Source organism: Lactuca serriola, chromosome 2, assembly GCF_051521515.1.
Source record: "Lactuca serriola cultivar US96UC23 chromosome 2, Lser_US96UC23_V15, whole genome shotgun sequence".
Taxonomy (NCBI): domain Eukaryota; kingdom Viridiplantae; phylum Streptophyta; class Magnoliopsida; order Asterales; family Asteraceae; genus Lactuca; species Lactuca serriola.
Window position 1 is genome coordinate 56923977 of NC_136409.1, and position 72089 is coordinate 56996065.

The 72089-nt window shown below is 37.1% G+C and overlaps 2 protein-coding genes across 2 annotated transcripts; one reads left to right on the top strand and one right to left on the bottom strand.

Moving 5' to 3' along the window:
* Positions 1–11817: 11817 nt before the first annotated feature.
* Positions 11818–15506, bottom strand: LOC145089246 (peptidyl-prolyl cis-trans isomerase PASTICCINO1-like). The gene is made up of 15 exons (XM_079027709.1): positions 15462–15506; positions 14968–15025; positions 14542–14616; positions 14300–14448; positions 14121–14218; positions 13968–14037; positions 13816–13875; positions 13682–13738; positions 13534–13602; positions 13353–13430; positions 13173–13274; positions 13017–13088; positions 12925–12975; positions 12223–12288; positions 11818–11892 (listed from the first exon to the last, which is right to left on the bottom strand). The coding sequence occupies exons 1-15, from the start codon at positions 15504–15506 to the stop codon at positions 11818–11820; spliced, it is 1125 nt and encodes a 374-aa protein (XP_078883835.1).
* Positions 15507–18237: 2731 nt separating this feature from the next.
* Positions 18238–18831, top strand: LOC145089248 (uncharacterized). The gene has a single exon (XM_079027710.1). The coding sequence runs from the start codon at positions 18238–18240 to the stop codon at positions 18829–18831; it is 594 nt and encodes a 197-aa protein (XP_078883836.1).
* The last annotated feature ends 53258 nt before the right edge of the window (positions 18832–72089 follow it).

The window sequence follows — 72089 nt, forward strand, 5'->3', positions numbered from 1 at the left end:
TCTCAAAAGAAATGAACTTCCGCATCTGATCATCCAATTGCCCGACTCTAGAGCCTGAGTCTGAGCCCTCACCAACACCATAACCACCAACCGATCTACCTCAAAGAGTTACCATACTGAAAACCATCCATTCAAACCATCAGAATACGCATAGATACATATCGAGGAGTATCATATTCTACAAGCTTGGTTTCATCGTAGTTTTCCTTGATTCCAGTATGGATCCTCTGCTTCCAGTAGTACGGGCCCATACTACCTTCCACATCTATTCATACTTTCCTTAAGGATTTCCTTGAATCCTCCATGTCATTCCCTATTCATAAAGTTAATCCACATCTAGATAAGGCTCCCAACACTAAATCTCTTCCTAGGTTTTCTTAGGGTAATCACCACGCCACTCTCCCCCATCAGCTGCAGAAGGAACTCCTACTAAGTCCCTCTAATTAGCTCACGAACACCATTATATATCAACAAAACTAGATAATTCTTCGAATAAGAGGTCTCACACTACAACGGTTGGACTCAAACAAGAGCTGTGCAATAGAGTTAAAACCTAACCTTCTGAAATTATTTAGTCTCAATAATATGTAACTTAAAATATTCATTTAGTAGTTAGTTGAAGCTAATGGAATATCCTAAAAGCACAAAGCAACCAACATTCAGGCATTGAGCAATCAAAATCAAGCATAACCCTAACATGCCATCCTATCACTGACTGATCAGTACTAGCATGCAAGTCTACAAGCTCATACAGTAGGCATACAAAGGAATATCTCCTAGAATTCTATCATACAAATACTGAGCAGATCCTTAGCCCTGACTAGCATGCAATTCATAGATTCACAAATCAAAGCAGATCATATAACATGTATTGGCATTTTGGGAAAAACTTACTTGAGATCATGTCAATTGCATGCGCCACACCTTTTCTTATGTTAGAAAACCCTTTTATAAAACATTTCCTTTTTGAAATATCTTACCAAATCCTCATTTTGAGTTGAGGAACACCCGAGAGCGTGGCTGAATCCCTAAAAATAAGGCTCTGATACCAACTTGTAACGTCCCAAAAATAAGACCAAAAATTCCATTTTTAAATTAATAAAACAATAATCCCAACACATCATCATAAAGTCCAACGTGAAACAAAGTGTATCAATACATCATAAAATATCAGACTAAATCACAAAATGTGGAATAAGGCGGTATGTGCTTTGCAATCATCCCAGGATCTTCCCCTTCAAACGAGAAGTACCTGAAACTTAAACCGAAAACCATAAGCACAAAGCTTAGTAAGTTCCCCAAAAGACGAAATACCATACATATCAACATATAGTGGGCCCCGCCCGGCATCGAGCACTGCTCGACATACAGATCTGTCAATCATCAGGCCCCTCTCGGCATACATATAAACATATAAACATACAAGCACATGTGATAATCACAAAGATAATAGCATACAATACAGTCATCGAGCCCCGCACTGCGTCGGGCCTTGCCTGGTAAACACATACACATAACACATACAATGATCTCAAATAAAAAATAGCATACGAGATGGACATCCGGCCCCCGTCTAGCATCAGGCTCTACCCGGCATCGGGCTCCACCCGATAAACATGAAACACATAATCGAGTCAAGAGTCACGTAGAAATCTAACATCCTAAGCATAACAACCATGGGAAAGCATTGGTGCCTTCGAGCCGCTAAACATAGTGAGAAAACACACCTAAGCCTGTTGAATCACTCGAACAAATCTCTAGCTACTGGTCCGATAAATCCCCGCGCTATCAATATCAATAACAACCAATTATTAATTGGATCTCAATCCATAATCACAAGTCTAATGTATTGGGCTAAACCAAGGCCCAATCCTTTTACTAAGAAATCCAGCTCTAATTTACCACCCAAGGCCCAATTACGGCCCAATCTTTCAAATTAGGCCCAAGGCCCATCATGATCCCAACAAAGCCCATGCAATGGAAGCCTAAATGATGGCCCAAAACCAAAAACATCAAGCCTAAACCCGTATGCTGAGTACGCAGGGTGTATGCAGCTCATATGCTAAGCGTACTCTTTCTAGGGCTAGTACACGCATCGTACCAGTGGGATACACCCGACGTACTCCCCAGTGTGCCACCTCCACACCATACTCTCAGACCTTGTCTCAAAAGATGACTTATCACGTAAAGTTGGAAACTTTAAATGCATTCATTGCTTAAAGGGGCTCTACAGCTCAAAAGAGCTTAACAAAGGTCTTAACTCATACATGAATCAATATACACCACAAAGTTTGCATTTTTATGCATAAGGGACCCCTAAAACGTCTAGATCTAAGGGCTAAGATTCTGAAAAACCATTTTCTCACAAAGACCAACCAAAAGGGACCAAAATAAGCCATAAACAAGCCTAAAAGTAGATATATTCAAGGAGTTGACAAGATACAAACTTTATACCTCAAAGATCTCGAAATGGTGATGCCAAATCCGGATCTCTAAGCTCCACTCAAAGGAATAAGTCTTCAATTTCCTTTTACCACTTCGAGATACACAATAACACACCAAAATGCTTCACAAGAGCTCAAAAGCACCAAAACAAAGGCTAAGGGCGATATTAGGGTGTAGAGGATATGGAGGCTAGTCTAAAAATGTCTAGGAGGTGAGTTATGATGCTTAAATAGGGGACAAACCCGAAAAATTAGGATTTGTCCCAAGCCTCTGTATGCCATGCATACTCCACATACGCGGGCGATCAATATCGGGCTAGTAAGCCAAGTGTACCACCTAGTAAGCCCTGCGTACTAGCTAAAGGACCAAAGTGCAAAGTTTTGATAAAGAGGATTAAATGTGAAACTTACCAAAATTGAGTGTTTCACGTTGCTATCAAATTCAACACAAGAGATGGATTACTCATTTAGTCTTAACAAGTAAGAACATGACCTGTTGGGTTAAATATTTCTGAAGTGAAATCTCATCAAGTCATTAACTGCTAGAAGATATAAGTGATGGGTTTTGAGCATTACAACATTCCTATGTGCACATACAACCCTATTTGCTTTGGATCTAGGTTTTTCTCAAGTTATACATACAAATTAAATTTCCAAAGCAAGAACCCTAATTCAAAGATATAAAATCGAAATCTAATCATATTAGGGTTAGATGAATAGCTTTCTTGTTAGCTAGTAGTAACAAGCAATCCTCACTTTAATTCCTTGACCTTCGAAAGCCTAGTACCCCAAGCATTGCACCTCTAATGGAGTCACAAACACCACAAGCAAAGAATGAGGGAGAAGAGTGCGAAATCGGCTAGGGTTTTTTCTTAGGAATCAATTGGATGATTTCTAGAGGCTAAGGGGTCCTTATATACTTGTGGTTGCTAGGGTCTTAGGTGGAAACCATAATCTGATTGCTTAACCCTTAAGCAGTCCATGGAAACCTTCCAGAAGGCCCCCTTGGACAAAATCTTCTATGGGCTTCCTATAGATTTCGTTCAACCCTTCCAAGGTGATCCAACAACCCATTTTGCAACTATCAATGATTTGCAAAACCAATCCCTATTCTTTTAATCAGTTCCTTGGATCACTAAATTAAGTCCAAATTAAGTTCTGATCATACTAATTAATTAATATGATTTCTCAATTAATATTTTATTCTTATAATATATTAATAAACCATTAAATAACCTCTTACTCCAAAACTCATTATGTCCACTTGTTATGGTGAAGGCAACCCAAAAGGACCATGCTACTATCAAATCAAGTACATACCAATTATAGTTATGGGCTTATGCACATAATCCAACAGTCTCCCACTTGGATAAGTGTAATAACTATAACTGCAAGTAAGACTTCAAAATCCGATTAGCAATCATAGCTTTCAAAAGCCGTTGTCGAACTTTGACCTAGTCAATGACGCATAGTTTAGATAAGGGATCATATAATCCTCCGTTATGCAAGATATCGTGTGGAAAAAGACATGGGACATAATCATTCTTAATGTCCAACAGTTTGTTTCTCGATTTCTGATTTTTTTGACATAGAACTTAATTGAACACATCAATTCAGTCCTAACCGGGCCTGACACATAAGTCAACACAAAATCATCGAGGGGCCCAAGATATCGCTTTTACCCTTTTAGGATAAAAGTAATAGATAAACTTTGACTTATATGCTTGTACTATTTACTCGTCAAATCATACACAACAACATGTTTTATAACATCTAGTTACTAATGTGTTTATGCATTATCAATGTACAACCAACTTGTAAACAACAACTCATATATCTAGGTTTAAAGATTATACAATATTATCGTCTCACAATCACTCATGATAAATTCCAATAAGTTATTCACATGAGCATGGGTTTAATCCAATACTCAAATCTTATTTCAGAAGTACTCATGAACATTACAACAAGCCTTTGCTATGTCTAAGCACTTAGAAAATCTACAAACCAATTCATGACAGTCTTGCCTCATTACTTACTCCCAAAGTATGATCGACAGTGGATAATTTGAACAATCTAATTATTCTTGAAGTAAAACATGCAAAAGTGAAACAATAGTAAACAATTGACACAAGATAGTAAACTTTACTCATAAATAAATCTCAATTACTTAATCATCAAATGTTAATTAAATTTATCTATTACAAGTTTCTAAACATCTATCTAATCACTAAAACTAATATCGTCCTTCAAACTAATGCTCCTTGCATGCTGTAAGTGCTTAACCCTGCTTAGAACCTTTGTGAGGGGATCTGCTTGATTCTCCTATGACGATACCCTCTTGACTATGAGGAGTCCCTATTCTACCTGATGTCTGATAAAGAGGTATTTTCTGTCGATGTGTCTGGATCTACCATGATCCCTTCGTTCCTTGGTTAAGGCAACCGCTCCTTCGTTATCACAGAAAATCTCCATAGGCTTCTTTATGGCTGGTGCAACTCCAAGGCCTCCAATGAACTTCTTCAACCATATCGCCTCATTTGATGCTTTGCTCGCTGCTATGTACTTTGATTCACACGTTGAATCAGCCACGGTCTCCTACTTGGAACTTTTCCAAGTAACTGCTCCTCCATTTAGGGTAAATACCCAGCCCGACTGAGAGCGAAAGTTATCTCAGTCAGTTTGAAAGCTGGTGTCACTATACCTTATCACTCTCAAGTCATCACTCTCACCAAGTGTAAGGACCCAGTCCTTAGTCCTTCGCAGGTACTTAAGAATGTTCTTAACTACTGTCCAATGAGCTCTACCCAGGTTCCCTTGATATCGGCTAGCCATGCTCAATGCAAAAGCCACATCATGGCGAGTACATGTCATAGCATACATGATCGAGCCAATGGCGGAATCATATGGCACTCGACTCATTTCCTCTATCTCGGCATCGGTACTGAGATTCTGAGTCTTACTCAGCTTGGTATTGCTTTGGATTGGCAATTCCCCTTTTTTGGAATTCTCCAAGCTAAAAATTTTCAGTACTTTGTCCAAGTAAGTACTTTGACTAAGTCCTATTAGTCTTCTATTTCTATTTCTCAAAATCCTTATCCCCAGAATATAAGCAGCTTCCCCTAGATCCTTCATAGCGAAACACTTCCCAATCCAAGACTTAACCTCTTGCAAGGTTGGGATGTTGTTTCCTATGAGCAGTATGTCATCAACATACAAAACTAGAAAACTAACTATATTCCCACTAGCCTTGACATACACACATGACTCATCCTCGCTTATCGAAAATCCAAACTCTTTGACTTTCTCATCAAAAAAAAGATTCCATCTGCGAGATGATTGCTTTAATCCATAAATGGATTTATCAATCTTGCATACTCTATTAGGATATTTAGCATCCACAAAACCCTCTGGCTGACACATGTAAACATCTTCAGCCACCTTCCCATTAAGGAAGACAATTTTGACATCCATCTGCCAAACTGCATAATCATGAAATGCAGCGATAACTAACATAACCCTAATAGAGTTGATCTTAGCCACTGGTTGGTGAGAAGGTCTCATCACAGTCAACCCTCAGGGTTTGAGTAAAGCTATTCGCAACCAGCTGTTCCTTGAACATATGCACCATTCCATCCATGTCGATCTTCTTCTTGAAGATCTATTTGCACCCAACTGTCTTTCGACCTGGTACATTGTCATACATGGACTAGATCTAGCTATCCATTGCCTCTTTCCATTTTGCAAACTCGGGGCCTGCCATGGCTTCCTTGTAGTTAGTAGGATCATCCAAATTTACCAGTGTACTATCACTGATAAATGTATCACCTTCAATAGTAATATGAAAACCATAAAAATCTGATGCTATCCTAACTCGAGAGAAAAGTCTTAGAGGTAATGATTCATCAATCGGTTCAACATGAATCTCTTCCTCAGGTTGAGTGCTAGTGTTAGAGGTTCCTTGAACGCTTGACTCTTGAAGCTCTTCAAGATAAATTTGCCTCCCACTGTCCTCTTGGCATATGAGTCCTCTTTCGTGGAAAACCCCTCTCTTTCCTATGAAGACCACGTTGTTACTAGGTCTGTAGAAAAGATATCCAAAATATTTATGTGGGTAGCCGATGAAAATACATCGCTTATTACGAGGTTCATGCTTGTCATGAATCTCTCGTCTTACGAAAGATTCGCAACCCCAAAACTTGATATGTGCCAACGAGGGAACCTTCCCTGTCCACATCTTGTGAGGTGTTTTGGCAACCTTCTTAGTTGGGACTAGATTAAGGATATGGGCGGCAGTCTCTAAGGCATACCCCCAGAATGAGATAGGTAACGAAGCTCGACTCATCATAGAACAAACCGTGTCTAACAAGGTTCGATTCTGCCTCTCAGCCACGCCATTGAGCTGTGGTGTTCTAGGTGGTGTCAATGGTGAAACAATTCCACATTCCTTAAGATAGTCGTGGAACTCGATACTAAGATACTCACCACCCCTATCGGATCTGAGCATCTTTATCTTCCTGCCCAACTGATTCTCCACTTCTTGCTTAAACTCTTTGAACTTTTCAAAGGTTTCTGACTTGTGCTTGATTGAGTAGATATATTCATACTTGCTATAATCGTCGGTGACCGTTACATAGAAGCGGTTAGCATCCCTTGTGGTGGATCTAAAGGGCCCACTCACATCTATATGTATGAGATCCAACAATCCCTCACCTCTTTTACAAGTGCCAGTGAATGGTGATTTAGTCATCTTTCCAAGTAAACAAGGTTCGCACGTGTCATCTGACTTTAGGTCAAATGACTCCAAGACTCCATCCTTTTGGAGTTGGGCTATGCGCTTCTTGTTTACATGTCCAAGATGGCAATGCCACAAGCATGCCTTGTCTAAACCATTAGACGAATCGATATGCAACACATTATTTCCTAATTTATCTACAACCATCACAGTTTCATATACACCATTATAAGCCAATGCTTCAAAATAAAAAGTACCATTATAGAAAGCATTAATAGAACCAACTCATTATTAAATGAAAATCTAAAACCTTGTCTATACAAGCCATGAAAAGAAATAATATTCCTTGTCATCTTTGACGAGTAGCAACAACCATTCAGTTCTAATCCTAACCCACTATTAAGCACTAAAGAATAAATCCCGATCTTGGTGACAGGCGACGATTTCCTATTGCCCATTATCGGGTTCATTTTCCCATGCTCCACATCCTTACTTCTTCTTAGCCCTGCAAATCAAAACAAATGTGAAAACTACATCCTGTATCAAGGAACTAAGAACTAGCATGTGATTAGTTATTAGATTGAATAGTATAAATACATGCGAAGGAGGGATTTATCTTCCCATCCTTGATGTCCTGCAAGTATTTTGGGCAGCTTCGTTTCCAATGCCCCTTCTCGTGACAGTAGAAGCACGTTGCTTCTTTAGGATCAGATGAGGGAGTGGCAGAACAAGCTTTACTTTTGGATCCATTTGAAGAAGATCCATCATGGGACTTTCCCTTGTGGCTCTTAGAGGGAGCTTTCCTATTTTTCCCTTTTCCATGTCCTATAGCAAGGACCGAGGCAGCAACAGTGGGGGTGGACTCGACAGCTTTGCCTTTAAGTCCATTTTCAGAAGTTCTCAACAAACCTTGAAGTTTGCTCAAAGTGACTTCCTCCTTGTTCATATGATAAGTCATTTTGAACTGATCATAACAAGGAGGTAAAGAGTGTAGGATTATATCAACTGCCAACTCTTCGTCAAAGTTGACATTCAACTTGAACAAACGATCCACATACCTTTGCATCCTTTGCAAGTGGCTCATGATGGACTCTCCATCTTTCATCTTGGTTGTTATCAGCGACATGACAATCTTGTCCCTTTCTTGACGCACACTTTGATGGTACTTTTCCATCAAATCTTGGCACATCTCGTAAGGTCAGTAGTCTTTGTAGAGTTGCTGTAGCTTAGGAGTCATACTGACTACCGTAATACATGACACCTTTGTCACGTCCTTTTTGTAAGCCCTATACTCAGCTATTCGTTTAACATTAGCTTTGGTTTCATCTATCTCTTTGAGTTCTTTGTCAAGGACATATTCTTTCTCCTCATATCGCAAGGCCATTTGAATGTTGCGAATCTAATTATTTAAATTGGATCCATCGAAGGCGATCCTTGCACAAATTTTCATAAGAGAAAAGGAGCTTGAGGAGTTGGAGTTCGAGCCAAAAGCGTTGTTTGTGCCAGACATCTGAAAGCAGAAAAGGAAAAAAGTTTTGATTAGATAAAGAATCTTTAATATAACACCCAAATGAAATATTAAGGCTAGGACCCAACACAATTATTCATAATTCGGAAGAGGGATGCCGTAATCCAATTGCAAATTATTTGAAGGTAGGTAAATGACAATTTACCAATTCCACCACAAAAAACAAAATCAAGAATTAGGTTTTAAATGAAATGAAATTCCTAGATTCTTTTAAGATTCATTGAACTTTTCAATGGCATACTTACTCTTGATTATGCCCTTCAAGTTTGTGACTGGGATACCGAAGATCACAAACAAGGTGTGAATAACCATGCAAATTAGCCTGACACTCTCGATGTCGTTTACCACCTAATCAATGTTCTGTTTAACCACACACGCTCCATTGATCTATGGTAATTCTTCAGCTACCCGTTGCCACTCTTGTTAGTCCAATTTAGTGTTCCGGTTAACCATACACGCTCTATTATCGACTTGGCAAGGCATAAAGTGCAATTTCATGGACTAGCATCATTTTCACATTTTTTTCTAAAGTAACTAAGATTGGGAATTTATAAAAACATTTAGTTACTTTATTATAATCATTATACTTATTAATGAGAGACTTAATGTCATATCCTAACTGTTCAGCTAACGACCCTCCAATAGTCAAGAGTGCGGTGGATAAGAGTGGATACCCAATGGTGGTCATTTTATAGGCCGCTTCCTTAAACACCCCTTATAGACCAACTTAGTGAATGAGGCCTACTAACGGTAAGGCTGATTCATCTTATACATATATATATACATATCAATCTTTTAATATTATAATAGTATAAGGGTTGTATTTTAAACTTTTAAAACACTAGGGTTTTAGAATTTATTATTTCAAAATTAAAACTTTTAATCAAATTTTGAATTCGAAAACTTGAGGGCAAAATTTGAAACTTTTCAAAACTTCTAGATCAGATTTTAAATAATTAAACTAATCATATAATTTTGAGCATTATCTTAAAATTTGATCATTATGTTTTAATTAGATGAGGATATTCATTACCATATCAAAAAAAATTCAATTTTAAATAGTTAAAACAATTTAAGGTAATGATCCTTATCTTATTTAGGTCTGAAATCTAAAAAATCTGCCAACAGACGAATCAACTCGTCGAGTTAGGGCATGGACTCATCGAGTTGGTCCAACTCGTCAAGTTTATCTTTGGACTCGTCGAGTTCAACAGACAGTGAGCAAAACGATTTCGATTCAACTTTGAACAAATTACAATTGCATCACATATAACAGAAAAAGACCCTAAGCTCTGATACCACTAAACGGTTTTGAGCATTACAACATTCCTATGTGCACATGTAACCCTATTTGCTTTGGATCTAGGTTTTTCTCAATTTATACATAAAAATTAATTTTCCAAAGCAAGAACCCTAATTCTAAGATATAAAATCGAAATCTAATCATATTAGGGTTAGATGAATAGCTTTCTTGTTAGCTAGTAGTAACAAGCAATCCTCACTTCAATTCCTCACTACTAGAAAAACAGCCTTTTACGACGCTCATTGCGCGTCGTAAAAGGCTCAGACGACGTGCAAATGCGCGTCAAGGAAGGCCCTGTCATAAAGAGAGACGACGCGCTTTTGCGCGTCGTCTATACACGACACGCATTTACGACGCTAATTTACGACGCGCAGTTATGACGCGCGTTTACGACACGCAATGCGTATCAAGGAAGGCCCTGTCATAAAGGAAGACGACACGCATTCGCACATCGTAACCTTTCGACGCATGTGTTAATGACACGCAATGCGTATCAAGGAAGCCCCTGTCAAGAAAGGTCATGTCATAAATGAAGATGACACACATTTTTGCGTATCGTAACTTTAAATGTTAAAAAATAACATTATTTATAGATTTACTAATTTTCAAATTAAATTTGCATTTAATGTCTCATAACAAAAAATAAGATACTATATACAAAAAATACAATCCATTGCATAAAATTTAATATCATACAAATAATCGATCCATGGAAAAAGATAAAACAAATCAATAGAAGTTTTCTCCCTATACATGATTATTACATACTAAATAACAAACTTTATTTCATATTCATACATATGATTACATTATTCATTAAGAAAAACATATACCTACAGCTAGACTTGGAAGATCCATAATTGAATAGGATTTCCAATGTAACTTCGATCCAAATGAGAAGTAAATACCTTATATATTAAGGACATTACACTTGGACATTCTTCAAACTTTGTGTAGATTGTGTATGCAACGTCCAAAACTGACATGTCATTTGGTCCAGGGAGGTATCTACAAATGTACAAAAGCATTTAATTAACACATAATAATTGCAGAATAGGATTCAAGATTAACAAGTACATAACATGATATGAAACTACTCATAAAAACAAGAATGCTCAACAGTTTAAGTTTAAAACCACAAATAGACAACAGAAAATGACTCATTTAAACTTGGTAGTTTAACTTGCTGAACTTGTTTGTGGGGAATGAACGATTCAATTCCTTACACGATCCCATCCTACCAAAACACTGCATAAACAAAGGGCGTAAAGCTTCTTGTTGTTCTTTATTTGGCTGAAGGGATTTTGGAAGGTTGCTGAAAGAAGAAAACTGAAACTCGAATGCAAACTGAAACTCAAATGCAAATTCAAAAGTGAAAAATAATAAAACATAAAGTGAAAGATAACATAAACTGAAACTCACCCGAATCATATGCATAGCCTCACGTGATCTCAACATGGAGTTTCCTTCAGCAGGTGTTGGTGTTGGTGTACTGGAAGTCAACAAACCAGTGGTGGAATTCATGATGGAGGAAGAGGGGGGTCTTGCCATCTTGATGCCTCTAGTCATCCCACACATAACACCCATACCGCTTCCAGCTGGCAACATGCGTACACATGTAAAAAGTAATTTAGAATATTTTAAGCTCAAGTCCAAAACTAATAAATAAACTTACTTACAAATAAGATTAGTTTGAATTCATCACATAACTAACATCACACTTCTGGCTAACAAAATCCCAAATCCAACAAACATAATCTCAAATCTCAAATTCTAAATAGGAGGTTTTGAATTTAAAATTGGAATATCATATCTGATTCATATCCCAAAGCTTTAGAGCAGCCATCGCCTTGTTCATTGGTGGTGGTCCACATCGTAAAATCTTTTCACACAACAAACACATAATATGTATTTTAGCCTTTTTTTACCACTGTTGAATAAATATTTGAAAACATGTTTGAATGAAAGGAGTAGAATTAGAATAAGATACCTTGATATCAGATGAAGGTGCAGGTAAATGGTCTTGGATCATTTTTTTTTCATACAAACCCAACGCCACCTGTCCATCCCTCCGGTGGCTTCACAAATACAAAGCCAAGCCCTTTATTTTAATTTATATTTTATAATAAACCCAAAAATTGTTAGGTTTAATTCAATGCAACAAACAGCAACCTAATATCATTGATTTGTTTATCATAAGAATAATACCTACCTGATTTAATACATAGTAAACTTTGAAGCGATTAGGGTAATTAGAAGTAAGTCCCTCCAGTTCTTCCTGTAAGTGTAATTAATACCAACAGAGACAATATTAGTAAAAATTAGAACAAAGAAATTGTTAAAAACATTACCTGATCAGAGTAGTATTGGCCCTTCTTTCTCTAAATTTCTTTGACCCAAAAGGGGTTGCATTGAATGTTAAAAACATTACCTAATCAGAGTAGTATTGGCCCCTCCTTTTATACATGAGACTCACTCTTTTTCTGATATGTCATGCCATCTGTCTGGGATAGTAGAACGAGCTCTTCAAACCTATGACTTCAACATTTTCACATAACCTGAAACCAATAAAGATGGCGCTGAAAGGATTGAGAATGTGTATCAGAAATCAATCATTTAATATAGATAAGTTGTTAGAGGCATTTTTACAAACAGGTGGTGTGCACCATGAAAAACATGTGGAATTAATCTATCTAACGTGGATGATGATTACTAATTCCCTTGATCTAACAAGCATTCATATCTAAGTATCCGAAATTAAACCTTTAAGCTAGATAAGTTCAATTCTTTGGGCGAGTAACGATAAGATGTAAGAGACATTTTTACAAGATGAGCCAAAATGGAAAAATGATAATCCTCTTCTTAGTTACGGCAGGGCAGGGAGCAGTGAAGGTAGAGGGGAAACCAACAATACAGAACGAGGCCAACATATAAGAGCATAACGAGAAGGAAAATTAAGAGCTGCCTTCACAATTTATTTACATTTAAAATAGATACACAAATGACCTGTTCTGTTTGCTTCAGTTTAAGAAGAGCTGCCTTTGCATTGACTTCGGATGACTTGTCTATGCTCATCATCTAGTTTCAGTCCATCAAATAACAAGTGTTTTGTTATTCAATTTTTCATTTACATTAATGAAATTGAAATTAACAAAAACTCACTCTCTTGAAATCTCTTCTTGCTTCCTCAAAATCACCAGTCTCCATGTATGCCATTCCTCGACGATAAAGTGCCTTCACATGAACAGGATTTGCATCCAATACCTACACATACATTATTTATTAATATATATCACCCATCAAACAATTTTTTTTTATTTATTTAATAAAAAAAGTAATTACTTTATTACATGTCTCGATTGACTTTCTACAATCCCCCATCTTCAGGTAGCAAGCAACCACGTTCAGATTCAACAGATTCTTTTCATGCATGTTATGTTATTAGCATTTAGCAACCACTCTTGGTAAATAAAGAAAATTTTTAATTATTTTGTAATAAATAATGAAGGAGGCTCATTCATACTCTTGTATTTGCAAACTCTTTTCCCTCCTCATCATCTTGAGGATTTACATGATTGAATTCATGTAGAACCTGCAACAAAAACCACAAATTAAATCATAATAAATTCACACACACTAATTTCGAATTCTTTAATAATGATGTTGTGTACCTTATCATACTTGGCTTTGGCAAGAGCAAATTTTCCTTCTTTGAATAGTCTGTTACCCTGAATAAGAAACATCAAACTGGATAAAAAAAATTTAAAATGCTCAACACCTGTTAATTTAATTTAAAAATACATACCGTGCTTTTTGTGTTCTCAACATCATTCATAATAGCTCTAAAATCCATACCAGTCCAATCCTACATATTATACAGAATACTCCACTAAAATGACTCATCCATAATTCCAGATGCATCAACTCAAATACTAAAAATACAATAAAATGTTTTACCTTTTTCATTTCAAAACCAAGAAGCTCAATCACCCATTCAACATAAGCACCTTCAGAAACATTATCTGGCCTACTCACACACCAAACAAACATCAACATTACTTCATTTCATAATTTTACATATTTGTATGTATTAAGTTATCAGAAATTTACCTTGTGAACTTGTCATAAGCATAATCAGGGAGGCAGGTGACGTGCGATACCTCTTCAGGCAACATCAGTCGAACACACATCTCAAAACCTTCAGGTACCTAATCACAATCACAACCTCATATTACAATTTACAACAAAACTAACACCAATCACATTTTTTATTCAAACTCAAAACTTACAAGCCCTTCCCCTAAGGAAAACTCCAAAGGTTCCCCATCATTATCAACTTTTGTATCATAGAAAACTATCTTTTTCTCATCAAGAAGCATGCCCTTGTAATGGACACACAGTCTACTGTCTTGAAGAGGGCAATCCATAGGAAATTCACCTAATTGTTTCAAAATTCACATCCAGTGTCGTTACTGGTATAAACCAAGGACTAATATGCAATTATGTGTTACTTGAAGGACTGAAACAGTACCTTTTCCATCTCTTATTCGACGTTTGATTAGACGACCATCTCCTATATGTTGAAAATAAGAGCAAATAAAGATACCTGAGACAAAAAATGGAAACCTTAATAATTAGAATTAACCAGACATCCAGATGAAACAACACATAACGAGAAGGAAGAAGAAACGTTATTGTTTGTTTATTGCTTCCGGACAGGACGAGGACTTTGTTCTTTTTGAAGAACTGGCAATAGATGCACAAATTAGTCCAAATGGGCCATTACTACAACAAATCAATTTTATTCATGAAGTATTAAGGGATTACTACAAGAGGGGAATGTTGATTTTCAATTTCAAATGAAGTATTAGAAGACGTTAGACCAAAAACCTGATAAAAGTAGTCGGAGCCAGAAGCACGGGAACTACCGGAGGTATTATTGACATGAACAACTTACTTGATGGAAGAGACTGTGGGATATACAACAAATCAATAAGCAAGTCAGGGAATGAAACCTATGTAAAATTCACACAGATATACATGAAAAGAGATGACTGCATCAACATACTCAGTCTGAACACCAATATTTAGGAAGTTCATAAGCTAGGTTAGAAAGGAATTGTCAAAAACACAAATTTTAAGATAGTTTACGGTCGGAGATCGTGATTTATATCAAGTTGTTTCTCCTATAGAAATCTATAATAAATCTATGAAACTATCAATAACCAATTTCACCAAAGCAAGCATGAAATCGAACTTTTCTTTTTGACAACATAATAATCGAGATCAGCTTCAAGTGAGAACGATTTTCAACTCCAATCAAGTAGATAACCCCAAAATAAACCCAAATTTAACAAAAACAACTGACCCGTTGTCCCCGGGGATGATGACTTTTGGAAGCGTTCTTCTTCTTTAAGGCATCGTAATTTAAAATAATAGACGTTAACTGACCTGTAGAGACAATCGGTGGTGGAGAGCGACGGTGGCTTGGACCATGGTGGTGAGCGACGTTACGTAGACTAAATTGATCGGAACTGATAGCGATAAAACTGAATTGCGATGACGCAATCGATTTGCGAGACCTGAAGACCACAACGCCTCCAGTCACCGCCACTGGCAACCCACGCCGTCGCACCACCAATACCAACAGCGACAACTGAGAGAGTTGATAGTAGAAGAGGAAACATCGACAACATCCAGGACAACCAAGACTCTTAAATCTGTAAAGCGACAACTGATTGCGACTTTTTAGGGTTTGTTGAAAGACTTGTGGGGGTGTAGTGGTGGTTTTGGGCTGTTGCGAAGGCAGTGTGGTGGTGGCTCAGGGCTGGTGTTGTGGTGCGATGTTGTAACGGTGGAGTCCGAAAGAAACCACAAATTGTGATGGAAGCTATTGTTGTTGGTGATGTCTGATTCATCAAAAGAAAATCATTCTTCGGTCAATCGTCTATTTTGTGAAAGAATATATTACTATTGCAAATGCATTATGTTTGATTAGGGTTTGCACATAGAAGGAAGTGAAAGTCGATCGGAGAGGAAGGGGTTTGCAGGGAGAAGGAAGGGAGAGAATGAAGTCGATCTGGCGGGTGTAGAGAGCAGAGAGGAAGAGGAAGGCGGGTGTTCAAAATTTTGGGGGATTTAGTTTTCCCCCTTACCTATCAAGGAGTCCCAGAAACGCGCGTTTGGTAATAATTATAAAGCGACATTTGTAGAGGACGCCCTTTTTATTATAGGTGCCCTCCGTGTTTTTTATTTTTGTTTATTGGACATTAATTTTAGGGCGTGCAAAAATACGTGTCCTCTATTCTTCAAAATTTGGAAGGTTGACATTATTTTTAGGGGCACACAAAAATACGTATCGTAAATCAGCAAGTGTTATTGTTTGCGCGTCATTAAAGGGTATTTTTCTTGTAGTGCCTTGACCTTCGAAAGCCTAGTGCCCCAAGTGTTGCACCTCCAATGGAGTCATAAACACCACAAGCAAAGAATGAGGGAGAAGGAGTGTGAAGTCGGCTAGGATTTCTTTTTAGGAATCAAGTGGCTGATTTCTAGAGGCTAAGGGGTCCTTATATACTTGTGGCTGCTAGGGTTTTAGGTGGAAACCCTAATCTGATTGCTTAAGCCTTAAGCAGTCCATGGAAGCCTTCCAGAAGGCCCCTTGGACGAAATCTTCTATGGACTTCCGATAGATTTCGTCCAACCCTTCCTAGGTGATCCAACAACCCATTTTGCAACTATCAATGATTTGCAAAACCAGTCCCCGTTCTTTTAATATGTTCCTTTGATCACTAAAATAATTCAAAATTAATTTCTGATCAATACTAATTAATTTATATGATTTCTCAATTAATATATTATTCTTATAATATATAAATAAACCATTAAATAACCTCTTACTCCAAAACACATTTTGTCCCGTTACTGTGGTGAAGGCAACCCAAAAGGACCATGCTACTATCAAATCAAGTACATACCAATTATAGTTATGGGCTTAGACACCTAATCCAACAATAAGACTTAAGGCATACGCGACATCATTTTTTCCCGGGACAATGAATTGTCATCAGTTACATACTTGGCTTATGAAATGCCACCATCAAATCATGAAAGGTACAATGATCTTTGTAATGAGTGACCATACCAGATGAAGCATATGTTTTAGCTTCAAAAATCATTAGTGCCTGCTTTCAAATTTTTAGCTCAGTTTCCTTTGTTAAATTTGATTGCTCCCTTAAGCTTGTCTTCCATCAATAACTTCAGTTATGGCTTATAAAGCATGACATCTTAGAACACATAGTTCACTGTCAAATAGTTCTAAAATGGTGCAATGAAATCGCAAATCTTGAACAGAATGTGTTTTGACACATTAGGTAGATCGTCACCAAGGCCCACCAAAACCTATCAACTCTAAACAAAAGGAATCATCATGTGATCTAACATCCATGCTATCACTTGTTCAACTACAAGTCAATGCTTAAAACCATAGAACTTTGAACACACAAAAAGATATGACAGATAGAAACTTTAGGGGTAAATTTGTTTTCATTGTTGCATACATTATCTTCCTTATATTTCTATCAAGAGATAGAAAAATATACACTCGTTTTTTAAAATTTATCTTAAAAGAAAAGTAAATAAAATTAAAAACGATTTTTTATAACATAATTAGAAAAATAAATATAAAAGACAACTTAAACTAACTAAAACTAAATTAACAACTCGAATAGTTTGACTCAAGCAAAAACTAACTAATTAGTAAAGAAAAACCATTTTTTTTAAATAAAAGGAAACTAACTAAAGGATAAAAAAGATTTCATTTTCATTTATTGACCTGCAAAACTTGACATAATTGGATTAATTTCCATCGACAACTTTTGAACAAGACAAGTAATCCTTGAAAACTACCCTATATCCTTGGCAGCTACTTCCTTGCTTTTATTTGGACCTATAGCTACCATGCCTTTAGGCTGGTGGGTGTGGGCTTGACGAGGGGCTCGACAACCTCGGCGCACACCGGGCCGACCCCTCGGCTTGCCAAGCTCTTCTCGGCATCAAGGTTCATATATGTTGAGTATTGATGACCAATGAGAAGACGGGGGTTGCTGGCAACGACTATTTCCATTTATTTTTTTTATTTTTTATTTTTTTAAAACACCTATAAATACTACAACTTCAACTCATTTTAACTCATAACATCCACTTTACAACTACAATATACTCTTTCAAAATGTATTCTTCTTCATCTTCATCATGCATGTTTGATGCCTTGCTTGAAACGAATATAAAGGTTATTCAGGAGGCGGAGCAGATGATCGAACGACTACAAGAAGAAAATGATGAGAATGCATGCCGGCAGACGAGAAGATACATACAAAGATTTTGTGAGGTGGCTAATGATCGACTCATACAAGATTACTTTGTGGATGATGCTAACCTTATAGGATATTATTTTTGTCGTCGGTTCCGTATACATAAATCTCTGTGTTTGCGTATAGTCAACGACGTCACGACAACGTGTCCATTTTTTCAACAACGTCAAGATGCTAGATGTACAATTGGTTTTACTCTTATACAAAAGTGCATCGCTGCACTTCGTCAGTTAGCGTATGTCACTTGCCCCGATGCACTAGAGGATAACCTTAGGATGTCCGGACGTGTTGCACGAACTAGCCTTCACAAAATTTGCAAGTATGTCATGAGATTATATGGTCCACAATATTTGTACAAACCTGCTTGTGGTGACATCCAACAATTATATGCTCATCACTCAAACGTGCATGGCTTTCCTGGAATGTTAAGAGGCCTAGATTGCCTCTACTAGGCATGGGGTTGTTTTCCGAATGCCCATAAATGGCAATACACCTGAGGCGATCATGGTTAACCAACCATTATACCTGAAGCAGTGGCGTCACAGGATATGTGGATATGTCATGCATTCTTTGCTTCACTCGGCTCCCTTAATGACATCAATGTTTTTAACTTGTCTCCTTTACTTGACGACATGTACAACAAGACTGCACCAGACGCCTCTTTTCAAGTAGCTAGAACATCATATAGGAATGGGTATTATCTGGTGGATGGGATCTATACGGAGCGTGCTTGTTTTGTGAAGTCATTGTCTTGTCCAAATGATCGGAAAAGGTTGAATTTTAAGAGAGCTCAAGAGCGGGCAAGAAAGGGGTGGAACAAGCATTTGGAGCTTTGAAAAAACGTTGACATATTCTTAAATATCCTGTGCCATATATGGAAGAGAAGAAAACGAGCGAGGTGATGTATACTTGTATCATATTGCATAATATGATTCTAGAAGACGAAGGAAATGCAATATGTGAGTATAATGAAAACGAGATCGTTCCACCGACACAAGCTTTTGAGGTTGGAAGCGCGGAGTACGTGTCGAGTAGGGCACTAGTTAATGATGTTGAGACACATCATGTTCTTCGTAGGGACTTAACGAAACATATTTGGAACATCAACCACATCGATCTTAACACAGAACCGGTCAACGATTTGGAAGGTCAATTTTCTGATGAAGATGTTCTTTAGGTCTATCTAGGTTTGGTAATTTTAGTTTGTATGTTTTTAATTTTAAATTCTATTTTTTTGGTGTGTTTGTTATTATTTTGAATTTCTATGTTTTTATTTTAAGTTTAATGAATTTTTAATTTTTAAAAATTGTTATTTTTGAAAGATTTATTTTGTATATTAAAAAATAAAAATAGGTAACATGGCAAGTATGGCAACCCACACATACCAAATGACAGCTTTTGGTAAGAATGTGCAAAGTGTGATTTGGCGCCTACATGAACCGCAACAAGTGTGGCACCACACCCAACACCCTTACTCAGCAAACATATAACACACAAAAAGATTGTGTTAGTCTTGGCTATTGATTTCTAAGAACTCATGTAACCTCTGTAACCATCAGAAATGATGGTGACTAGTCACTTAATTAGTTTTTGTCTTGGAGCAACAATTCTTGATAAGGTTCTGCCATATATCTTCTTAATATTCTATTTGTTTATTCCGTTCATGCACGTGTGCTTGAGAAACACTCAAAGCTTGTTTTCTACAAAAAAAAACCTGTAACAGACAAATAAAATTAAACTCGTAGGATTATTTGGCTTTGACTTACACTTTAGAAAGCTTATAACCACATAACGATTAATTTATTCAGTTACAAGAAATTTTGACAGATGGAATCCTCAAAACAAACAGGGTGCCAGGCTTCAGAGGGCCCAATCCTTTGCATTATGAATTTCAACACCATATGTAAGCAGATCCTTAAAATCACGTCATCAACTCAGTGTTTTGATGGAGAATCTCACGACTTGCACCATCTTCTTTCAGAAAGGCATGAGGGTGATGCTAGTTTCCAGCAACTCTTTGTATTTTTACTTAGGGCTTTTGACATAAAAGTCCTTAAGTTTTTCAGGTCTTGTTGGTTTTGTCCCTGTGACGATTTTTTGTTTGTTAATGTCCAAAATTTGCCAAGTTTTTTTTTTTTTTTTTTTTTTTTTTTTCACTTTTGTCCTTTTTACAAATCTTTGATGTTTTTACCCCAAGTATGTTTTTCAAATTTGCAAAAAAAAAACCCTCAAGTTTATAAATCTTATATGTTTTTATCCTAAGTATGTTTTCCAAATTTGACATTAAAGTCCTTAAGTTTATTAAATTTTGTCAGTTTTGTCCCTAGACACCTACTATTATAGGTAGCAAGGGGAAAAATGAAAAAAACTTGGAAAATTTTGGACATTAACGAATAAAAAATCGTCATAGGAACAAAACCAACAAAATCTGACAAACTTAAGGACTTTTAAGTCAAAAGATCTTTAGGGAATCACCGTTCAGGCTCTGGCTAATTATACACACTGCTCTGTCTCATTTTCTGTTTAAACTCTTACTCATTTTAAAAAAAAATCATTTCTTTTTTGAAAATTTTCTCAAATCTCAGTTTGAGTCCAAACATACCCGAGAGTACATCTGAATCCCTCAAACCAAGGCTCTGATACCAACTTGTAACACTATACATTTTCAAATAAAATTTTCATTTATAAAATCACATAAACTCAATATCACATTTCCCAAAGACCAGAAAATGTATAAGTTGTCAAACACATGTCAACAATGTTTGATAAAATCCATGAATCCTCAAAACCATTATCTCTAACTGGTGTGTACAATCAAGCCGGCGCCTTCCTGCGATCCTGAAAAAGTACCTGACACACATATGACACAACACGGTAAGCACGAAGCTTAGTGAGTTCCCCAAAATACCACACGCAAATAATTAGCCTCTCATGGCTATATCTCGATAAGGACCCTTTGCTCATGTGTCTCAGTGAAGACCCTCCGGTCTCACAGCTCGGGTCGGACCCTCCAGTCCGGTATCTCAGTGAAAACCCTCCGGCCTGACAAGAACATAATAACTCAATAAGGCACAAGAGTAATATACAACATAAATCACAAAGACAAAATGCATGATATCATATAACTCAGTATAAGCACATAAGACCCTTCGACCACACAATGATTACCACTCAGGTAAGTATAGTGAGAAGACTCACCTCAACTGCTACGCGAAAAACCCTACGTTGTCGTTGCTGTTGTGCACTGACTCATGAACTGGGCCGAAACAACTCAACACTATAATCAAAGACTATACAAGCCTACACCCAACACTATGCCCCATAGATGGCCCAACTAAACAAGCCCACTACTGACCCAAATTATTAAGCCCACCAAGGCTTAAGACCAAAAGGTCCACTAATGGCCCAATTTTCCAATTTGGGCCCAAACCCTTGCTTTGGCCTTACCTTAAGGCCCACAACTTAACTGTAACCCAAAACACCCTTTATCAGAGGGCCCAACCAGTCACCAGCAATCGGGCCTAAGAAGACATCCCAAACCGAAGCCTAAATATGCAAACCCACTCAGACAGAGTACGTAGGGTGTACTCAGTGGTACGATGTGCATACTCGCTTAACGACTATTATGTTGTACGTACTGGCTTGTACGCTCAACGTACGTCCCTCTTAAACCCATTTTCCATTAAGCACTTAATGCTTTAACCCATAAGTACTAACTATATATCTGAGCCCCAATTCACATTTAAACCCATAAATTCACTGGCTTGGTGTCTTTGCATGCCCTACATAAGCCCAAACTCCAAAAATGGCATTCTACGTCCATAAAAATGGACTTAAATCTTGCATGAACCCATTAAGACTTCCAAGATAAGAATTTTATGATTCTAGGCCCCAAATAACACTGAGAGGGGTAACTCTAAGCTCCAAAAATGACATGGACTCAAGGGACTTCACCAATGGGACAAAAAGAGTCCATAACCTCAGCCTAAAAGAGATCTATGAAAATAACCACCAAGATTGAGACTTTATACCTCAAATGAGAGCCAAAGGTTGATGAGCTTCTGGATCTAAAAGATCTAGCTTCTTCAATGAATCTTCAAGAGTGAGTACCTTCTTCAAAATCAACAAAACACTCTTCCGATGGTATTCTATGCTCCAAGAACAGACAAGAAGGATTAGGGTTTCATGAAAGTTGTCCAAGGGTGAGAGGGAGGCTGATCTTTGAGTCATTATGTTCTTTATATAGTGTTCATCCCTAAAATTAGGGTTTTTCATTCTGTCCCTCGTACGCCCCACTCAACCCTCACACCTACGCTGTGTGTTCTCCCTAGCTACGCCTCGCGTAGACATTTTCTCCTCGGTACACCCTGTATATCACTTAGTATGCCCTGCATACTAGGGTTTTCTCCTAAACCCTAACTCTTCCAAATGCATAAATCACTCGATACAACTTCGATCTCGACCATCCATATATCCATAGAAAGGCATTGAGATGCTCAACACTATTATCAATTCATACTTGCCATCAAATATCCCGAATCTAAAATCCATTTCCCAATAAGCCTGATTGGCAAATTATCAAAATACTCTTTTTACTCCAAGTGACAACCGAATACCCAAAACATCTAGTATAGCCTCCACCTCCAAATGAGCCCAAGAACTGACTTCATCAATGATTTTAACCTTGCTAATACCCTAGCCTTGTTCACCATTTCGAAATGAAAACATCTTGAAAACAAGATGTTATAATTCAAACCAAGGAAAAAGTTAATTGGACCCTTTGAGCTCATCTCAAACTTAGTTTCCATCAACTTTCAGAAGTCAACAGTTAATCTTGGATTAGTAGATCCATAAATGATATCATCACATAGATTTGGACGATCATCAAATGTTCACCATCTTTCTTGCGAAAGAAGGTTGGGTCGACCGAGCCTTGTTTAAACTTAGATTATTTTAAGAATCAGGTGACAGTTTCATTCCATGCACGTGGAGCTTGCTTCAGACCTTAGACTGCTTTATACATAATGTAATAGTGGTTGGGATACTTTTAGTTTACGAATCCTGGTGGCTGTTCCACATACAATGTTTCTTCTAGTTCCCCATTCAGAAAGGCACATTTGACATCCATTTGATATACTTCAAAGTTTTTGTGAGTTGAATACGCCAGGAAGATGCAAAATGACTCCAGTCTTGCAACTGGTGAAAACTTTTCCTCATAATCTATGCCTTCCTCTTGGTAATACCCTTTAACGAGTAACCGAGCCTTGTTTCGTATCACGTTACCTTCTTTTTCAAGCTTATTACAAAACACCCTTTTTAAATTTACAACAGATACATCATTCGAAGTGGGTATCAGTCTTCAGACCTTATTGCTTTCAAACTCATTGAGCTCCTTCTACATTTCTTGCACCCAATTAGAATGATCAAGAGCAATCTTAACATTTTTAGGCTCAATTTTGGAGATAAACGAATTGAACATGCAATACTCCACTATAGAGAATAACGCAATCTGCTTCGCTTTTTGGTGTGCTCTCGTAAGAACTCCTGAAGATGTTTCTCCGATTACTTGGGTTTAGGGATGATATTTGGTCTATTTGGTTAATGGTGGGTAGTTTGGATCATAAGATGGATCCAGTTCAACATTCACATCTTCAAATTCCGACTGAGCATCTGAATCGTCATTTGTATTCACATTCTCCCCCTCGAATGAAGAATGTGGCTCATCGTTCAGAAGAGGATTCTACCCATGGATTTGACTTTCATGGTTTACCTCAAAAGTGAAATCCTCCCTCCTGAATAGGTGTACTCAGTGTGAAGGTTGAAGAAGAACTCTCCTCCTGAAATGGTGTACTCGGTGGCTCTTATGACGACCCGAAATTTTCTATTCTGTACAACCCTTCACTTCAATAGAAGTCTGAACAGTTTCTGCTAATTTTCAAGCTTTTTGGAATAAGTTTGAGTATTTTAGTATTAGGGCTTTAGGAGATATCAGGAGAGAGGGTTCCCTAGAGTTTATTGTGCATTAATAAAGTTCCAAAAACTCCAAGAGTTTGGAGTTTACGGCCCAAATGGCATTTGGACCGTAAACCCTAATGACTATATATATGACACTTAGCCATTTTTCACACTTTTTCACCATTTCAAGATAGAACTCAAATCCTCTCAAGTAGCATCCGAATTTTCTTTCTTGATCTTCATCTTGTAAGTGTTTCTAGCCCTAATAAGTTGATATCTACCTTAATCTAGTGATTTAACATGATTCCATCCGTGAAATCATTCCAAAATGTGTAGATCTTCAAGTTTCACCAAGAACACCAAGAACACACACTAGTGTTCTTGGACTTTTAGCACCTTTTCAAGCTTCTATCTAGTAAGTACTTCCATCCTAGAGTATTATTAAGCTTGTTACACTTCTAAATATCAAGAAAACACCCAAAAAACCAAGGATCAAAGGTGTTTACTATCCAAGATATTCTTGGACCGTAAACCCTAAAAAGGGTGCCAAAGTGTGCCCTAGTCCCTTCTAAGCCTTGGAAACTAGCATAGATCCTTTCCTTGATGAGCTTAGCACTTGAAAACATCAAAAGACAATATTCCATATGGGTTTACGACAGTAAACCCAAAGGAAAATTGTCCAAGGACCGTAAACTCCATTTAGGAGTGAAATGGTGCCCTATTCACTTCCATAGGCTTATACTTCAAGTAGAAATGCTTCTAAGGACTTGTAGAGCTTCAAAAAAACACATGGTCAAAGAAGCATGAGTTTACGGCCATAAACTCATGGGTTTACGACCGTAAACTCAATGGGTTATGGTCACAAAACCGTAAACTCAAATGAAGGGTTCCCTTGAACCCTAAACTCAATAGCAATGTCCTACAACACTGAAATGCAATCTTTGGGACTTATAGCACTTATGTAAGGTGTTTTACATGTCCTAGGATGTCTTAACTTTGTTAATTAGTTGTTTAAAGACTAATTGGATGCATATATGTGATATAATATGTTAATTAGGATCATTGTGTGTGTGTTCAAGTCTTCACTTGACACTTAGCATCCTATATAGTCCGTTCATCCAAACCACTCACTACAGGTGAGTTCATACCCCTTAATTAACCTTTTAAATGTTTCTAAATGTTTATAAATGCTTTATGGGTGGGGGGATACAAGTTGAATCATGCTAGTCGTTATATTAATCACATGTGATCAATAACTAGCATGCAAATGGATTTACTATACGTTAACTGTTTTACCAAACAGATTTCTTCAAATGACTGTCTTAAATGTTTTTATATGTTTAAAACTCTTTATTAAATTGTCTTACACACTGTATGTTTCCTTTTAAACTCTGTTACAACTGTGTTTCAAACAAAGGTTTTCCTTATACTTAAATTGTCTTATCAAACAAAATACTTTCAAATCGTTTTATAAACTGACTTCAAGTCATCGTTTCTTAGTATTAAACTTTTCAAAGGTTTTACAAAACTTCTTTTATGCTTTTATATTATCAAATGCATGCCCATATATGTATAGTTATATAAGTAATGTTTAAAGGACTTAGGAAGGCTAGCTCGCTTTACTTCCTTTTCCTCGTTGGGATGTGGCCTTAAGGCATCGGTTACCCATCCGAATGTCGTCTAAATATTAGTTATATATTGTCTATATATATATATATATATATATATATATATATATATATATATATATATATATATATAGACATAAAAGTTCCATTAGTCAGTTCAGTACCTTTGGGTATCAAAGGCATACTTCGTTTATATACGTACATTACTAGTAGCTATAATAGGTATAGTTAGAAGATACTACTTATTATCCTAAGTACAAGGAATCACACAAGAGTCAGTTCATTCACAAGTCTATACTAATACATTACATGCTACATGAATACGTTTACATAGATACGCTTACATGAATACGCTTACATGAATACGTTTACATAGATACGCTTACATGAATACGTTTACATAGATACGCTTACATAAATACACTTACATGAATACGCTTACATGAATACGTTTACATAGATACGCTTACATAGATACGCTTACATGAATACGCTTACATGAATACGTTGACATAGATACGCTTACATGAATACACTTACATGAATACGATTACAATACACGATAATAGAACAAACATAACAAGGTGCTATAGCATGGAAAAATTTCAGGATCTAACTATACCATTGAATCACTAATGCATTGTGATAGTTATATTGGGTATACATGATCATAGTAATGTGGATGTTCGCGGATTGCAATCATTGCAGGGGTCGCGTTTGGTTCCTAAAATCTCTTGACAGGGGAGCGTTTAGCATGGGATCTAGCCATCACATTATGCCTTAACCCTCAATTAAGGCAAAATAGTACAAAAGTAGTCATTTATTACAAATACTACAGTACTTACACTGTATATACGACAATTACAAAAGGATATAAAACTCTAGATAATATATTATTAATACCTTTACTATGAGTCATATTCACATAATCGATGAGGTAGATTAGATTTGAAAATATTGGGTCGATCTGCTTTATAAAGTCCTTGAGCTTAAGAGTGGCTTCTAATTTCTATTTAAGTAAATATACCCAGGTAAATATGGAAAAATCATCAACTATTACAAGAATATATTTGCTACCACCAATGCTTTCGATAGCTGAAGGACCACAAATATCTATATGTAGTAGCTCAAGTGGCTAGATCAATTTGGTGTTCACTATTGTTGGATGAATCTATTGGATTTGGTGTCTAAGCCCATAACTATAATTGGTATGTACTTGACCTGATTGTAGCATGGTCCTTTTGGGTTGCCTTCACCAGTGCAATTTGATAGGATGAATTTTAAGAATAAGGTTATTTATGGTTTATTAATATATTACAAGTATAATATATTAATATGGAATTTATTTAATTAGTTTTGATCAAGAATTAATTTATTAATTTTGTGATCAAAAGAGACTAATTAAATATATGGAGATTGATTATGTAAATCAATCATTTTTGTAGTGTGGGCTAATGATCCATGATTATGGGCTAAACTAATCCATGGATAGTCCATGGAGGTTAAACCCATGGAGCATGAGAATGTGGAAAGTCATGGGTTATTAGTGTTTACCAAGTGTAACCCTAGCATGTCCAACACTATAAATAGAACCCTCCACAGACCAAAATCGGTTGCCTCTTCTCTTTGAGATAAATAGATTATTCTCTTAAATCACCCTCTTGCATAATGGTGTCTGCGAACCATTAGAGCCATTACACTTGAGGTGCTCAAGCTTTCAAGGGTCAAGAACTACAAGTCCTTCAAAAGGTATGTCATCTAACTAGATGTTTTATTCAATTAGCAATTTGTATGCTAGTTAGGATAATGCTTTCGAAAAATTGAAAATATGCATGTATAATAGAAAAAACATAGATCCAAATCATTTAGGGTTGCATGTACATCATACGAGTGTTATAGTGGTTAAAACCCAACAGTGGTATCAAAGCCTAGGATTGTTTTCAATTATATTTGATGCTTACTAGTTTTTCAAAGCTGAAAAAGTCAAAATTTTTACATCTGACTGATGGACTCGTCGATTCCACTAGTTGACTCGCTGAGTCCACTCAGAAACAACCCAATTCGGCGAGTCCAGTTCATGTACTCGACGAGTTGGTGCCCCTGTTTGTAGAATTTCGAGTTTCTTGGCCTGGTTTGGATTAGGAACACTACCACAAACTGTTTTGGATTATTGGAAATGTTTTTTATGATATGGTAGTGCTTGTACTCATCCAACCACAAGATAATTGTCAAAGTTTTTAAAATAATTTTTGTTTTATATGATTAACAAAAGTGCTTTTAAATTGTTGAATTGAAATTATCTTGATTATGAGTTTAGTTAGATCATAAATTATGTGATAATTTTAGTTGTTAGAAAATTGATCCAAATGAATTTTAATGATCTCCATAACTTGTCCTCAAGTTATGGAAAATGAAAAGTCTCAAACATTAAAATGGCATTAAACTCATATGTTATGAAAATGAAAGGACAATTGTCAAATATTAAGATAATAGATTAATTATTTGTATTATTTTATATGAATTGTCTTGCTACATGAGTTAGATTAGATCAATATAATATTATATGATAATTTTAATTAGAATTGATCTAAATATTATTTAATGGGTTCCATAACTTGTCCTCAAGTTATGGAACATGAAAATTCTTTTCATAAATGTTTTAGTGAACTCCATAACTTGTTCTCAAGTTACGGATTATCAAGAGTCTTTTCATAAAACACACATTAAACTCGTAGGTTATGAATGTGAAGAGTTTTGACAAGTTTCAAAACTTGCCCTCAAGTTTTGGAATTTGCAAAGTCTCATTAAATGAAACTTTAATTCCAAACCCTAGAGTTTTAAAAGTTGAAATTCAACCCTTATACTTTATAATATTATAAGTTTAATAATATATATATATATATATATATATATATATATATATATATATATATGTATAAAAACAAGCCAGTCTTACCGTTAGTAGGCCTCATTCACGAAGTCGGTCTATAAGGGGGGGGGGGATAAGGTTACTGTCTATAAAATGACAGTTTAATGGGTGGCCACTCTCACCCACCGCTTCCTTGACTGGTGGAGGGTCGTTAGCTGAAAGGGTAGGATAGGACATTAATTCTCCCTCATTAAAAGTATAATGATAAAAATATAAAGTAACTAAACTTTATTAAATTTTCAATCTTAGTTACTTTAGGAAAAATGTGAAATGGTGCTAATCCATGAAATTACTCTTTTCGCCTTGTTAAGTTGTTAGTGGAGCGTGTGTGCTTAACCGGCTCACTAATCTGGGAATGACAATGTTTGGCAAAGGGTAACTTGGTGTTAATCATAGATCAATGTAGCGTGTGTGGTTAACCGGCACATTGATTAGGTGATCTGTAACATTGGGTGTACTAAGCTAATTTGCATGGTTATTCACACCTTGTTTGTGATCCTCGGCATCCCAATCACAAACTTGAAGGGCACACCAAGATTTATACATGTCATTGAAAAGTTCAATGAATCTCAAAGATCTAGGAATTTCAAACCAATTAAAACTTAATTATCTATTTCATTTTTCATGGTGGAAATTGGTAAATCGTCATCTACCTACCTTCAAATATTTTACAATTGGATTACGACATCCCTTTTCTTAATTGTAGAATATTGTGTTGGGTCCTAGCCTTAATATTTCATTTTGGGTGTTATATTAAGGACTTAAATCAACGAACTTGAATTTCTACCCTGTAGATGTCTAGTTCAGACAACTATAGTCTTCCCAAATCAGTTGGAAAAGGATTTCCACATGAAGATGATATTCCAAAATACCATAATTCACTTCGTCCACCTCCTCCAATTATTCTCCCTAACCCACAAGTTTAAATACTTGAAAAGTTCAAGGTCACTCAAGCCCTATTGGCTAGCAAACATGAAGATGGAAGGCCTGTGTGTGCACATGTATTGGAGATAAAATCACACATTGACAAGCTGGGAATGTTAGGAGTTGTTTTGCAGAGGAAGTTGGCTATTGAGGTGGTTCTTCAGAGACTTCCCAAGTCATATAGTCAATTTCTTAAGGACTACTATATGACAGACCGCGACATGACCCTTATTGATCTTACCTGTTTGCTAATTGCTGCTGAATCAGCAATGATTTGGCGCACTGGTAATGCAAATTTGATTGGAAGATCTACTTCCCAAACTTCCATGGACATTGACAATGGAAACATTGGAAGTCCAGAAAGGATTTCTCTTTCCAAGCGAAAGGGAAAGGCTAAGTCTGAGATAGTCCCGTGTACCATTCCCAAAGAGTCCACATGTTTCTATTTCCAACAAAAGTGGCATTGGTTACGAAGCTGTCGTATCTACCTGAAGGATCATAAGAATGGTGAGGTCAAAAAGGTTTAACTCTGCTTCAAGTAAGTCCACTATTTACCTCTATTAAGTTCCTATTGGTAGATTCTTAATACATGATGTGATAAGATTACAGTTTGATTTTTTCTAGGATCAAAGGAAGCTTAAACGAAAGGCATGCTGAGTCTGATCACGAAGAGATGGATTTCGATCGCATGGTTTGATGATCGGATTTCAAGCTACTGCTTAAGAGTTATAATAGATTGCTTAGAAATTTGTAATAACATAGTTTTCATTTGTAATTGCATTGTAAGGAAAAGTTTTTCTGCACCTTTTATAAATAAATAAAATTTTGACTTTTCATCTTATTTATATTTCCTTTGCAATAGCATATGTGAAAATTGATGTTTGTGTTTTTAGCAATATGGATTTGATTCTTTCGCTTGTGGTAGTGTCTAAATTTACCAAATAAGGAAAAAATCTCATCACCCATGTTTCAGTTGGATAGAAACCTAGAATCATGCAACTTGTATTGTATGATGAATGAGAACCTTCATCTCTGGGAAATTAGGACTAATTCCTTGTTCACATGTATATGTGAGTCAAGTGAAGGACAAAGGGATCAGGTACACTTGGTTGTGCGCTGGTCAGGTCCACCACAAAGAACGATAAGACTATTCGTTATGGTTTACTAAAGTTAGTAAATATGGTTATGCTTACAAGATTAATTATAATTCTAAGTCATTGAAAAGTCTCAATGTATAGCAGAATGAATAAGAAGAATCAAAGCCGGCAGAAAGATAAAAGTTTCTCCAATCTGAAAAGATATGAGAGTACTTGAGTATCGTGTTTTACGATCATCCTAATGATTATGAAAACCATATCACAATTTGATCCTCGAAGGACACCTTAGTGCATTTGTTTGGCTGAGAAGAGAAATCAGGAATTATTGAAATGGTGAAATCAATTAAGATGATCATACTTCGTTCCAAAATCAAATCTTAGAGTCATCCTCCAAAATTGTATATTGACTGATATATCAGCAAATGTAGAGTACAATGTTTTCTACTCTTGTACATTTGAAATTGGTAAGTTGTAATGTTTTGGATAAAACAAAGATCAACTAAGACCGATAGTCAATAGTGTTTGTCTTGATAAGAAATCGCACTAACTCTTGAATATTTATTTTTCAAGTAATGTTCTTGACAGAGAGAAACTTATATGTCAAGAGGTCAGTGGGATTCTTAAAGATCTTGAAAAGTTTTAGAACTAGTCAAGAGTAAACCTATTGTTAATTACTAGCACATGACTTGAGGTTTGTAACATGTCGTGCTGACATATTCTTATTTTTGTTCCCATTTCAATTAAACTTGACTGTACATGTGAGTTCTCATTTGTTTGCATTACAACCTGGAAGTAATGGTATGCCCTTGTGTTGCCAGGTGGCAAGAAATTAAGATTGAACAACTTCAGTCCATATAAGTTTGGATTTGTCACTAACCTTGTCTTATGATTATGGTTATGATAATTTCACATGGATAGGAACACATACACCATAAAATCTATGTGTCATAAGGTTTATCTCCAATTCATGAAAATGATTGTGAGGAAACACTTTCACTAAGTAGATTTTAAGGAGATAGCATTTGTGATATTTGCATTCTCAAATTCGATTATGACTACGACATCCCTCTTCATAGTTCGAAATGTGGGAAATAGAAAATGGTCTAAACATTTGAGTCTTATTTCTGTAGGTTCTAAAATAGTTTAGATACACATGTGAGCTATCTAAGGTAACGTGTATGACTTTGAGAAGCTTAGATAAAGGCTTATCAAGCATCTCGTATCAGAAATCTGAACTTTGGTAAGAAGGTCAATAAGTATTGATTTCTAGAAGTCTAACTGTAACGCCTGTGTTTCTGGGCTTGCCATTTTTAGCAATGTAATAGTCTAGGTTAACCTTTGTAACCCCAATTTGAAATAATAAAATGTATTATTTGTGAATTATGTGAGTTATGTGATTTATGTGTGTTTTCTTAATTATTATAATTTAATGAATTAAGAATAAAATGAGCGTCAAAATTAAAGTATTAGATATGCCCGATATCTTTGCATAAAGTTATAGTGGCCGAAACGAGGTTTCCGAATATATATAGAACGCCCAAATCTGACTTCGTATGAGGAAGTTATGATTTTCTGAAGTTTCGACTAGGCAGTATGCTACCAGAATACTCGATTTGAGATCGAGCGGTTTTTAGCCGAAACAATCTAAACGAGAATCGAAGATCTCGTTGTTAGTAGCAAAACGATGAAAAGATAGGCGAGAATGGACGTCGGACGAAGAAGTTATGAATTTATAACGAAGTTTTTCTGTCCCGGCCTTCTAAAAATAAATAATAAAAATAAAAGTCAAAATTAGCCGATGGAGTCTAAATAAAAGTTGTAGAGTATGGTCTAACCTACGCGTGGATATAAAGAACGTCAAAAACAGAGCTCGTATGCGAAAGTTACGCAATTTAGAAGTTGACGAGTCAAACTACGCCGAGCGTAATTTGAGTACGCCCAGCGTACTCAGTCGGATGCAACTTGTCTGACCAATACTCGAGTGCCACCAGTCGACGCATGCAGTGACGTCAAAGTACACCCAACGTAACCCGAGTACGCCCAACGTAATTTGAAATTACGCCCAACGTAATCCCATACCCAGCAGCCTATAAATAGAACTCGAGATCAACCATTTTCCTTGTGATTTTTCTTACTTTCTCTCTAAGTTTTGCATCGTTTTGCGTGCCAATCATATCCCGAATCCCCGGTAATATTCCCGAGCCCCGAAGCAAGTTCCGAAGTCCTGAGGATCCCGAGAAGTGAGATTTCCGAGCCGAAGCCCTGCCCGCGAGGAGCCCGGTTATTGTGAAGATTTTCCAGATCTACGGAGAAACACTACTTCTGCAAGCCGTAGTGCTGCCCGATCGTCTTCCGATCAAGTGAGTGTGTAGTCATTTTCATTCCAACGCAATATTATGAAGTATTCTATATAAAATACGTGCTATGTGTATATATTTTGCTGTTATATGTGTGAATCTATATTCACTCTCTTCTATCTCATAGATCTGATATATTCTCTATGAAATACGTGTTATGTGTGTATGCCTCATCTGTTATGTGGAATATGTAATGATTAAAGCATCCTATACAATTTTTTTAAACAATGTATAAAAATGTATATTTTTATCTACTAATATGCTGGGTAGAACATGGGTAGATAATTGGTGTGAAATAAACAGATGAGAGGCCTCGGTGTTATTGGTGTTATTCTAGTCATTCAGCAGAGTATGGATGACGACCACAGACTATTCTAGACTGTCTTGTTGAACACTAGCAGGCTCATTACCTGTAGGTGTTGTGAACGACGTGTTCACTGGTGTACTCTATCCCCCACATGGTTGCCTTTAGGGCACTTATTGTTGAGGAAGCCCCTCTGCAGTAATGTCCGTCCCGATGAAAATCCTGAATTAGGTTCCTTATAACAGATGTTATTTTAGGGACGTAAAGTGAGGATAACGGGAATGGGTAATCGGGTTTATTGTGGATTGTTGAAATTAAATATAATTATTGTGGGTTGAAAACCCTATATGCTCACCAGGCTCCCAAGCCTGACCCACTCAGTTTATTTGTATTACAGGAAGTGGCGCAAGAGCTTAAGATGGTCGAATCATCAAGTTGTTTTTTTACAAGTCTGTATATGTATATATTTGTTGAATGACTTGTAATGTTATCGTTTATGCTTTATGATCTGTATCGGAACATGACATCCCGACTTTGATTATGAAATGAAATCATATTTCTATATGAAATGTTTTGATAAATATCTATTTTATCATGTTTTGTTTTTGGGAACAAATTCCGCATCTCTTTTAAAATTAAAAGGATTGACTCTGAAAATGTTTAAAAAGCATAAATGAAATCGGTCTTTTCTGGCCGAGATTTTGGGGATGTCACAGTTGGTATCAGAGCATTAGTTTAAGCGAACTAGGAATTTGTAGGATTTCTAGACTTAAACTTAGTATGCTAAGTGGAGATTGTGAGATGTGTGTCTGATAAATTTTAGACACGAGTACTAGTTTATTTTAGGAAAGTTGCCTAAAATGCTTTTATGTGCTAAATGTTATATGTTGCCATTATTTGTTCGGATCTACGGTTTGCTGCCAACCGGATCTGAAGGTTTATGTGTTTAGGATTCTAAGCGTATGTATACGATATTAGAACTAGCATGTACTCGTTTAGAGTAATAAGGTGAAATTATTCGGTGTATAGATCAAAAATGGTGAGAACAAGAAGCGGAGTTGGAAATGCTGATGAAAACAGGAATCAAACGCCTGTAATTCAACAAGTACCTGTTGTAGCTGTTGCACCTGAGCCGATAACAATGGCTGGTGTACAAATGATGATTCAAACGATGTTGGATCGTCAGATGGAAGAAACAAGACGTATGCTTAGGCAGAATCGTGAAGAACCGTCAATTCAAGTGGAAGAGCCTGAGGAGAATGGAGGGCAGTCTGAAGGAGAAAACTTTAGTGGGATCATTGGTCAAGACAACCTACCCGTGGTTAGGCGCAATAACCAGGATGGAGGAAATGATGGGCGTGGGTGCAAGTACAAGGATTTCATGGCGTCCAAACCACCATGTCTATCCGGAAGCCCGACGCTGGTGCAAGTTATGGACTGGGTCTCCGAAATGGAGACAATGTTTGAAAGTTGCGAATGCAGCAACAGGCAGAAGACCGCTCTTGTGATCCCTCTGCTAAAATCTGGCGTGTTGAGTTGGTGGAAGCTATTAGCCGACTCTATGTCCAAGGGAGAAGCAAGCAAAATGTCTTGGGAAGACTTTGTGGAACAACTAAAACTGCAATACTGCTCCGAGCAGGACCTTCTGGAAATCAGTAATGAGTTTCAGAATTTGAAGAAAGGGAAATTGAGCGTTACTGAATACACTGCAAGTTTCACAGAAAAGATGAAGTTTATCCCATATTTGGTGCCAACAGAACTCTCTAAGGTCAACAAGTTTGCCCTTGGACTACCAGCAGACTATGGTCCAATGGTTAAGCAAGAAACCACATTGAAAGACGCCATCTGGGCTGCTAGAGATGTTGAGACCCAGATCAGGGAAAAAGGTCTGGAAAGGTCAGAGGTTGGTGAGAAGAGGAAAATCGATGGATTTTCAGGGTCCAACAAGAAAAGTAAATTCTCGAAGTCTAGTTCGAAGGGAAGTGGAGGAAAGGTAGAGGCGAAATGGTGCGACAAGTGCAAGAAGAAGCATCATGGGAAGTGTGGCGGGGAAACCACATGCTTCAAATGTGGAAAGCTAGGGCATTATGCCAACGACTGCACCTTCACCAAGAATGTTTGTTATGGTTGTGGTGAGGAGGGGCACATCTCAAGGGATTGTCCAAAAAAGAAGGAAGCAGCAAGACCCAACATTCCACCAAAGCCAAAGGCGAGAGCATTCCGGATGACACTGGAAGCTGCTAAAGATGAAGCTGATGTCGCTTCAGGTACCTTTCTCGTTAACAAATTGCCTGCCCAAATTTTATTTGATTCTGGAGCCAACTACTCCTTTATATCGCATGAATTTGGTAGAAAAGTAGCTTTGCCTGTTGATAGACTAGATAATGCCTTATTAGTCGAAGTTGCTAGTGGCAAGTTTGTACCTGTTAGCCATCGTATGAAAAACATCTTAATTGATCTGAATGGGAATAAGTTCCACGAGGAATTATTGCCTATCGAACTTAACGGTTTCGACATCATTTTGGGAATGGATTGGCTTAGCGCCAATGATGCCGAAATTTTATGCAAGAAGAAAATAGTGAAAGTGAACCCGCCTGGGAAGGAATCGTTTATGGTGTACGGAGATAAACGCAGAGTAAATTCTGGAATCATTTCTCTAATGAAAGCCAGAAAATGTTTGACCAAGGGGTGTACATCATACTTAGCATTCGTGATCGATGCTAAGAAGGAAAAGAAGGTGATGCAAAATATTCCTGTTGTGTGTGATTATCCGGAAGTATTTCCCGAAGATCTTCCTTGATTACCGCCCGATCGACAAGTAGAATTTCGTATTACCTTGTTGCCCGGAACAACGGCAATTGCAAAAGCACCTTATTGATTAGCACCGACGGAGATGAAGGAGCTGATGATGCAACTTCAGGAGTTATTGGACAAGGGTTTCATTAGACCTAGTTCATCACCCTAGGGAGCTCCGGTGTTATTCGTAAAGAAGAAAGATGGAAGCATGAGGATGTGCATTGATTACTGAGAGCTGAATAAGGCAACAATAAAGAATAGATATCCGTTGCCAAGGATTGATGACCTATTCGATGAACTACAAGGTTCAAGTTATTTCTCAAAGATCGACTTGAGGTCAGGATATCATCAGTTGAAAGTAAGAGAGCATGATATAGAGAAGACTGCATTCAGAACGCAATATGGACACTATGAGTTCTTGGTTATGTCGTTTGGACTAACCAATGCTCCAGCAGCATTCATGGATTTAATGAACAGAGTTTGTAACCCGTTCCTTGATAAATCTGTGATAGTGTTCATAGATGACATTCTGATTTATTCAAAAAGCCAAGAAGAGCATGGAAGACACTTGCAAGAAGTGTTAGAATTTTTGAAGAAGGAGAAGCTGTATGTGAAGTTCTCCAAATGTGATTTTTGGATTCGTGAAGTCCAATTCTTGGGTCACGTGGTCAACCAAGAAGGGATAATGGTTGATCCAGCGAAGATCGAAGCTGTGATGAAGTGGGAACAGCCAAAAAGTCCCACGGAGATCCGAAGCTTTTTGGGATTAGCCGAATATTACCGAAGGTTTATCCAAGGCTTTTCTTCGATCGCTACTCCGTTGACAGCTTTGACCCACAAAGGAGCTACTTATGCTTGGAATGATAAGCATAAAGAAGCATTCGAGAAGCTAAAGAAGAAACTATGCGAGGCACCGATACTTTCTCTACCCGATGGAGTTGAAGACTTCGCTGTTTATAGCGATGCGTCTGGAGTTGGATTGGGTTGTGTTTTGACCCAAAGAGATAAGGTGATCGCATATGCGTCTCGACAGCTGAAGGAGCATGAAAATAACTACCCGACTCATGATTTGGAGTTGGCAGCAGTAGTTTTCGCTCTGAAAATATGGAGGCATTACCTCTATAGCACGAAGTGCAAACTTTTCACTGATCATAAGAGTCTCCAATATCTCTTTAGTCATAAAGAATTGAATATGAGGCAACGACGCTGGCTGGAATTACTTAAAGACTACGACTGTGAGATACTTTACCACCCCGGTAAAGCCAATGTTGTTGCTAATGCTCTCAGTCGGAAAGTCAATCTTGAAAGGAGAAGGCCAAGAGCATTGAGAATTGAAGTTGTCTCGACTATTTTGGAAAGTACAAAGAAAGCTCAAAGAGAAGCTTCTGAGAAGAATGACCGGAAGGAGGAACGTTTGGGCAAAACGTTGGTGTTCGGTGTAAACAGTCACGGACTGAAGGTGTTCCAAGATCGGATTTGGATACCTAAGACAGGAGGAGTCAGAGATCTTTTGATGGAAGAAGCTCACAAAACCATGTACTCGATTCATCCCGGTAGCACAAAAATGTGTAGGGACCTGAAACCCTATTATTGGTGGCCGACGATGAAGCTTGACATTGCGAAGTAGGCGGAGTGTGTGACTTGTGCACGAGTCAAGGCACAACATTAGAAACCATACGGGAGTTTAGAACCATTACCTGTGCCTATGGGTAAGTGGGAAGACATTGCTATGGATTTTGTCACTAAACTGCCCAGAACAAAAAGTGGTCACGACATGATTTGGGTGGTCGTTGATCGATTCACTAAGAGTGCGCATTTCATAGAAGCCAATGAGAAATGGTCTATGGAAAAGCTTGCGAATTCTTACGTGAAGGAAATTGTGAGGCTTCACGGTGTTCCGTTAACGATTGTGTCGGATCGTGATAGCCGTTTCACCTCACGATTTTGGAAAAGTCTACAAGAGGAATTGGGTACCAAGTTGTGTTTAAGTACAGCTTACCATCCGCAGACCGATGGTCAGAGCGAAAGAACGATACAAATACTTGAAGATATGCTGAGAGCATGTACCCTGAAATTCCTAGGTAATTGGGATGAACATTTACCATTGGTAGAATTTTCCTACAATAATAGTTTTCACTTGAGCATAAAGATGGCACCTTATCAAGCTTTGTACGGGCAGAAGTGTCGTACGCCGTCTTGTTGGATTGAGGCTGGGGAAAAGCAGTTTATGGGACCGGAGATAGTCCATCAAACTGCTGAAAAGTTGAAAATAATTAGGGAAAGAATGTTAGTAGGTCAGGATCGTCAAAAGAGCTATGCTGACAAAAAGCGAAGACCGATGACTTTTGAAGTTGGAGATTCGGTTTTGCTTAAAGTCTCGTCGTGGAAGGGACTTATAATATTTGGTAAAAGGGGGAAGTTAAGTCTAAGGTTTATTGGACCGTTTAAAGTTCTTCAGAGAATTGGGAACCAAGCTTACAAGCTCGAACTACCAGAAGAACTGAATGGAATTCATAACACTTTTCATGTGTGTTATTTGAGGAAGTTCACGGGAGAAGTTCCCGACATGATACCACTTACGGAGTTGAGGATCGATGAGAACAAAAGGTTGATTGAGGAACCGGAGGCAATCATTGACCGAAAGACTAAGAAATAGCGACGTAAGATGGTTGAGTTAGTACTTGTCCGTTGGAAACACACGAATGGGCCGAATCTCACCTGGGAAACGGAGAGTGACATGATGAGTCGCTACCCGCAGTTGTTTGTTGATGTGTGATTCCGGGGACGAAATCATTCTAAGGTGGAGAGAATTGTAACGCCCGTGTTTCTGGGCTTGCCATTTTTAGCAATGTAATAGTCTAGGTTAACCTTTGTAACCCCAATTTGAAATAATAAAATGTATTATTTGTGAATTATGTGAATTATGTGATTTATGTGTGTTTTCTTAATTATTATAATTTAATGAATTAAGAATAAAATGAGCGTCAAAATTAAAGTATTAGATATCCCTGATATCTTTGCATAAAGTTGTAGTGGCCGAAACGAGGTTTCCGAATATATATAGAACGCCCAAATCTGACTTCGTATGAGGAAGTTATGATTTTCTGAAGTTTCGACTGGGCAGTATGCAGCCCGAATACTCGATTTGAGATCGAGCGGTTTTTAGCCGAAACAATCTAAACGAGAATCGAAGATCTCGTTGTTAGTATCGAAACGATGAAAAGATAGGCGAGAACGGACGTCGGACGAAGAAGTTATGAATTTATAACGAAGTTTTTCTGTCCCGGCCTTCTAAAAATAAAAGTCAAAATTAGCCGCCGGAGTCTAAATGAAAGTTGTAGAGTATGGTCTAACCTACGCGTGGATATAAAGAACGTCGAAAACGGAGCTTGTATGCGAAAGTTACGCAATTTAGAAGTTGACGAGTCAAATTACGCCGAGCGTAATTTGAGTACGCCTAGCGTACTCAGTCGGATGCAACTTGTCTGACCAATACTCGAGTGCCACCAGTCGACGCACGCAATGACGTCAAAGTACGCCCAGCGTAACCCGAGTACGCCCATCGTAATTTGAAATTACGCCCAGCGTAATACCAGACCCATCAGTCTATAAATAGAACTCTTGATTAGCCATTTTCCTTGTTATTTTTCTTACTTTCTCTCTAAGTTTTGCATCGTTTTGCGTGCCAATCATATCCCGAAGCCCCGGTAATATTCCCGAGCCTCGAAGCAAGTTCCGAAGTCCCGAGGATCCCGAGAAGTGAGATTTCCGAGCCGAAGCCCTGCCCGCGAGGAGCCCGGTTATTGTGAAGATTTTCCAGATCTACGGAGAAACACTACTTCTGCAAGCCGTAGTGCTGCCCGATCGTCTTCCGATCAAATGAGTGTGTAGTCATTTTCATTCTAACGCAATATTATGAAGTATTCTATATAAAATACGTGCTATGTGTATATATTTTGCTGTTATATGTGTGAATGTATATTCACTCTCTTCTATCTCATAGATCTAACATATTCTCTATGAAATACGTGTTATGTGTGTATGCCTCATCTGTTATGTGGAATATGTATTGATTAAAGCATGCTATACAGTTTTTTTAAACAATGTATAAAAATGTATATTTTTATCTACTAATATGCTGGGTATAACATGGGTAGATAATTGGTGTGAAATAAACAGATGAGAGGCCTCGGTGTTATTGGTGTTATTCTAGTCATTCAGCAGAGTATGGATGACGACCACGGACTATTCTAGACTGTCCTGTGGAACACTAGCAGGCTCATTACCTGTAGGTGTTGTGAACGACGTGTTCACTGGTGTACTCTATCCCCCACATGGTTGCCTTTAGGGCACTTATTGTTGAGGAAGCCCCTCTGCAGTAATGTCCGTCCCGATGAAAATCCTGAATTAGGTTCCTTATAATAGATGTTATTTTAGGGACGTAAAGTGAGGATAACGGGAATGGGTAATCGGGTTTATTGTGGATTGTTGAAATTAAATATAATTATTGTGGGTTGAAAACCCTATATGCTCACCAGGCTCCCAAGCCTGACCCACTCAGTTTATTTGTATTACAGGAAGTGGCGCAAGAGCTTAAGATGGGCGAATCATCAAGTTGTTTTGTTTACAAGTCTGTATATGTATATATTTGTTGAATGACTTGTATTGTTATCGTTTATGCTTTATGATCTGTATCGGAACATGACATGCCGCCTTTGATCATGAAATGAAATCATATTTCTATATGAAATGTTTTGATAAATATCTATTTTATCATGTTTTGTTTTTGGGAACAAATTCCGCATCTCTTTTAAAATTAAAAGGATTTACTCTGAAAATGTTTAAAAAGCATAAATGAAATCGGTCTTTTCTGGCCGAGATTTTGGGGATGTCACACTAACTAATTTTGAATACATGTGAAAGATAGTGGGAGCATAAGTATTATGCCAGTAAGATATTAATTATTATGCTAGTGGTAGTATAATTATTATGGTAAGTGTTGCATGTTAGCAATGTTAATTAGAGAAAACAAAGTTTTCAATTCGCTAAGTTGCAGGGTTTGAAAATGTTGTTTTGCTATAATTAAAGGAGAGGAACTTATACTTCATTTTTCAATTCTAAAAGTTAGATTGAGATTTTCTAATCAAATTTAGTCAAAGACATATATGAATGTTATGTTGAAAAGATTCTACATAAGGTAATTCTATATATGGAAATGTTATTTGCATTCTCAAAATTCGATTATGATTACGACATCCCTCTTGATAGTTCGAATTGTGAGAACATGGCAAATAGAAATATTATAGCAAAAAACGGATCAAGTATCATGTGTTTATGTAAGACATTATGAATCGTGTCCTATATGCTTCAGATATTGGGTCGATTGCATATGCTATAGTATTCATGTGTTCTAATTTTCCAAATGCCTAGGGAATTAAGAGGGAAAAAGGACTAGAACTAAATATGACTAAAGTGGTTAAACAACTGTCAAGGACAATCTAAGGTTCGCTAAGGATTGTTTGCTTATGGATAGTTGGAAGTATAGTAATGAATGGACCATATTGATATAATTCTGAATAGATAAGATTACGTTAAGAACGGACAGTCATATGGCAGTTATGGAAAAGTTTCCATAATAGGAGTTGGATATCAAGAATCTTTGAGTAAGTTAGAAACTTTTTATACAAAGAAGGATGTTCAAAGGAATTTACTTTGAATTTGATACTTCATCTCCATGGAATTGTCTTGTAACAATCTCCAAAGGAATGTACAAAAGGAATCTTTGCATAATAGTTTAGAACTAACACATTCTAATAGTGGCAAGAATTTGGTATTCTTACACTTAAAGATTTGGAATTTTGAAATGAGTTTAATTTGAAATCAAATTGATTTATTTCACAAAGTAAGGACCATAGGTAAACATAATGTGCATGCTTGGAGCATGAGATAACTATTGTTTTAATTCAAGAAGTAAGTTGATCAATCAGAATATTATACAATGAATAACGAGTAATCAATATGGTGATTAAATAAAAGGTGTTTTATTTATGCTGACAAGTTTTAGGGCCATATAGGATTGGTATTATTCTTGTGTTTCACTTTGCATGTTTTGACTTCCCAAATACTAAGATTATTCAAACCATCTACAGTCGATCATACTTTGGAAGTAGGTATGAAAGAAGACTGTCATGAGTTGGCTTGTAAGATTCTCTAAGGAGTTAGGCATAGCAACAGCTTTGCTACACAATTCATGAGTACTTATGAAATAAGATTTAAGTATTGGATCAACCTGCGCTCACTTGAATCACTTCATGGAATTTATCTTGAGGGATCGTGAGACGATAATATCATATAAGTCTTCAAACCAAGATATATGAGTTGTTGACTACAAGTTGGTTATGCATTGATGGCACGAAAACGCATCAGTAACTTGATGTTATAAAACGTGTCGTTATGCATGATTTGATGAGTAGTTAGTACAAGCATATAATGTCGAAGTTTATCTGTTCCATTTTTATCCTAAGAGGATTAAAAGCGATATCTTGGGCCTCTCGATGATTTTGTTTTGACTATGTGTCGGGACCGGTCAGAACTAAATTGATGTGTTCAGTTATGTTCTATGTTAGACGAATCGGAAATCGGGAAACAAACTACTGGACAATAAGTATGACTTTGTTTCATGTATTATTCCAACTGATATCTTGAGAACAGAGGATTATATGATCCCTTATCTAAAGGCATCACTTACTAGGTCAGAGTTCGACAAAGGATTTTGAAAGCTTACGATTGCTAAGTCAGATCCTGAAGAGCATAAGCAATAATAGTTATTAGAATTATCCAAGTAGGAGACTGTTGGATTTGGTGTCTAAGCCCATAACTATAACTGATATGTATTTGACCCAATTATAGCATGGTCCTTTTAGGTTGCCTTCTCCAATGCAATTTGATAGGATGAATTTTGGGAATAAGGTTATTTATGGTTTATTAATATATCATAAGTATAATATATTAATATGGAATTATTTAATTAGTATTCATCAAGAATTAATTTATTAATTTTGTGATCAAAAGAGGCTAATTAAATATATGGGGACTGATTATGTAAATCAATCATTCTTATAGTGTGGTCTAATGATCCATGATTATAGGCTAAACTAATCCATGGATAGTCCATGGAGGTTAAACCCATGGAGCATGAGAATGTGGAAAGTCATGGGTTATTAGGGTTTACCAAGTGTAACCCTATCATGTCCAACACTATAAATAGAACCCTCCATAGACCAAAATCGGTTGCCTCTTCTCTTTGAGATAAATAGATTATTCTCTTAAATCATCCTCTCACATATTGGTGTTTGTGAACCATTAGAGGCATCACACTTGAGGTGCTCAAGCTTTCAAGGGTCAATGTGACATCCCCAATTTTGACGGCCAGAAAAGACCGATTTTGTTTATGCTTTGTAAAAATTAGAGTACTTATTTTCATAAAAATGTTGCAGAATTTGTTCCCAGAAAAAAACACGATAAATACGTTATCAAAACATTTTTGAAGAAACGTATTTTATTCATTTTAAAACGTTCAGGATGTCATCGTCAATACAGAAACATAAGCATAAACGGAAATTACATTTATTTATACTAGTGATCTACATCTCTTTAATCTCTCAGTGTAATGTGACTTCATATCAACACCTGGGATATAAATAAATTGAGTGGGTCAGGTTGGGAAACCTGGTGAGAACATAGTGTTTTCAACCCACAATAATATAATTATTATGTTTAAACAATCAAACAATCGACCCGATTACCCATCCCCATTATCTTCCTTACTCTTAAGAGTCTATCCTAATAGTCATTTATTCGTTTATTCCGAAGTCCCTTGCTTCCAGGGTTATCGGACTGGCACTAAATCCATATCTGCCAATACTCGTTCGTAAAGCACTAATTCCATAGCTGCTATAGTTTATTCATCGGGTACTAAATCCATAGCTACTAGTGTTTATCTAATAAGTACTAAGTCCATAGCTACCAATTCCTATCAGGTACTAAGTCCATAGCTACCAGTATTTGTCCAATAGGCACTAAGTCCATAGCTGCCGATGTTATTTGTTAGGCACTAAGTCTATAGCTGCCAATGTTTACTCACATCAACTTTTATCTCTCATCATTCATCTACCCATTTCATACCCAACATACTTGTATATTTAAAATACGTATACAGTTCAAATCATTTAAAACATGTATCAAAAAAACGTTCATCCAGCATAGACAACAAGTATTCAGATAATATGCACACATAGCACGTAGTTTATATAAAATACTTCATATCTATGTGTAAGATGAAAGTAACTATGCACTCACTTGTTCAAGTGATGATTCCAAACTCGGGCAGCGCTTCGCTTTTAACGATTCTATTTTCCTTCGACGAAACCTAGTATTATTACCACAAGAGTTTAATCTATTATTCACCGAGACTAATTAATAGTCTAGTTATTATTACTATTATATAAGCATTAAACAATACTTATATAACCCATAATAATAGCCCAAGTACTTATTATAAGTTCCTAATAACGTTACTATAATTAAATAAAGGATATATTAAAAATAGTGTAGGCATAGCTCACTTACAGCGGGTTTTATAGAAAACCGGACTTTGCTTGGAGCAGTGTTCCCGAGCCGAAAGCTTTTCTTCTCGGAGCTGTCGGGCGCTCCGGGGCTTTCTTCTCGTGCTAGGGAGGTTCCTTATACTTGGGAGGGTTTAGGGAGGCTAGAGAGAAGTTAGAGAGAGAAAGAAAGGCTTATGGTGTGAAGAAAATATGAAGAGTTCATCTCTTATTTATAGGAATTTTATAGTAAAGTAGTCTCCAAGCTTCGTCCGTATCTTTTGCGTACGAGCTCCATTTTCTACATTATTTATATCCACGCATTGGTTTTTACGAGTACTACGACTTTCATTTAGACCCCGTCGGCTAATTCTTATTGTATCTCAGATTTACAAAACTGTATTCGAATTCGCCGCGCTCGAAGAGTAGAGACTAAGCTTCGTCCATATCTTTCACATACGATCTCCGTTTTTGACGTTCTTTATATCCATGCGTAGGTAAAAATAATATCTACAGCTTTCATTTTGAATCCGTCGGCCAATTCTCGATCGATCATAAATTTAACAGTAGGAGGAGATTAGGCTGTTAAATGACCGCGAAGAATTCGTAACTCCTTCATACGAACTCTGTTTTTGTCTATCTTTTTACCTTTGAGTTCCTATTAATGAGATCTTCAACTCTCATTTAGTTCGTGTAGGCCAAAAACCGCTCGAACTAAAATTCGAGTTTCGGGTCATGTATTGCTAAGCCAAATCTTAGAAAAATCATAACTTCCTCATAAGAAGTCAGATTTGGGTGTTCTTTTTATGGACGCTCTTAGGTGAACATATCTACGACTTTTGTTTAGATCTCTAAGGCCAAAAAATCTTCTATCATAACTTCACTATTTACGTCGCGCTGTGTCATGCTGGTTTTGCTGTAAAACTTCGACGGACCATAACTTCTTCGCTATAACTCGGATTTCAGCGTTCTTTATATGTATGGAACCCTTGAGACATATTCTACAACATGGTTAAGATTATTTATTCTAAATAATCTTTTGTATTATCTCTAAATTGACTAGCCCAGATCTACGGGCGTTACAATTATCTCCCCCTTAGGATGATTACGTCCCGGAATCATCAACGAAACAGGGTTCACATGATGACTCGATACGTTATCTCTTCATCCTAAGTAATGACCGTAACTTTCATGTTTCTTGGAACGAGTATCTAAATCTAAGACTTTCTAACTGCAGGCGGTGCTCGATCTTGTACTTGCTCCTATCTCACGTTAGACTCCAAATTATGACCTTCAAGTCACAATCTCGATCCTCACTGGATACGAACTTAAGATAATTTCTTTTATTACTATCATGTACCGATGTGTCATATTCTAATGACCTATCATCGTATGTTGAAATGCTTGGACTCAGGTCACTTAGAGTCAAATTCCAGAACAGACTGTAACTTCCTTCATGTTCTAATGTGATACAATCACATTTCAACATTTAGCATTTTTAGCTACCAACTTCTTTAACAATCATCGCGATACTTCTACTGATCGCCTTGGTTATCTTTCATTTCAATCTTCTTGTTTAAGTCTGATGCTACATTGAGCTTGGTTCTCTGAACCACGTATCGTACTTATCGTAGTCGGACTCAATTTGATATGACCACTAGGGTCGGAATAACAACAATCTTTTTAGTCATTACCGAAATGATGGTAACGACATGTTTGAATAAAACAAAATCAATTATTGGCTTCTTGGTAACCTTGTGACTTTCCCTGATCCAAGCGTGAGTCCTGTGCTTCCGGTAGTATATGCATCTACTACCTTTCAAACCTACTCATACGTGTCCCAAGTATTGTCTCGCAGTACCCAAGTCACCATACAAGAAAATCACATAACAGTTTAACACATCAAATAACAAAACGAAGACTTTATTATTTCTTGAAACTATTACATAAGTGTTCAAGTTCACCCTAGACTATGTCTCTAATAGGCTACATCATATGGTTCTATCTCTCATAACTCGATCTTCGGGTATGAATTCCTCATCCTTGGTTCCTCGCGTTGTTTTCCGCTTCGTTAAGGATCATGTGAAATGCCCTTGGCCTTGGTGATGTGTTTGGCCTTGCTACTTTGTTTTTCTTTGGGCAATTTCTAGACAGGTGCCCCTTGCCTCCACATCCGTAGCATACCTTATCATTATGTGTACAATCCTTGGAATAGTGACCGGTCTTTCCACACTTGTAACAAGTCACTTCTTTGTTGCACTTCTCGAAGTGTTTCTTTTTACACTTCTCGCACCACTTAGTTTCACCTCCTCCTCCTCCTCCTCCTTCAGTCCTTGAGAATTTCCTTTCTTTGTTGGATTTTGAAGATCCTTCAAACTTCCGCTTCTCTCCTACCTTATCTTTTTCTAGACCCTTTTCTCTTAGCTGGGTCTCTACGTTCTTAGCTGCCCTAACAATTGTTTTCAAGGTAGTTGCCATTTTGACCATTGGGCCAAAGTCAGTGGGCAATCCGTTAGCAAATCTATCAATTTTGGAGAGTTCAGTAGGAACCAAGTAGGGAAATAGCTTCATCCTCTCGGTGAATGCGGTGTCATACTCATCAACACTCATCTTCCCTTTCTTCAGGTTCTGAAACTCGTTGTTTAGGTCTATCATATCTATCTCTGAGTAGTACTGCATCTTCAACTGTTTCAAGAACTCTTCCCATGACATCCATAGGGCTTCTCCTTGTGGCATCGTATCTGCTAATAGCTTCCTCCAGCTCAAGACTCCAGTTTTCAGCTGCCTTACTGCGAAGACAGTCTTCTGTTTCTCGCTACAGCTGCAGCTCACAAACACCATCTCCATCTCAGAGATCCAATCCATAATCTCAACCGGCTTCAGGCTTCCTAAGAGACTCGGTGGTTTCGCACCTAAGAAATTCTTGTACATTCACCCATCCTTGTCGTTTCTCCTCCCCGGGCCATCCCTTCGTTCACCTTGAGTCCCCACTTGACACACTTGGCGGCTGTAGTTCCCTTCCTCCGATTGCTCGGGAATCAGCTCGGGTTGCTCAGTGGGCATAGTAGGTTCGTCCTTATTCGACATCCGCCTCATTTCTTCCCTTTATTCAACTATCATAGTTCGAATCATGGCTTGTACTCCAGCCACGGTGATTGGCTCGGGTACATCTTCTACTATGATAGGTATTTGCTAAATCACCGGGGGTTGATTCCTATTCTCATTTGCATTCACATTTCTGTAACAGGTCCTAGCCATCTTGATCTATACACCGAAGAAGGTGAATCTAGATCTTTATTTAGGATTGACGTTTAAATCATCCTTATCACTCTGAAACATTTATATGCTAGTTCTAATATCGTATTCGTACGTTTAGAATCCTAAACACATAAGGTTTCCAGATCTAGTCGGCAACAGAACATAGATCCGATCAAACTATAGCATAACAAATCATTTAGCACGTAAAAGCGATTTAGGCATCATTCCTAAAATAAGCTAGTGCTTGTGTCTATTCAGGTGTATTATCTAAATCTATTAGACACACTCCTCACAATCATTGCTTAGCATTCTAAGTTTAAGTCTAGAAATAAATCCATATTCCTAGTTAGCTTAAACTAATGCTCTGATACCAACTATGACATCCCCATTTTTCACGGCCAGAAAAGACCGATTTTGTTTATGCTTTGTAAAAATCAGAGTACTTCTTTTCATAAAAATGTTGCAGAATTTGTTCCCAGAAAAAAACACGATAAATACGTTATCAAAACATTTTTGAAGAAATTTATTTTATTTATTTTAAAACGTTTGGGATGTCATCGTCAATACAGAAACATAAGCATAAATGGAACTTACATTTATTTACACTAGTGATCTACATCTCTTTAATCTCTCAATGTAATGTGACTTCATATCAACACCTGGGATATAAATAAACTGAGTGGGTCAGATTGGGAAAGCTGGTGAGTACATAGGGTTTTCAATCCACAATAATATAATTATTATGTTTAAACAATCAAACAATTGAACCAATTACCCATCCACATTATCTTCCTTACTCTTAAGAGTCTATCCTAATTGTCATCTATTCATTTATTCCGAAGTCCCTTGCTTCTAGGGTTATAGGACTGGCACTAAATCCATAGCTGCCAATCCTCGTTCGTAAAGCACTAATTCCATAGCTGCTATAGTTTATTCATCAGGTACTAAATCTATAGCTACCAGTGTTTATCTAATAGGTACTAAGTCCATAGCTACCAATTCCTATTAGGTACTAAGTCCATAGCTACCAGTATTTGTACGATAGGCACTAAGTCCATAGCTGTCGATGTTATTTGTTTGGAACTAAGTCTATAGCTGCCAGTGTTTATTCACATCTCTTTTATCTCTCATCATTCATCTACCCATTTCATACCCAACATACTTGTATATTTAAAATACGTATACAGTTCAAATCATTTAAAACATGTATAAAAAAATGTTCATTCAGCATAGACAACAAGTATTCAGATAATATGCACACATAGCACGTAGTTTATATAAAATACTTCATATCTATGTGTAAGATGAAAGTATCTATGCACTCACTTGTTCAAGTGATGATTCCAAACTCGGGCAGCGCTTCGCTTTTAACGATTCTATTTTCCATCGACGAAACCTAGTATTATTACCACTAGAGTTTAGTCTATTATTCGCCGAGACTAATTAATAGTCTAGCTATTATTACTATTATATAAGCGTTAAACAATACTTATATAACCCATAATAATAGCCCAAGTACTTATTATAATTTCCTAACAACGTTACTATAATTAAATAAAAGCTATATTAAAAATAGCGTAGGTGTAGCTCACTTACAACGGGTTTTATAGAAAACCAGGCTTTGCTTGGAGCAGCGTTCCCGAGCTGAAAGATTTTCTTCTGGGAGCCGTCGGGCGCTCCGGGGCATTCTTCTCGTGCTAGGGAGGTTCCCTAGACTTGGGAGGGGTTTAGGGAGGCTAGAGAGAAGTTAGATAGAGAAAGAAAGGCTTATGGTGTGAAGAAAATATGAAGAGTTCATCTCTTATTTATAGGAATTTTATAGTAAAGTGGTATCTAAACTTCGTCCGTACATTTTGCGTACGAGCTCCATTTTCTACGTTCTTTATATCCACGCATTGGTATTTACGAGTACTACAACTTTCATTTAGACCCCGTTGGCTAATTCTTATTGTATCTCAGATTTACAAAAACTGTATTCGAATTCGCCGTGCTCGAAGAGTAGAGACTAAGCTTCGTCCATATATTTTGCATACGATCTCTGTTTTTGACGTTATTTATATCCATGCGTAGGAAATAATAATATCTACAACTTTCATTTTGACTCCGTCGGCCAATTCTCGACCGATCATAAATTTAACAGTAAGAGGAGATTAGACTGTTAAATAACCGCAAAGAATTCGTAACTCCTTCATACGGACTCTATTTTTGTCTATCTTTTTACCTTTGAGTTCCTATTAATGATGTCTTCAACTCTCATTTAGGTTGCGTAGGCCAAAAACTGCTCGAACTAAAATTCGAGTTTCGGGTCGTGCACTGCTAAGCCAAATCTGACTTCGTATGAGGAAGTTATGATAGTAATTACAATCATAATTATTAATGATAGTAATTACAATTATATCCAGAATCTCCTACCAGTTTATTTTCTTTCTTCACCTCATCCTTCGGCGAGTTGTTAAAGCTTTCTTCCTACGCCTTGTCAGAACTATAATTCCCTTGCCAGTTCCTATTTTTGAGGCGTAAAAAGTTCTTCTTTGCAAATTTTTTGGGTTTTGACACCATTAGTGCATATTCCTCCTTTGTGAGTTCGCAACCGGAGAGATCAGACTCCAAACCTTCTTCTTCTACAACTTTCTTGCCCTTTGCAACCATGGACAACGAACCCATACCAGAAACCATCTTTCCTTCCTTTGTCACTTCATCCTCATGGGACCTAAGAATTCCCACCAGCTTCTCCAGAGTAGTTTTTAAACTGTTCATGTGCTTTAACAATTAACACTACTTCTTTCCATTAGGGTCTCAAACCATTCAAAAACGCGACCTTTTGTTCTATTAATTCACGTTTTATTTTGTGCTTCATCATCCTACTGAAAAGATGATTGTGCCGGTTGAATGTTTGATCAAGATTTTCCTCTGGCTTTTGAACAAAGGCTTCAAACTCCGAAAGTAGGAGCGTTTGAATTGAATGCTCAAGATCTGCATCACTTGAGTCGAGTTGTTTGAGCCTATCCCAAATCTCTTTCGTTCTATCACAGGAACTCACCAGACGAAATGTGTATGGGGGTAAAGCGAATCTGATTATCCTCATGGCCTTGACATTACTTGATAACTTTTCTTTTTCATCCTTAGGAACGTCTGCAACTTCGAGAAGAAGATTGTTATATTTAGCTTGAGTTTTAATGACCCTTCTTGTAGCAGTATGAGTGAACATTTGCATGTTCATGGCTTCCCAAATCAAGGAGCCATTATCTTCAAGACCTAGGACGTAATCCTCAAAATGAAAAGCATATACTTCATAGTCTTGAGGGAAGAGAATAAGGATCCTGGTAGTGGATCCGATACTGCTTGAAAGATTAAAAGAAAGAGTCTATGGATCTCCAGGCTGCATGTTGTCGATTCACTTAAAACCTGTAAAGAATCAGATGTGTAAAGTAGAAACGCGTTTAGGGCGTAATAAAGATCAAGATCCAACGTCAAATATCGATCAAAATGATGAAGACGGCTAGAACATATCCAATAAAAGTGGAAAAACCCTAATAACACTTCGATGGAAGAGTTGCGTATGATTTACACAATCTCCTCTCTGATACCAATTGTTAGAATAATAAAGGGTAGATCGATAGAATCTAAATAGGTATAAGAATCAAATCCAAGAACACAATGATCGAAAATGTGTTTAATGATTAAAAACCACTGCCTTAGAAGAGCTCGATGAAGCAATTCTATTGTAAAGACAGCATAGGGTTAATACCATCGATCCTAAAAACAGTGCATGCATGCATTATAAATAATCTAACCCTAGCACATTAAAATCGGGTGGATATGTCCATCCCGTTACAAAATATGGACTATTACAATACAATACAATATTGACACAACACAAAATATCCCAACACTCTAGCTCGCGAATCGAAAGTCTTGGGCTTCTTCATAGAGCCCTCCCTTGTCTGAACCGAAACTAGCTTCTGCTTTGTCCGAAGCTCCAACTCAATCTTCTACTCATGGGCTTTGTCGATCATATCCTCCAAGGTCTGCATCCCGAAATGATCATAAACCCCTTGATATCGTCCCTCAGCATATCATGGTACCTCAGATTCTTCATCTGCTCATCCACTACATACTGCAGAACCATGAAATCTTTTTCCCTGCATTTGATGGTGATCTCCGACACAGTCTTAGTTATCTGAAGAATGTACTTAAACTCCCTCTTCAGTTGTTGTACCTCGGTAACAGGCACAAACTCATATATGAACCTGGTAACAAAATATATGTGACAACCTTGAAAATACTTCATCGAACGTCGTTAATAATTGACGATAAAACACAACAATGTAATAAGGACAATCTTGTAACCATCCAATATATTTCAATATATTCAAATTTTCGTCCTTAACCATGTCAACCTTTAGGCTAAAAAATAAGTCTGCAAAAGGCCGCGTCACTTTGAGAGAATGTTAACATTTATATATTATATAACCTACCGCGATCTTAGAAATAAAAATTTCACAAAAATCCCAATCGGTATGGGTGAGATGTGACTTTTATAGTATATAAATATCTATCGTGCATAAGAATTTACAACGACAAAAAGTACGAGGAGAATGGTGAGCTTTTGGAAAAAGTCACCAAAAGGACAATTGTAGTGCTACTCAAAGTAGGAATTATGAGATAAATAACGCATAATCAGAATTCGTATGAGAGAGTTATGATTTTTTGTAAAATCATAATGGTAATAAAAGTTAGTCAAAAAATGAAAGTGACGGAAAGGGAAGTTGTGTTGTACATCAATACCTATACGGATATATAAGAGTCATTGAAAATGGAGTTCATATGCAAGAGTTACAAAATTTCAAAATTTGAATTTTTACTGTTGCACGCGCCTGCGCAAAAAATGACACACGATCCGTCTGGATACGAGGAGGCATGTAACATGGAGATGATGACACATGGCATCCCCCTATGGCTCACGTGCAAATATGTGTCCCATATCGTGCATCGTGCATGCAAAAACTTGCTATAAATAGCAAGCTTTGACAATATCCATTCTACACCTCTCCACCTCGCTCTCTCACTCTCTCAATTTGCATTCCACTACCCTCGAGTGCCTCTCGAAGTTCGGATTTTCGGTTTCCACCATACGACAACGGTATCATAACTCATAAGTAAGATCACGACCCCATTTTCCAAACCTTTTTAGGGGGGGGGGTTATACATGTTAAAATACAACTACTACATAGTTATTACTACTTGTAGTTAGATAATTATGCTCATAAAATTAGGATGATATTATGCCCGATAGATACTCTGCCCAACTTTTTAGGTGAATATTCTACATAGTTGTTATACTGATTCACACTATCAGATAAGATCGTGCCTATTTGTTATGTTCGCCAGTATCCAGGAAACACAAATACTGTAGTCGTTATTATAATCACCCTGTAGATAAGCTTAGTACCTAGTGGTTACTCTACCCAAATACTTGATTACGCAAAACATTATATATATATATATATATATATATATATATATATATATATAGGAATATATGTATAAGATAAATAATATATAAAATAAGTAAACCCGTATGAATACAACAAGCATAACAACACGACCAACCATGAGAGTCCCCCACAACAAGAGTTAGATGAGACACGATGCATCAACATGCTAAGAGATTTTTATCAAGCCCCCGACCTATAATCTTTAAATCTTAAGTGAGTAGGAACTAGATTTATTGTAACACCCGCAGATTCGGGCTAGTCAATTTAAAGAAAATAATCGTTAAAAATAACTTTTTGATAGAAGACTATTTAGCATTAATAATCTTAACAAAATATATAGTATATGTCACAAGGATTTCGTACATATAAAGAACACTAAAATTTGACTTATAACGAAGAGGTTATGCCCCGTTGAAGTTTCACGAATAAATCAACACGGCTCTACGTATTGTAAAAATGAAGTTTTGTTAAATTACCTTTTAGCCTTAGTTCTAAATGAAAGTCGTAGTAGTCATTAAACCGAGAGCGTGCATATAGAGAACGTCAAAATATGACTTCATTTGAGGAAGTTATGATTTTTCTAAGAATTAGCGTGACAATGTATAGCTCAGAAATTGAATTTTAGATCGGTCGCATTTTAGCCAAAAGTATCTAAACTAGAATTGAAGATCTCGTTAATAGGAGTTCAACGAAAAAAGACAGTCGAAAATAGAGCTCGTATGTGAAAGATATGGACAAAACATGGTCCCTACTCTTCGAGCGTGATGAATTTGATACAGATTTGTAAATTTGGGATAGAATAAGAATAGCCGATTGAGTCTAAATGAAAACTTTAGCACTCAAAAATACCAACACGTGGATATAAAGAACGTCGGAAATTGAGCTTGTACGCGAAAGATACAAACGAAACTTAGGGCTTGCTCTATGATCAGACCCCTATAAATTGATGATGAATTCTTCATATCTCCTTACTCAGTTCCTCTAAAATCTATGTAGAATTGTTCTCCCTTTCTTGTTCGATTTCTCCTATTTTAAGGGTGTGATAGAGAAACTCTGAGTCATCAAAAAGCCGACGAAAAGAAGTTTTTAGAGTCGGAGTTCTGCCCGTGTAATTTCTTGTTTTTCATTAAAAGCCCTGTAAGTTAAGCTACACTATTCTGTTTTCAATGCAATTTATATTTATAGTCATAAGTCGTTATTATGAACATACAAATAAGATTTATCAGTAATTTCAAGTCATTATACTGATTGATCTACTTACGGGAGAGGTGTTTAGATTGGTGGTGTTGGCTTGGTTGTTGGATTTTAGAAAATCTGTACGCCACAATGATGCTGTCTCCTAACTGTCCTGTGTGGCTAATCCTTACTTGATAGATCTTGATGTAGAAATTGAAATTAATGATGAATCTTGACAAATAATTATTCGCAGTAAATATTAAACTAAGACTTAGTGATAATGATAGTAGGTTACGTCAAAGGAAAAGACAGTTGCTTGAAGCAAAGCCTTGTCCGAATTTCAATTCGTCACTTTAACAATACAATATATAGTTACTTTCATCTTACACATATATATGAAGTATTTGAAATTAATGCATGCTATATGTGCTTATTATCAATGTTCCTGATATCTATACTAGATGAACGATTTATACATGTTTTACTTGAGTTAAACTATATATGTATTTTTATAACTATAAATATATTGGGTGAAGATGGGTAAATGAAAGATGATGTAGATAATGAGAGATGAAAGATGATATAGATGATGAGAGATGAAATATGAAATAGATGATGAGGGGCCTTGAATTTAAAGATAATGTCATCTAGCAGAGCATAGGTGACAACTACGAACTATTCTAGACAGTCCAGTGGAACGCTGGCAGGCTCGCAACTTGTAGGTGTTTTTGAACTAAGTGTTCATATGATGTACTCTAACAACCCATTGACATGTATTGTTGGTGGACTCCATAAAATAATATTGTCAACAAAGAAGACAAACCCTAGCATATATGGACTTAGTGCCTACAAGATAAACACTGACAACTATGGACTTTGTGCCTAGTCGATAACAAGGGCAACTATGGACTTAGTGCCTATTAAACAAACCCTGGTAGCAATGGAATTCGTGCCTAGTCCTTATGAAAAATCCCTAGGAATTAATATAGAAGAAAAACCTATTAACATGTATCATGGAGGAATCCCTGAACTGGTACTATCAGTATAATTGATCCTTATGAATAAAAAAATATAATGGAGAATTGGAAATTGGGTTAATTATTTGATTATTAAACATATTGATTATAATATTGTGGGTTGAAAATCCTATATACTCACCAGGTTTCCCAAACTGACCCATTAAGTTTATTGTATCACAGGTAACGATATTAAAGATACGTTTTGTTGAGAGATTCAAAGAGTATTAGGCCACTAGTTTAATTATTGTAAGGCTTGTAATATTTCGTTATGCTTAAGTTTCTGTATTGACAATGACATACCAATGTTTTAATATAAATAAAATACATTTCTATGAAATGCTTTGATAATATCATTATCCTGTTTTATGGGAACAAATTCTGCAATGTTAATCCTTGAAAAGGATACTCTGATTTTTAAATAAGCATAAACAAATCGGTCTTTTCTAGCCGGGAAAGTAGGGATGTCACAGTAGGTATTAGAGTATTAGTTTAAGCGAACTAGGAATTTGTATGATTTCTGGACTTAAACTTTGAACGTTATGCGATGATTGTGACATGAGTGTCTGCTATATTTAGGAAATATACCATAATAGATACGAGCACTAGCTTATTTATGGAAGATGCCTAAATTGCTTTTATGTCCTAAATGGTTTATGCATAGATATAAAATGTGTTATATGCTTTATGAAGCTCTTATTTGATCGGATCTGTGGTCCATTGCCGACCGTATCTGGAAATTTTATGTGTTTAGATTTCTAAACCTTTAACTACATTATTAGAGCAAGCATGTAACTTTTCAGAGTGATAAGGAGATTTATACCCTTGCGGTAAATAAAACTTCCCTACCTTAATTATCGTCACTATACATCGAACGTCTGATTTGGCATATAGATCGATATGGTGAGAACTTGAAGTAGATTAGGAAACGATAATCAACAGCCTGAGCCACAAGTGATTGAGCATGCACCAGAGGTAGCAGTTGCACCCGAGCCAATCATGATGGCTGGATTCCAAGAAATGATTTGAGCTATGATGGCCGAACAAAGGGAGAAAAATGTTGCGTAAGAATAAGGATGAACCTACTGTACCTAGTGTGCAACATGAGTTAAGTGAAGGACAGTCTGAGGATGGAAACTACAATCAGACTGTTAGCCAAGTTGAGCCAAGAGTGGTTAGAAGGAACCAACCGAATGAAGGAAATAATGGATGTGGATGAAGTACAAGGATTTTATGGCATCCAAGCCACCAAATATTTATAGAAGCCCAACACCAGTGGAAGTCATGGATTCGATCTCTGAGATGGAGATGATGTTTGAAGTTGCGAATACAGCAACAAGCAGAAGACCGTTTTCGCTGTTACATAATTGAAGACTAGGGTATTAAGCTAGTGGAAGCTACTAGCTGATACCATGCCCAAATGAGAAGCTATTAAGATGTCTTGGGAAGAATTTTTTGGTGCAACTGAAAATGCAGGATTGCTCTAAGTAGGATCTTCTGGAGATGAACAACAAGTTCTAGAATTAAAAGGGAAGGATGAGCATCAGCGAGTATGATGCAAGTATTATGGAGAAAATGAAGGTTGTTCCTTATTTGGTTCCAGCTAAACTCTCCAAGGACAACAAGTTTGCTTATGGATTGTCATTAGACTTCGGTCCAATGGTAAAACAAGAAACCACCTTGAAACCTCCATATAGGCAGCTAAGAATGTAGGGAACAAAATAAGCGAAAAGTGTCTAGAAAAATATAAGGCATGATAAAAGAGGGAGCTTGAGGGATCCTCAAGATCTGATAAGAAAGGAAGATTCTCAAATTCCAACCAAGACGACCAAAAGTATGGGGCCAAGTAGTTTAAGAAATGTAAGAAGAAGCACCAGGGGAGATGCGATGGAGAAGTGACTTGTCATAAGTGTGGGAGGATCGCTCACTATTCCAAGGATTATACGTTTAATAAAGTATGCTACATAAGTGGAGGCATGGGGCATATGTTAAAATATTGCTCAAAGAAAAATAAAGCAGCAAGGCTGAATGCGTCACTAAAGCCAAAGGCAAGTGCATTCCAGATGATCCTTGGTGAAGTAGGTGACGATGTAAGGGATAAGGAGTAAGGACCTATAAAGTGCCAATATAAATAGTATCATGTGGTGTAGCCTAATATAAGAAGCATGGAATAGGGTGAAATTGAATATCTATATAATCGTTTCAAGAAATAATATAAACCTTAGTTATGATATCCGATGTGTTAAATGTCTATGTGAAATTTTTGTATGGTGACATGGAAAACTAAGAGGCAGTTATTGGGATGAGTATGAGTAGGTATGAAATGTAGTAGAGGCCTATACTGCCAGAAGCACATGACTCGCACTTGGATCAGGGAAAGTCGCAATGTTACCAAGGTGCTAGTAATTGATTTTGTTTTGTTTATGTCTGTCATTACCATCGTTACGGAACTGATTAAGAAGATGATTGTTATTTCGAACCTAGTGGTCATATCATATCGAGTCCGGCTAAGATAAGTATGTTACGAGGTTCAGAGAACGAAGTTCGATGTAGCATCCGAATTAAACCAGAAGATTGAAATAAAAGATAATTGAAGCGATCAATAGAAGTATCACAATCGTCGTTAAAGTAAGAAGCTTATCTCTAGAAGTGCAACATGCTAGAATGTGATTATATCACATTAGAAAATGAAGGAAGGTATCTTCCATTCTGGAATCTGACTTAAAAGGACCTGAGTCTAAGCGTTGCATCATACGATGAGAGGTCATTAGAACATAACACATCTGTCTATTACGATAATTGAAGTAAATACCTTATCTTAACTAAAGTTTATTTCAGTAGAAGTAGGAGTCTCTAATAAGGTTTAAGTTTGTAATTCGAAGGTTATGATTGAAAGTCCAACATAGGATAAAGAGCGGGTGCAAGATTGTGCACTGCCAGTAGTCAAGAAGTCTAAGAGTTAGATACTCATTTGAAAGGACATAAGAGTTACGATTATTACTTAGGATGAAAAGATAATTGTAATGCCCGCAGATTCGGGCTAGTCAATTTAGAGACAATAAGTGTTAAAAATGAATTTTTGATAGAAGACTATTTAGAATAAATAATCTGAAAAAAAATTATAGTATATGTCACAAGGATTTCATAAGTATAAAGAACGCTGAAATCCAACTTATAATGAAAAAGGTATGATCTGTTGAAGTTTCACAAATAAACCGACACAGCTTTACGTATCGTAAAAAATAAATTTTTGATAAATTAGTTTCTAGCCTTAGTAATATAAACAAAAGTCGTAGTAGTTGTTAAACCAAGAGCGTGCATGTAGATAACGTCAAAATCTGACTTCATTTGAGGAAGTTATGATTTTTCTAAGATTCAGCGTAATAGTGTACAACTTAGAAATTGAATTTTAGATCGGTCGAATTTTAGCCAAAAGGATCTAAATGAGAAATGAATTAATAGGAGTTCAAAAATAAAAAGACAGTCGAAAACAGAGTTCGTACACAAAAGATATGGACGAAATTAGGTCCCTGCTCTTCGAGCGTGATGAATTCGATACAAATTTGTAAATCTGAGATAAAATGAGAATTAGCCGATGGAGTATAAATTAAAGTTGTAGCACTCGGAAATACCAACACGTGGATATAAAGAACATTGAAAATTGAGCTCGTACGTGAAAGATATGAACGAAACTTAGGGCCTACTCTATGATCAGATCCCTACATAGTAAGATGAACACCAAACTTCAGTATCAGTTAGAGAGATTTATGAAGTGGGAAGTACATGTAAGATTTCTTCTTGTTTGTGCCTATATCAATGGAATGAATAAAATGGAAGGGTACCTACACATTAAGATGAACACCAAACTTCAGTATCAGTTAGAGAGATTTATGAAGCAGGAAGTACATGTAAGATTCCCCTCAGCTATGATGCATCCAATATTAAAAATATGGATGATTCTCGGTTCTATTTCCCTAATTAATAAACCGATAAAAAGGGATATCAACTATGAATCATCTAATATTGAAGCCCTTCAATTTGCAAGCATCATAAAGCATAAATAACACAATACTAAAATTTAATTCAAACCTCACTTTAAGAAATGATCGCACTTGACCTGGACACCATTTGGACTCTGATGGTAGATAACAAAAGTTATAGAAGGGAGAAGGATATTAGTGGTAGGTGTAGGCAGAGCTTAAGAAAGACTAGAACTTCAAAATCCCTAGTAGAAACAGAGGCAACGAATAGAAAATGAAAAAAACCAAACAAATGTGACTTCTTTTACTGTCAAAAGAAGCAAACGTTTCATCAAATAGTTGGTGGGCATTATGTTACCCCCAAATTACTCTGAGAGAAAGAAGTGAGGCCTAGATTCAAACACAATACTTAAAAAAAATCAAAATAACACCCAAATTGAAAAACCAAACCAAAATTAACAAAGGAACAAATGAATTTGACAAGACAAACGCATATGGTCTCAACTAAAATGCACCAATCAGTTTTCTTGGTTGTCTTCTGTCGAAGAAAATGATAGAAGCACGGAGTGAAGTTTGCTTCGAGTTTATATGAAATGAAAGGAGTTGGATTAGAAATAATTTTGGTTCTTAATACCGATGTGAAGCAGTTCTTTGAAGGATAACAAGACATTGAAGTAGTCACAAGATAAGCTATTTTCAGAGGAGAATTGACCAAAGATTTTGCAAGAAAGGCGACATGGGTTACCGAAATCCTCAACGTCTGGGCACACAACAGGTTCATCCGACTCTAGCATATTAGCAACCAAAAAGGGTGGGGAGGAAGAGGAGGAAGGGACAAGGCAAAGAAATCAGAGTATGGACGAATATCCTAGGGCTTCTTTCTTGATAATTGGAAGAGGCGGGGGTTTTAATTTTTCAGATAGAATAGGTAGGTGTTTTATTTTTGGGGATTTCATTTCCCTGCTTAAAATGCATGTTTCATTAAAAAAAATATAAAGCGACACACTTACATGACACACATTTTATGATAGGCGCCCTCCGTATGTCTTTTTTTCTTCTCTGACACTAATTTTAGGGCACACACAAATGCGTGTCCTCCATCCTTCAAATTTTGGAAAACTGACATTATTTTTAGGACACGCAAAAAATACGTATCATAAATCAGTGTGTGTCATTGTTAGCGTGTCATTAAAGGGCAGTTTTCTAGTTGTGACAATGGTTGTGCAAGCCATTATCGACTTTTAACTAGAAAGGATGAGATATGATTAACTGTGGGGTAAAGCAAATTGGTACCCCTTGATAATATTGTATGTACTCCCCAAGTCAATAAGCAAACTTGCACCCTTGATAATATTATAAGCATACTCATGGTGTAACTATTAATACAACCATATATTTCGAATGCTCTTGGTGAGTGTGGTACCAAAATAGTACCAAACCGAAAGTACCGAAAACAAAATTGTCCAAATTGAGGGTATCGAATCCCAAACTAAATGGTAGGTAATGTAAATGGAAGCCAAATTAGTGAAAATGAGGGAATATTTCATGGATCATTATTTTCACGGTTATCAGTGTTGAAATAAGAGGAGATCAAGATCTTAAGATAGACAAAATAGAGGAAGAAGAACACCCGATATTTTTTGTGAATTCTAATGTAAATTCACGCTGAATTAAAATGTGGTAACAATGGACAATATAAAGCTAAACAAACCAAAGAAAAAAATGGGTCATACTACATGCCCACTAATAGCAATAAAACAACAGAAAAACTAGGCATTAAGCTACTACTTCAAACAACAAAAACATGTAGTAACGAATAATTCAAACAATGACATGAAAACTTTAGATGACGTGGTAGATCATTATGGTGTTACTGGGTCAACAAACTCCCTCTCAACACCATGTTTCTTCATTCCAAGCTTAGAAACAAAATCAACAAGCTTTGGTCTTGACAACCCTTTTGTAAGCATATTTGCAACTTGCAGCTTTGTATCCACATAAGTCATGTCAATTTCACCTAGCTAAACCTTCTCACGAACATAATGATAATGAATTTCGGTATTCTTTGTTCGAGCATTGAAGATAGGATTTTTAGCTAGCTGGATCGCAGGCTTGTTATCACACCGAAGCACACCTTTTTCTTCAACTTCTTGCCTCAAGTCTGTCAATAGTTGCTTCAGCCATGTACATGATGGGTTTTAGCCATAAGAACTTTCCTATGTGCGCATGCAAAACCCTAATGCTTGGATCTAGGCTTTCTAATTAAACATGCTTTTGAATCCAAGACTTCTAATAACTAATTAGGTATAAGAACAATACAAAATCAGATCTAGAAGTTTACCTTTGAATCTGTTGTTTGATCTTGTTGTCTTGGAGCTCTAGAGTCACAATTGTCACTCCTCTAATGGCTTACAAACACCAACTAGCAAGGAGGATGATTTGATAGAGAGATTAGGAGGAAATCGGCCAGGGGTTCTCTACTCTAGATGATATCCGATTTCCCTTGGCCATGGGGTCTATTTATACTTGTAGACTCCTTAAGGGTTTCACCTTAAACCCTAGTTGGATAATCTTTCCTTAAAGCAATCCAAATCCTTTCCTTAGATAAGCATTGGACGATTTGAGGCTATCCCTAGCCCTAGAATCCATCCACCCTTCATCCAATAAGGATTTACAGTCTACAGTGTAACTATCAAACAATTAACAGTTTATACCCTCTTATTTAATTAATCTCTTTAAGTCACCAAATTAATACTAATTAATTTATGACTTACATTAATCAAATAACAATATTATTATTCCTTATATTATTCTCATAATATATTAATAATATTTATTCTCTCATAATAAATCATCCTATCAAGTTGCTATGGTGAAGGCAACCCAAAAGGACCATGGTCAATCGGGTCAAATACTTGCCGAATATAGTTGCAGCCTTAGACACTATTCCAACAGTCTCCCACTTGGATAAGTCTAGTAACTATATGCACAAGTACAATCCGATTCGCAATCATAGCTCTCAAAGACGCTGTCAAACTCTGATCTAATCAATCTTGTCCTTTAGATAAGGGATCGTACAGTCCTCTGTTAGATATCATGCTGACAATTTCTATGGAATGATTAGTCTAGTATTTAGGTTTCTCGATCTCTGATTTATTTGACATAGAACTTAATCGAACACATCAATTCAGTTCTGACCGGGCCCGACACATAAGTCAAATCAAATCATCGAGCGGCCGAGATATCGCTTTTACCTTCTTAGGATAAAAGTTACAGATAAACTTCGACTTATATGCATTTACTTATTCATTAATCAACTATACACAACAATGCGTTTTATAACACCGAGTTACTGATGCGTTTTCGCATTATCAATGTACAATCAATTAACAAATAACAAACCATATGTCTGGGTTTTAAGACTATATGATATTATCGTCTTGCGATCACCCTTTTATATCATATTCCATAAGGTGATTCCAGCAAGCACGTATTTGTTCCAATGCTCAAAACCAGTTCATAAGCACTCATGAACGTCGTAGCAATCTTTTGCCATGTCTAATACCATTTAGACAATCTACGCACCAATTCACGACAATCTTCATTCATATCTACTTCTAACATATGAACGATTGTGGACAATTTGAATAATTTGATTATTCTTAATAAATTCAATTATTCTGGAAGTCAAAACATGCAAAATGAAACAATAGTTAAATAATTAACATAAGACAGTAACATTACTCATAAATAAAACTCCTTTATTTAATCATCAAATGTTAATTACATTTATCTATTACACGTTTCTACTATCTAATCTATACTAATATCATCCTTCAGCCCAATACTCCTAGCATGCTTCAAGTGCTTAACCCTACTCAGTCCCTTCGTAAGCGGATCTGCTGGGTTATCTTCTGATGATATCCTCTTCACTACGAGTTGTCCTTCTTCTACACGATGTCTAATAAAGTGATATTTTTCTGTCGATATGTCTAGATCTACTATGATCCCTCGGTTCCTTGGTTAAGGCAACCGCTCCTTCATTATCACAGAAAATCTCCATGGGCTCCTTTATGGCAGGTACAACTCCAAGATCACCGATGAAGTTCTTCAGCCATATTGCCTCCTTCGACGTTCGCTCGCTGCAATGTATTCTGATTCACACGTTGAATCAGCTACAGTTTCCTGCTTGGAACTTTTCCAAGTCACTGCTCCTCCATTCAGGGTAAAGACCCAGCCCGACTGCGAACGGTAGTTGTCCCTGTCGGTCTGAAAGCTGGCGTCACTATACCCTCGCACCTTCAAGTCATCACTTCCTCCAAGGACTAAGAACCATTCCTTAGTCCTCCGAAGGTACTTAAGGATATTCTTCACCGCAATCCAATGGGCTCTGCCAGGGTTCCCTTGATATCTACTAACCATGCTCAAAGCAAAGGCTACATCAGGGCGAGTACAAGTCATAGCGTACATGATTGAGCCAACTGCGGAAGCGTATGGTACTCGGTTCATTTCTGCTATTTCAGCTTCGGTACTCGGACTTTGAGTCTTACTCAACTTGGCATTACTTTGTATCGGTAATTCTCCCTTCTTTGAGTTTTCCATACTAAAACGTTTCAGTACCTTCTTTAAGAAAGTGTTCTGACTATGTCCTATTAGTCTCTTACTTCTCTCTCTTACTATCCTTATTCCCAAAATGTAAGAAGCCTCTCCGAGGTCCTTCATAACGAAGCACTTCCCGAGCCAGGACTTAACTTCCTGCAGAGTCGGGATGTCATTTCCTATGAGTAATATGTCATCGACATATAGAACGAGGAAGCTTACTATACTCCCACTGGCTTTGATATATACACACGATTCATCTTCGCTTCGTACAAATCCAAACTCTTTGTGTTTCTCATCAAAGCAAAGATTCCATTTGCGAGATGCTTGCTTAAGTCCATAAATGGACTTCTCAAGCTTACATACTCTATTCGGATGCTTCGGATCCACAAGCTCCTCTGGCTGAGCCATGTAAACATCCTCAGCCAACTTCCCGTTAAGGAAAGAGGTGTTGACATCCATTTGCCAAATCTCATAATCATGAAATGCGGCAATCGCTAGCATCACTCTAATAGATTTTATCTTCGCAACTGGTGAGAAGGTCTCATCATAGTCAACTCCAGGAGTTTGAGTAAAGCCCTTCGCGACCAATCGCGATTTATATGTGTGTATGTTTCCATCCACGTCGGTCTTCTTCTTGAAGATCCATTTGCACCCAACGGTCTTACGTCCAGGCACATTATCAACCAAATTCCAAACTTGGTTATCATACATGGATTGGATCTCGCTATCCATTGCCTCTTTCCATTTCTCAGACTCCGGGCCTGCCATGGCTTCCTTATAGCTATTAGGTTCATCAAGGTTTATTAGTGTACCATCACTAATATACGTTTCCCCTTCGGTAGTAATATGAAAACCATAAAACTGGGGTTGAACTCTAACTCTTTCGGAACGTCTAAGAGGTAAGGACTCGTCAATCGGTTCAACCGGAGTTTCCTCCTCAAGTTGAGTACCAGCGGTAGAGGTTCCTTCATCTATCAACTCTTGAATCTCTTCATGCTCAATTTGCCTCCCACTATCTCCTTGGCCTATGAGTTCTCGCTCTCGGAAAACTCCTCTCCTCGCAACGAAGACAACATTGTCCTTCGGTCTATAGATAAGATATCCAAAGGATTTCTGCGGGTAGCCGATGAAAATACATCGCTCACTACGAGGTTCGAGCTTGTCGTGAGTATCTTGTCTTACGAAAGCCTCACAACCCCAAACCTTGATATGTGCCAACGAGGGAGCTTTCACTGTCCACATCTCGTGAGGTGTTTTGGCAACCTTCTTAGTAGGGACTCGGTTAAGGATATGGGTGGCTGTCTCTAAGGCATACCCCCAAAAAGAGATTGATAGTGAAGCACAACTCATCATAGAGCGAACCATGTCCAACAAGGTTCGATTACGCCTTTCTGCCACACCATTCAATTGTGGTGTCCTAGGTGGCGTCAATTGTGAAACTATTCCACACTCCTTGAGATAATCGTGGAATTCAAGACTTAGGTACTCTCCTCCTCGATCGGATTGAAGCATCTTGATTTTCCTGCTCAATTGATTCTCCACTTCATTCTTGAACTCTTTGAACTTTTCAAAAGTTTCTGACTTTTTCTTGATTAAATAGATATACCCATATCTACTATAGTCATCGGTAAAAGTCACGTAGAAGCGGTTCCCATCCTTCGTGGTTGATCTAAACGGTCCACATACATCGGTATGTATTAGGTCCAATAGACCCTCACCCCTTTCACACGTACTCGTGAAGGGTGACTTAGTCATCTTTCCAAGTAAACAAGATTCGCATGTGTCATCTTCCCTAAGGTCGAATGACTCCAACACTCCATCCTTTTGGAGTTGGGCTATGCGTTTCTTGTTGACATGTCCAAGACGACAATGCCACAAGGATGCTCTGTCCATACTATTGGAAGAATCTATGTTCAAAACATCATTTCCTAAGTTATCAACAATCATAACAGTTTCATAAATTCCATTACATGGTATAGCTTCAAAATAAAAGACACCATTTAGATAAGTCAAAATAGAACCATTCTCATTATTAAAAGAAAATCTAAAACCTTGTCTAAACAAACCATGAAATGAAATGATGTTTCTAACCATTTCTAGCGAATAGCAACAATTGTTCAAATCTAAACTTAATCCATTCCTAAGCACTAAAGAATACACTCCAATCTTGGTCATAGGCGACGATCTTCTGTTCCCCATGATTAGATTTATTCTTCCAGCCTCCACATCCCTATTTCTTCTTAGTCCCTGCACATTAGAACAAATGTGGTAACCACAACCGGTATCAAGAACCCAAGAAATAGCATGAGATGAATCGTTAGATTTGATTGTGTATATACCTGCGAAAGAGGGCTTGATCTTTCCTTCCTTGATGGCTTGCAGGTACTCTGGGCAGCTTCTCTTCCAATGTCCTATCTTGTGGCAGTGGTGGCACTCTGCCTCCTTCGGGTTAGGGCAGGGCTTAGCAGGATCAACTTTGGTCCCACTAGAAGAGGCACCATCTTGGGCTTTAACCTTATGATAGTTTTTAGACGAAGCCTTCCTCTTCTTTCCTTTTCCTTGTCCAATAGCCAAGACAGGAGCAGCGGGCGGATTGGGAGTTGGTGAAACAGACTTGTCCTTGAAGTTGCTCTCAGCGACCCTCAAGAGACCTTGGAGTTTGCTTAGGGTGACCTCCTCTTTGTTCATGTGGTAGGTCATCCTAAATTGATTGTAGCTCGGAGGCAAAGAGTGAAGCACCATGTCGATCGCCAAGTCTTCCCCAAAGTCAACATTCAACTTGCGAAGGAGGTCGACATACCTTTGCATCTTTTTCAGGTGCACGGTAAGAGACTCTCCATGACCCATCTTAGCGGAAATCTCATAACGCCCTTGTCTCGCGTTTTGGTGGTATCTCTCCAATAAGTCTTGATGCATCTCGTACGGGTACATGTCCTCATAGGACTTTTGGAATTCATAGTTCATGGTGGCTATCATGATGCAATGTACCTTTGTTGCATCGCGCTCATGAGTTTCAAAAGCGGTCATTTCAGCCGGAGTAACGATTTCAGGGTTGATTTTCTCGAGCTTCTCATCGAGGACATACTCCTTGTCCTCATAGCGAGCTATGGTGCGAATGTATCTTATCCATTCGCTAAAGTTCGTCCCATTGAAAGTGACCTTTTGACAAAGGCTCATCAATGTGAAAGAACTAGTAGCAGCGTTGTTTGCGTTCGACATCTACAAATAGAAAGGACAAAGATAGATTAGAATATGAATCCCTAATTATCACCTAATAAGAAAAATTAGGGCTAAGATCCAACAACAATATTTACATATTAGAAAAGGGATGTCGTAATCTAACATGCAAATAATACGAAGGTAAGTGAATGACAATTCACTAATTCTCCACCATAAAAACATAACTTTAAGTCCTAAATGTATTGAGAATTCCTAGGTTCGGATGAGATTCATTGAAACTATTCAATGGCATGTTTAAATCTCGATATGCCCCTCTTGTTTGTGACTGGGATACCGAGGATCACAAAGCGGGTGTGAATTACCATGCAAATTCACAAGGTGCCTTCATTGTAACGATCACTTATTCGATGTGCCGGTAAACCACACACGCTCCATCGAACTATGATAAACAATGAATCACCCTTTGCCACCTTTGCTTAGAACCAATTAGTGTGCCGGTAAACCACACACGCTCCACTAACTTCTTAGCAAGGGTGCAAAGTGTAATTTCATGGGATTGCATCAATTCACTTTTCCTAAAGTAACTAAGATTGGGAATTTTTTTTTTAAAAATGTGTAGTTACTTTGTATTTCATATTATACTTTTAATGAGAGGATGAGGTTGCCCTATCCTACCCCGTTCGGCTAACGACCCTCCACCGATCAAGCAAGCGGTGGGTGTGAGTGTACACCCATTAAGCGCCATTTTATAGGCAGCAACCTTATACCCACCTTATAGATCGGCTTTGTGAATGAGGCCTACTAACGGTAAGACTAGCATTTTAGTTATATATATATATATATATATATATATATATATATATATATATATATATATTAATCTTGTAATATTATATTAGTATAGGGTTGTATTTTAAACTTTTAAAAATCTAGGGTTTGAAATTTAAACTGTCTAAATTAAAACTTTTAACCACAAAACATAAATTTCAAAACTTGAGGACAAGTTTTAAACATTTAAAACATGGAGGATCAAATAACAAATAATCTCAATTAACAATTAATTCCATAATTATCCATATTTGATTTATTTAATGATTTCTTGCAAGATAATTACCAATTTAATCAAAATAATTAATTAATTATCACATAAGGAAATTAAATATTTTATTAGTTGATAAATATCTTTAATTAGATCAAGATTATAGTCATATATATCATAAAATCAGATTAGGGTTGATCTAATATGATAAAGGCAAGTTTCCATAAGATAAATATGAAAAAATCCCGAATCTGGTCCTTCCTGACGCTCGAACTCGTCGAGTTCCCAATTGGACTCGTCGAGTCAGGCCAACTCGTCGAGTCCACCATGGGACTCGTCGAGTTCATGACACAGAAACACAAAATTCGAATTTTGCAAACAAGTTTCAAACAAACAAGCAACAATTTAATAGAAACCAATCTAGGCTCTGATACCACTGATGGGTTTTAGCCATAAGAACTTTCCTATGTGCGCATGCAAAACCCTAATGCTTGGATCTAGGCTTTCTAATTAAACATGCTTTTGAATCCAAGACTTCTAATAACTAATTAGGTATAAAAACAATACAAAATCAGATCTAGAAGTTTACCTTTGAATCTCTTGTTTGATCTTGTTGTCTTGGAGCTCTAGAGTCACAATTGTCACTCCTCTAATGGCTTACAAACACCAACTAGCAAGGAGGATGATTTGAGAGAGAGAGAGAGAGAGAGATTAGGAGGAAATCGGCAAGGGGTTCTCTACTCTAGATGAGATCCAATTTCCCTTGGCCATGGGGTCTATTTATACTTGTAGACTCCTTAAGGGTTTCACCTTAAAACCTAGTTGGATAATCTTTCCTTAAAGCAATCCAAATCCTTTCCTTAGATAAGCATTGGACGATTTGAGGCTATCCCTAGCCCTAGAATCCGTCCACCCTTCATCCAATAAGGATTTACAGTCTACAGTGTAACTATCAAACAATTGACAATTTATACCCTCTTATTTAATTAATCTCTTTAAGTCACCAAATTAATACTAATTAATTTATGACTTATATTAATCAAATAACAATATTATTATTCCTTATATTATTCTCATAATATATTAATAATATTTATTCTCTCATAATAAATCATCCTATCAAGTTGCTATGGTGAAGGCAACCCAAAAGGACCATGCACAATCGGGTCAAATACTTGCCTAATATAGTTGCAGCCTTAGACACTATTCCAACAATACACTCTTGTGCAACCATTTCAGCGGATCTATATCCATCCTCTGTAGTCAATAATGACACAATTGCATGTAATTTGCTGCACCAAGATACGGGTCCACTTCCTAACATGAATATATAACTTTTCGTTGATCTACGATAGCTGGGGTTACCACCGTAATCTACATCACAAAACCTCGACAACTTAAACTTTGGCTCCCTCTTGAATGATATACCCAAGACACTTGTTGACTTCACATAACATAAAACTCTTCGAATATAATGCAAATGCGGCCTCCTTGGGGATTGCATAAATCTGCTCGGAACCCTCACAGAAATCAAGCTACCCACCATCTTCTATACATAGTTGCACTTTCCATTTCAGCACCTTCATATTGATACAACTTTATGTTTGGGTCCAAACAATTTCTGCTGGTTTTGCATCTAGCATTCCAAATCATTCCAGTATGTCTATGGTATATCGTTCCTGATTCAATGCAAATCCATTTTCTTCATATTTTAGCTCCAAACCCAAGAATCTTTTAAGCTGGCCGACGTCTTTCATATGAAATCTGATGCACAGATTGGTTTTTAGCTGCAAAATTTCTTCTTTGAAGTCTCCTGTGATTATAAGGTCATCAACGTAGACTAGAACTACTACAACCTTTGCTCTAACTCCTTTTACAAATACGCTTGCATCTGAATTACATCTTAGAAAACCATTATGCATCAGAAACTCAGAGATTTTACCAAACCAACACCTTGGCGATTGCTTTAAACCATAAATTGGCTTGTTTAGCTTGCCTACATAGTTTGGATGTTTCAGAGTTTCAAATCCTTTCGTTTGGTCCATGAATATAACATGATCAAATATGATGTAGAAGAATGCATTGTTAACATCCATTTGATGCAACAACCACCCTTTATGAGCCACAATTGCTAGAAGCATGCGTACCGAAGTTAGTTTTGCCACACGACTAAACGTCTCCTCGTAGTCCAAAACTTCTTGTTGCAAAAACCCACGAACTACTAGTCGTGCTTTACACCTCTCGATGGAGCCATCCATCTTAAACTTTACTTTGTAAACCCATTTCCATGAAATAGGTGTAACTTCCATCGGTTTAGGCACCAGTTCCCATGTCTCATTCCTCAACAAAGCTTCAATTTCTTCTGACATTGTTGCTTTCCACACCCTTTTTGAGTTTGCTTCTTCAAAAGAATCAGGTTCTTTAATCTCATCAACCAATGTAGCAACATTTTCATATCTAGGATTGGGCTTTCGAATCATAGTTGATCTACATGGCATCTCATCAGTGCCAGAATATTGTACAATACTCCTGTGGACCATGAATTTTGACCATCCCTTTCTCTTTGGATAGGTCGGTCCTCACTTGAAATACCACGACAATCATTGATTTCAGACATGCCTAAGAACGGAAGGTACACCTCATGCACCTAAGTGTTTTGGTTACTGGTCACACCATCATTTCACTGCTTAAGTCAGGCCACCATGAAGATGACTCGCCAAACACAAGATTCCTAGAAATTGTGCATTTTCTAGTCACAGGGTCACAACACTGCCATCCTTTCTTTTCATTGTTATAGCCAACAAAGATGAATTTGTTTGCTTTCTTTTCAAGTTTGTGTTGTTGAGGGCTGGGAACCAATAGAAAGCAAACACAGCCAAAGACACGAAGGAAACTTACATTTGGATTTTCATTAAATAGTTTCTTATGAGGTAATATGTACCCTAGATTTTTTGTGGAAGCCGATTGACTACAAATGCTGAAGTTTTCATCGCCTTAGCCCAAAACCTCCCACGAACATTTTTTGAGTGCATAATACTTCCATAAGTATCAGCTAGGTGCCTGTTTTTTCTTTCTGAAACCCCGTGTTGTTGTGGTGTATAGGAACACGTTATTTGCCTTCTGATTTTGCAATCATTCAGGCATTCATTAAGCTCATGCGACACATATTCTCCTCCGTTATTAGAGCAAAGGATTTTCACTCTCCTTCCTGTCAACTTTTTAGCCTCAATTTGGAAGGCTTTGAATTTAGTTAGCGCCTCACTTTTCTCCTTCATAAAAGCTACCCATAAGAACCGTGAGTAATTGTCAATAAAAGTGACCATAAACCTCCTACCTCTGACCGATGGGCTATTCACAGGTTTGAAAAC

Coding starts and splice junctions, on each gene's coding strand:
- LOC145089248 (XM_079027710.1), top strand. CDS start 18,238: ATGTATTCTTCTTCATCTTCATCATGCATGTTTGATGCCTTGCTTGAA.
- LOC145089246 (XM_079027709.1), bottom strand. CDS start 15,506: ATGGTCCAAGCCACCGTCGCTCTCCACCACCGATTGTCTCTACAG. Junction 14,617..14,967: donor CCCACAGTCTCTTCCATCAA/GTAAGTTGTTCA, acceptor TTTTTGTCTCAG/GTATCTTTATTTGCTCTTAT. Junction 13,603..13,681: donor CCAAAGCCAAGTATGATAAG/GTACACAACATC, acceptor TTTTTGTTGCAG/GTTCTACATGAATTCAATCA.